Source organism: Eumetopias jubatus, unplaced genomic scaffold, assembly GCF_037043125.1.
Source record: "Eumetopias jubatus isolate StellerSeaLion01/CBP00866 unplaced genomic scaffold, mEumJub1_p1.0 scaffold_7, whole genome shotgun sequence".
NCBI classification, from domain to species: Eukaryota; Metazoa; Chordata; class Mammalia; order Carnivora; family Otariidae; genus Eumetopias; species Eumetopias jubatus.
This window is the reverse complement of record NW_028274813.1, coordinates 42,553,865-42,625,953: the sequence shown is the minus strand read 5'-3', so window position 1 is coordinate 42,625,953 and position 72,089 is coordinate 42,553,865. Positions and strand designations below refer to the sequence as shown.

Sequence of the window (72,089 nt, the reverse complement as noted above, 5' to 3'; positions counted from 1 at the left end):
TTTTTTAATTATTCATTTCATCCGCGGTTTCTTTATTGTATTTTATTTTATTTTTTAGAGAGAGAGAGAGAGAGAGAGCGCGTGCACATGAAGAGGGGAGAGGGAAAGGGAGAGACAGAGAATCTAAGCAGGCTCCATGCCCAGTGCAGAGCCCGATGCAGGCCTTGATCTCGACCCTGAGATCACGACCTGAGCCAAAATCAAGAGTCAGAAGCTTAACCAACTGAGCCACCTAGGTACCCCACTATTTTTATAATTTAATACAAAGAGATACTATATTGCATTTCTTTTTTTTAAGATTTTATTTATTATTTTAAAGAGAGAGAGAGAGAGCACGAGCAGGAGGAGTGTCAGGAGGAGGCAGAGGGAGAAGCGGGCTCCCTGCGGAGCAGGGAGCCCCATGTGGGGCTCGATCCCAGGACCCTGGCATCATGACCTGAGCCGAAGGCAGACACTTAACCGACTGAGCCACCCAGGTGCCCCTGTATTGTCTTTCTGAAGTGGTTTCAGGTACAGGATTGACGTAGGAGTTTAACATTAGTTAAATGATATCTCTCAATATAGCAACATTTTGTCTAATTTCGTAATTCTTTAGGAAAAATTTTTAAAGAGAAAAAAGATATTAAGATAGATGTAGAAATGATTTGAAAAATTAAAATAATGGCGCCTCGGTGGCTCAGTTGGTTGGGCATCTGCCTTCGGCTCTGGTCATGATCCCAGGGTCCTGGGATCGAGTCCTGCATCGGGCTCCCTGCTCAGCGGGGAGTCTGCTTCTCCCTCTGCCCCTCCCCCTCCTTGTGCTTGCGCTTTCTCTGTCCCTGTCTCTCTCTCAAATAAATAAATAAAAATCTCTTAAAAATTAAAAAAATAAACTAAGATGGATATAGAGATGAATTTAGGGTGCTTAGAATCAGAAATACATCTCTAAAACCAGATCTTAATATTCGATCTAATAGATGATAATCAAATACCAAAGATAGTATATTTAAAGCAGAAATAGGGGCGCCTGGGTGGCACAGTCTGTTAAGCATCGGACTCTTGGTTTTGGCTCAGGTCATGACCTCGGGATGGTGGGATCCAGCCCTGCGATGCAAGGGGCTCCAGACTCAGTGCTCAGTGCAGAGTCAGCATGAGACTCTCTCTCCCTCTGCCTGCTGCCACCCCATGCACGTGCACTCTCTCTCTCTCTCAAATAAATAAATCTTTAAAGCAGAAATAAAGTTAACTTGCACATCTCTCTCTCCTTTATATCCATTTCATGAGTCATTCCCTTCATCCTCTATGTGACTTCTACAAATTTAGTTTATACTTTATTAGGTAGCCCCATAGTACCTGTTGGGAACACTATTTCCTGTGGCCAAATATGTGAGCCTTAGAATAAAGCAGACTAGGTTCAGATCCTGGTGCCACATTTACCAGTTACGTGACCTTGAGCAAATTACTTAATCTCTCTGCCCCTCCATCCCTCACCTGCAGAAGGGCATATTCCTAACATACATGAAGTGATGTCATTCATGCTGAACCCTCGGCGGGCAGTGAGCTCTCCGGGAATGGTGACTACCATCTTTGCCATCCTTTAAGCTTCGTCTCCTTATCTTAATCATAAGTGACAACTGGGCTGGCTGCCTCTTTGTCAACCAGTTCTCCTTTCATTCATGCCCTACCAAAGGTGAGCATGAAGGAAAGGCCGACCGGCTCCTGGATCTTAGGGCTGGGGACCTCAAAAGATCCCTTAGTGTGGGGCCAGCCCTTGGTATAGATAAGACACTAACCCTATTTTATGAAAGGTAGAATGGGACCCCAAGAGGGGGTTAAATAAACTGAATGTTGACTTTCTTTAAAATATAGTTCTTCTGTTCTTACAAAAGTTCAGAAGTTGAATACATTTCTCTTTCTCATTGTGTTCAAATCCATCCATTATGTTTCTTGTTACATCTGGTATTAGTCTCTCCCCCTTTCATGTTTATTTCTAGGACTTGATGGAAAAGTACCCTTATTATTTTTTTCAGCTTTATTGTAACTCATTATTTTCATGAAATGAGGTCAGATGATCAGACAGGGGTTCTCAGAGTTGTGAGGAGCAGGGGGTGCTGTGTGGGACCGCAGGCCCCACCCCCACCTCCAGCCCCGCAAAGCAAGAGAACAGGGTTTCCTATCTATGGTCTTGGCAGCAAACACCTTCTGAGAGGCCTCCTGGATGGATGCCCAACCTACTAGGGTCATAGATGGAAGTTAGAACGTTCTGGCCCTTGAGAAGCCCAGGATGAAGAACATCTGTCGGGCCAGCATGGTAGGCGTCAATGGGTTCCTACTGCTACTGTTCACACATTGTCATCATTACATTACTTTGTTGTACATTAGTGAAGCCCGATGAGTTCTATTTTGCTTAATTTATATCAGGTTACTCTTTCCCTATATTTGGAGAAATTGAAGAAAGGGATTAAAAAAAACACCAAAAACAAAAACAAATTCAGCTCTTTCAAAAGGCATCCAAAGCCACACAGGACTCTCCTTCCCCCCATCTTTCCACACTCAGGTTTATTTTCAGGTACTCACAGGGAGAAAGGGCGCTGCTTGTAAAAGAACCTTCACAAATGGGCCTCCTGCTAATGTCTACAGCGTCATCTAACCTCACCTTGCCACACCCCAACCATGCTGAACCGCTTCAGTTCCCCTAGAGCACAATGAGAATTCAGTATAGCTTTTGTCTTAAACATGGTGACTCTGGAACAGACGACCTGGACTTGGATCCACCATCTTCTTATTACTGGCTCAATGACCTTGGGAAGTTCTATAAACTTTCTCTGGCTCTGTTCTCCCATTTATAAAATGAGAATACTCTGAAAAACCAACTGAGGGTTCTAGAGGGGAGGGGGGTGGGGGGATGGGCTAGCCTGGTGATGGGTATTAAGGAGGGCACGTTCTGCATAGAGCACTGGGTGTTATAGGCAAACAATGGATCATGGAACACTACATCAAAAACTAATGATGTAATGTATGGTGATTAACATAACAATAAAAAATTATTTAAAAAATGAGAATACTATGCTTCATAGAGTTATTATGGGGGAGACATATATGTATATAGTGCTTGGAAGAATGCCATGCAAACAGTAAGCATTCAATACATGTTAGCTATCCCTGTAAACTCCAGGATTTTCCCATTGTTGTCCCCTCTATTTAGAACACTCATACCTTCCATGTGTGCCCTTTTGCTTTTCCCTCACTCTTTAGAATCAGCTTAAAGTCAACTTCCTCCAGGAAGCCTTCTCTGAAAAGCCCCTTCAGCCCCAGCCAAGACCAGGGGCCCTTCCTTTGGGACTTTCCTCATCCCTTGTCAACCCCTATGTAGAGAATGCCAACTCATTTATAATCGTTGCTTTACTTGTCTGACATCCCCCCATATTAGAAGTTTCACAAGGGTATGTATTTAGTCGGTTTATCATCAGATCCGCAGCATCTAGCCAAGTGCTTGGCATGCAGTAGGCGATCGATATTTGCCTAAGAACCTTGTCCGTTGAGGCAGTGCTCACAAATGTCTTTGAAGAGAGTTTCCTAATGGAATGCCTCTTGACATTCAAAAATGGTGAGCCAATCAGAGATGGACAGCTAGGATAGATCTTGACATGGATTTTAAACCTTGAAAAAATACGAATGTAGATTATATAGATAAACCACTATCAAATACCCTAGGTAGTAAGTATTTAGTCCTCTGTGTATTTTGGATACTGCTGGTTGCTGTTTTGACAGATATTAGCTAATTCCCATCCACAGAGGTGAATAAATACATTCATGGAGGTGAAAGGGGGTGGTGACATTAGAACTTGATCCTCTGGGTTTCTGCATGGAGAACTCGAAATCATAACCTTCCCTTACTCCTTGACTGTCGTCCAGTTCTTGCTTCTATCAGGAGGAGCGTGACCTCAGGAAGAGCGGCTTGGCATGAGTACCTAGTGGATCTAGCCAGGAGTTTCCTCCTTGTTGTAAGGACTCAAGCTCCCTGACCTAATTTTATTTTTTTAAGAGAGAGTGTGGTGGGGTGGGGGGAGCAGAGGAGGAGAGAGAGGGAGAGGGAGAGAGAATCTCAAGCAGACTCCACACTGAGCACGGAGCACTCAATCTTACAACCCTGAGATCATGACCTGAGCTGAAACCAAGAGTTGGATGCTTAACCACCCAGCGCCCCACCACCCTAATATTTTCAAAAACTGACAAATAGGCCCCTTAATTGCTAATAACAAAACAATATGGTTCTGCATCTCCTAACTTAAAAATATGACTCTGATAGCCTGAGGGGTGTGTGTGCATGTCAGTGTCCGTGTGTGTTTTAAGAAGGTGGATTTCTAGGCAAGCCCTGTGTTATTTCCATACAGAACCTGCTGTCTGGTCTCACTAGCAGGAGTGTGTCCCCTTTTCAACATGGCCAGTAGAAAATAAACAGTCTAGGGGCGCCTGGGTGGCTCAGTCATTAAGCATCTGCCTTGGGCTCAGGTCATGATCTCCCGGTCCTGGGATCGAGCCCCGAATCAGGCTCCCTGCTCCGCGGGGAGCCTGCTTCTCCCTCTCCCACTCCCCCTGCTTGTGTTCCCTCTCTTGCTGTGTCTCTCTGTCAAATAAATAAATAAAATCTTAAAAAAAAAAGAAAGAAAGAAAAGAAACAGTCCAAACTGCTTTTCAGAACTATGGAATATAACTGAATCACAGATGCGGAACTTTAGTCTCTTGGAGATAATCTAGTCCTACCCCTTATTTTTCAGATGCAAAGCTGACCCAAGCTGAGAAAGTGAGAGGCCCTTGCAACGCCTGCAGTTTGTGCACCAACCTCCCTTCTGACTCCATCTTACTTTCTTGTCCTTCTTCACTTCACTTTTCTCACTTACTTTTATTTTATGTATTTATTTTTCTAAAGATTTTATTTTTAAGTAATCTCCACACCCAATATGGGGCTTGAACCTACAACCTAGAGATCAAGAGTAGCACAGTCCACTGACTGAGTCAGGCGGGCACCCCTCTCACTTACTTTTTTTTTTTTTAAGATTTTATGTATGTATGTATGTCTGTATGTATTTAGCGAGAGCATGCAAGTGGGGAGGGAGGTGCACAGGAGGGGCAGAGGGAGAGAGAGAGAATCCCAAGAAGACTCCCTGCTGGGTACAGAGGCTGCTGTGGGCCTCGATCTCACGACCCTGAGATTATGACCTGAGCTGAAATCAAGAGTTGGATGCTTAACTGACTCAGCCACCTAGGTGCCCCCTCACTTACTTTTACTTACTTACTTACTTATTTATTATTTATTTATTTAAAGACTTAATTGTTTGACAGAGAGAAAGAGAGAGAGAGAGAGCACAAGCAGGGGGAGTGGGAGAGGGAGAAGCAGGCTCCCTGATGAGCAGGGAGCCCGATGTGGGGCTCGATCCCAGGACCCTGGGTTCATGACCTGAGCTGAAGGCAGCCAGCCGCTTAACTGAATGAACCACCCGGGCACCCCAGCTTTTAATTTGACTTTCTCAAGTCCGTGTATTTTTGGAAACTGCCCTCGATTGTTTCTGGAAAAGAATATATTCAATAACAACCATGTCGTCCTTAAAGTAGGACCCTTATGCTGCTGGGAGCCCTGGTCAGTAGGAAGGGAGTAGTTGGTGGTCACTGCAGATTTGGCTGAGCGGCTGCCAGGACATCTGTACCCATGGTGAGATGGCCATAGATAGGAAGAGCTTGATCTGCATAGTAAGTACTCTCCAACCTTTTTTCATGGCACACTCAAAGACCCCGACTCCAAGGTGAGTACACAAAGCGTATTGTTTTCTTTGGGGACCTTTTGCCACACTTGCCTCTCACTGTGCTTTGAAAATTAACCACCAGAGTCTGGTCATTATGGCTTCATTAACTATTCCTTGTAATTGCACCAGTCATAATTAATTCATTTGTTATTCACATGGGTGACATACGGACACTTTAATAGATTTTCCTCAGGGAATTCCACATATTAAATGATATTGATGGTGCTTTTGGAAAAGATTGAAAGGGAACTCCAGTATAAACCATTTTGTATAAGTAGCAATGAGTTATTTTATTGTAAAAATGAAGTTAATTATTTTAATCTCGCAACGTTTTCAGGTGAAAACCAGAAGATGTATAAACTAGTCTTTCCTCCCCCCACCAGACGTTTCTAATCCATAATTCAGAGTGCCAAAATAAAATCATTCTTATAAAAATAGATGGTGCATTTACACAAATGCATGCCAGAGTATTTAAGTAAATAATACTTGAATTAATTTCAGGTTAAAACCTTTCCTTTAAGCCTCTCTTATTTTTTTTTTCAGAAACCATCTGTATTTTAACATCTTACTGCACAGCTGCATTCCTCATGTTTAATTTATGTTGGAGATCTTTTGTGACAAGACCAACTTATTTTTCAAATGAAATCAATTCATTTTAGGTAAAACATTGGTGACCCAAATCTTACACACTTTCAAATTATGCATAATCCCTCCCCTACCCCTGGGCCACACACACACACACACACACACACACACACACACACACACACACTCCCCCCCACCCTCCTTTTTTCAGTAGCACTCAATGAAAATTCCACACTGCCCAATATTTAACCAAATACTATAATCATTGGTTGTCTGGTAGAAACATCAAGCCTATGCTGACAGACACGCAATTACATGGCAGAACTAGGGCAATTATCTATATAATTCAGGTTAAAAACTAAACTCGACAACCAGTTTTGCCTGAAATACCCCAATCATGGAGGGGGGGGAAGTGTCCCTTTGGTTTGTATTATCCCCATAATTGCCTTAATTCCCATTTGACTCAGTGTGAGTGGAATCACAGACACAGAATTTTAGTCTCTTGGAGATTATCTAGTTCAACCCCCTTATTTTTCAGATGAGAAAACTGAGACCCACAGAGGTCAAGTGCCCTGCCCAGGTCATTAGTAGGTGGTGGCAGAATCCAATCATGAACCCGTATTTCCCAGTTCCCGGCTCGGCATCCTCACAACTGATACTGTCTTGCCACCTGACTCGGTTGCTTCTAGAAGTCAAGGAAATGGTGCCAGAAGGCCCAACTTTAAATGAAGACAGTAAAATGCCCCCCAAGACGTCGAACCCCAATCCAAAGCAACAATTCACCTCAGTGGAGTATCAAATAATTTTCTCTGCTCATGTTCTACTAACAGTCAAATGACCAGCTTTTAAAAGTACACGTGAGCGTGACATCCAGCAGGTTATGTAATTCAGAAGTGGGAAAGGGTTAGAGAAAACCCTTTCTGTTAAAAACAAAACTGTTAAGAAACAAAACCAGGGACGCCTGGGTGGCCCAATGGGTTAAGCATCTGCCTTTGGCTCAGGTCATGATCCCGGGGTCCTGGGATCGAGCCCCGCGTTGGGCTCCCTGGTCCTCCTGGAGCCTGCTTCTCCCTCTCCCTCTGCCTAACAGTCCCCCTGTTGTGCTCTCTCACTCTCTCTCTCTAATACATAATACATAAATTTTTTAAAAATCTTAAAAAAAACGACACAAGTCTTCACAAAATAAACTAAAACATTTTCACATTCCTAAGAAGTACCCAGTGAAAACCCTACCAAAAAAAAGACCCTTAGGACCTACAGGAAAATTCAGGCCCAGGATGTTTTACCAGCTTCAGATCTGCCTCGGTGTCAAAGCACACAAGCCGGGTTATCAGCTTGATGACCTTCGAGTAAAGCAAACACATTACATCAGACCATTATGAAAGAGCCCACGCTCAGGCTCCAAGTTCTCTCCAGAAGAGCTCCCAGCCTGTTAGTGCGGTGCTGTTTTTCAATCTCCTAGGGCATTGCCCTTGACAAACACATGTCCTTTGTTTTTGAAACGAGAAAGTTTTTGTAATTTTTCCAAAAGGGGGCTCTCTATTTTAAAGACAGCCCAGAATCCCAACTGCTTCGTTCCCCTGCCTTTTCTGCCTTGACAGGAATCTGTGACCCAGCACAGGATTTTTCATTTGTCGGTTTCTGCATTTTTCTATCAGGACTCTTCCAATTTGCAGGGTCATGGAAGCCACCCATAGGGTCCCTGTTAGTGTAAGCCAGCCAGGGAAGGCTGGGTCTGGTCTGCATTCTACTGGCTAGAACAGAGGACCCAGACTAAGGTCAAAATTATTATGTGGAGATTAAACTGTAGAATTTAATTATGTGTTCTGTTGCTCCCGGTATATTTATTAATTTAGCAGTATAAACTGACTGGAGCTAAACAAGCAGGACTGATTAATTTGCAAAGACATCTAGGTAACAGATTGTGATCAAAGTGGAGACCTGATCCTGTTAGATTGAAATGTGTTGTTTTGTGCTCGCAGGAAGGACATGGTGCGGTGTGGTTTATCTTTATCAATGCTTTCCTCGGAAGGAGGGGACAAGCTTGCAGATACTAATCAGGGCTGAGGCCCTGCCACTCAATAATTACCCACTGTCTCATCATAATCCCGGAACTAAGCCCCTGCCCAATCCATCTGGGACCCTTTTCCATCTATTGCACAGCTCAAGAATACGTGTGTAAGCTATTACCTCTGGTCGTGCTAACTGTCCCCTGAGTATAGACTCATGGCAGTGACCAATTAGGTTGCCCTGTTCTCTCTCCCCCTTGGCTTCCAAACCATGCTGTACTTCTCAGCGCCGGTAATGAAGCACAGACCCTTTGGGGTGCAGAAATCCACTCACCTATAAAAGCTGTCTCGTCATGGCCACTGATAAACAGCGCACGATGCTTCCTTTTGTGGGGTGCTTTGAAAAGAGGGGTGGCAAGACCAGAACTCTGTATCCTGAGGTTTCCCTAAGCCACTCTCAACCTACCAGTGCCTTCTGCTGGAAGCACATCACACGGTGAGGAACATATTTCTGACCCTAATGCAGAAATCAAACGGCCGGGAAGTGAGGAGGGCAAATGTGGGGATAATTGAATTCTGGATCCCTGAATGAAAACCCTGTGTTGTACAACGGGAGAAAGCATGGAGTCCCGAAGTCCAAGAGACTTGGGTTGAAACTCTGGCTCTGCTGCTCACCAGCTAGTCACTTAACTTCTTTGAGACTCTTTTTCCCCTCTTGATAAAACAATGCCTCGCACACAGGGTGGCTTTAAGAAGTTAACCCAGACACTCCCTGTAAAGCACACAACCTTAAAATGATAAAACCTCAACACGTGTTAGCCGACCCATTACATTTCTAGCCAGAACCAAAAAGCCTAGCTCCAGGGCGCCTGGGCGGCTCAGTCGCTGGGCATCTGCCTTCGGCTCAGGTCATGATCCCAGGGTCCTGGGATCGAGCCCCTCATCGGGCTCCCTGCTCCGCGGGAAGCCTGCTTCTCCCTCTCCCACTCCCCCTGCTTGTGTTCCCTCTCTCGCTGTCTCTCTGTCAAATAAATAAATAAAATCTTAAAACAAACAAACAAAGCCCCTAGCTCCCAATCAAATCGTGCCAACCGTTATGTGCTAATTATTTTGTGTGTTCTATAGGTTTCATCTTCCCAAATAAATGGCACATTCCTGAAGGTTAAAAGCCACTTTTTCTTTTGTATATCCCACTGGTGATAGTTCACAAATGCTTCCTGATTCTTTCACTTGAACTTAAGAACCCTTCATAAAATCCTTCATCAACAGTCTTAAAGACGAGAGGGACAAGGAGTCATTTGTCATTTTCTCCTAATACAGCAAAAGAGACAACAGTGATGGTAAGCAAGTTGCTATTATTAGAGGTGGAAATCAGTAAGGGACAATCAAGTCATTCCTCATAGAAGGATCCCCGGAGCAACTGCGTGACACCTACTGCATGCTCTCGGTCAGGGCAAAGCCCATCTGAAAGCGCAGGGACTGTTTTCAGTATATATGCCGTCAGGGCATAGGCCCAGCTCCTAATTAGCCAGGACCCCATTTCAGATCTTTGGCTGATACTGACAGTGTTTTAATTAGTTAAATCTACAGCTTGGTTCTTCTTGGCCTTCTCTGGCAGTCAGAGAGGAAAATGTGCTAACATGTGAATGTTTCACATTTGCACTTCCAAAACGCCCCTTCCCTAAGGCGTTCGGGGATATACCCTGAGGATGTTTTGTATTTATTGCCACGGTTGGCCATTTCAATTTGGGACTCTTATTCATTATATAAGCAAATATTTGTTAAGGGATCAGGCACAGGATGAGGTATGTTTGTCAGGATTGTAATTAAGGTGGCGTGTGTACCAGAGTCAGAGGAAGACAGGATGGGTTGGATCCTCAACTCACTGTGCTGTGTTACTTCGAAAGGCTTATCAACATCTCTGGGCCACATCTGTCCCGTGTATGTATTATCCTTGTTCGACTGTCTCAGAGCATAGATGAGTGAGAGACAATTTGGATAAAACATTTTACGATGCGGATACATTAGCTTTTGGCAAACATCTTTGCCTGTAGCATATCCTAAATGCCCTTTTATTTTTCAGAGTGAATTATAATTTTAAGAAATTTTTAAAAAAATGTTTTCATTCATGCGCTCTTATTTTGAATGCATTCATCCATATTTCAGCTCTTACAAAAGGATAATAGATATTACCAATGAGTACTTTGCAGATGACATGATTATTTTTCTGAACGCTTACACGGTTTCACGGATTCACCCTGTACTTGCCCACGCAGAAGACCAGCCTCGGAAGCGTGGCATTCACTTTTTAGTTTGCTAATTGAAATGTGTTGTTTTGTGCTGCAGGAAGGACATGCCAGTGTGCCCCCAACACTACGTGCGAGCATTTCATTGCATATTCAAACGTGCAGTAGACACTTGCTGCTTATAAGTCAACTCCCTCATTTCATTTAATGCCTTACATCTTGGGATCTGTACAAATTCATTAGTTTAGACTCCTCTGGCTTCCAGGTAGGGTGTGTCTAAGTTGTTAGGTGGGTCAACATAGAGGCTGTGAACTTACGAGTTTTGCAGGGGTGGGGGCCAGCCCTCTTACCTAAGAGGAACTCAGAGAGTCACTGAACTATGGCCGGGCCCCCACATCAGACAACCCCAGCCTTTGCTCTCTGCGGCTGGTGACACTGCAGACCCTCTCCATCAAACATACCGCTGGCTTCTATAACATGACCTTCCCTGGGCTTTCTCACCCTGGTCTTCTGACTGTGGGCGTTCCTTAATCCTCTACTTGTTTCTTTCGAAATGGAAGCTGTCTAGAACTTATCCTTGCGTCCCTCATATCATCCTACCTAGAACTCGGAAACCTCCTCTGCAGTGCTGACCGTTGACCCTGGCTCTAATTCTGGATTACCAGCACTTTCCAGGTGTCTGTACCTGCAAAGAGCCTCGTCTCCTAAAATTCAACAGGTTCTCAAATAAGCCCATTTATACCCCACCTCCCCCATCCCACCCCAACACTCACTACAGTCTTTTACTTCCAGCAGCGGCCCTACGCAATCTGACACTTCCCTGTTCTCTAATTGCTTACTTTGTGTGTCTGTTTTGCCTCCTGACTAGGTTGCAAGATCTCGGAGGGAGGAGGTTCCGTGGAGCAGGAGGCCCCTGGAGAGCCCCTATTAAGTGCCAAGTGCAAAAAGGTTGAAGTCACCAATTGAGAAAATCCGCAAAAAATACACCTGAGCTTTTGGCCTGTGTAAAATCAGCATGCTGTTTTCTCTTGGGAGAGGTTCACAGCATATAATTTTGAGTTCCTATTTTCCTCAGTGCTCAGGTTTCTCCGGGAAGCAATTTGGGGTGAGAGAAAGGTACAGGTCCAGCTGAACACATGGAAATGAAAATGCTCTAAAATATCTTCCGTGAGAAAACTTTGTTTTCTCTTGACTGAATATTCTGGTGACATAGGTCAGCCTCAGAAACTTCCTGCAAGCAGGCAAGGTAAACATACCTTGCTAAGGGAATACGGCACGGGATAGTGGAATCAGAGGGACCCGGGTTCAAATCCAACAGTAGTTGCTTATGTCTATGTGTCCTTGAGAAAGCTACTTTACATCTCTGAGCCTCATTTTCCTCACTGTAAAAATGGAAATAAGATTATTTCGTAGGATTAGCGTGAGGACTAGTAATGATATATGTGAAGTACCTAATATAGTGCTTGGCATAAAACAGTTGCTTAGTGAACAATGACTGCCATTTATGATGAGAATGAGGACAGGTTTTGATGATGGTGGTGAGGATAATGTCTAGGGCAAACCCACCGACAAGAGAGGTCCATTGGTATGATATTTGGCATACTACGGGCCTGCTCAATTCACCATGATCAGGGACCTAAGGATCTTCGCTGTAAGAAGTAGCCTGTGTGTCCAGCCCATGAATTCTTTCCCTTTGGGATTCTGTGATCAGCTCTTGGGGCGTACTGCTTGCTCCCCACCCTGATACCATCCTACCCATTTTCCCAAGCATTGCCCTGCTCTGAAGAAACTCGCTGCTCATCTGCCATACTCACCTTTAAGAAATTGTCCATTCACATCCTGTCTTCTCCCCATCTCTGAGCAACAAAAAGGTGAGCATCAATCATGACACTCCCTTTCGGAAAGCTTCCGACCTAATGTAAAGACACTGCCATCTTCTATCCGTCTATCAATGCATTCATATAGTTAGTCCTCTGTTGCTTGATCTAATCTATCTATACCACGTGAATCCAACCCTTAAGCAGTGAGAAATCAACCGCTTTGAAATAGTTGTCTTATTGAAGTGTTGCCTGGCTAAGTGTTCTTTAGGGACAGACTTCGAAAAGCTTTTCTGACAGTGTCATAAGCTTCAGTCTATGTAAGTTGAAGTTATAACCTCTGAGCTTTAGGGGTAAAACATCCTATAGCCCTAACACACCATGAAATGACCATGGGACGAGAGCTGAGAGAGGTGTTTGATTTAATCATCGAGCTTTGTGGTTGAGGGATATTCTAAAATGGTTTATGATGATTTTATCAGCCCACTTGAGTTAATGTTGAATTTTCTATTCGACAGGACCTGCCAATTTTCCATCTGTTGGATTTCAGTAATATACAAAATGCCCAAGATGAATTATAATCCCTTTACTATCATAATCAATGTACAGTGCATATGGCACGTTGGCCCACAGACAGTGGCTGGGGCTTTGGGCAGCTGATTATCTTCCTATACTTCCCAGTTGCCTGATGCTTACCTTTCTGGTTTGAGATTATGTTCCTCAACTTTGCTGTGATAGAGAATGTGCTTATTGGCGGGGATTTATTCAAGTCTGAGGCATTTGTTAGATTCTGATCCAAAAGCCTTTAGCTTTTTTTCTCCCACACTGATAATGATTGAAAGCCTCTAGCCTCTCTTGGAAAGTGTGATGAGAAATAGGAGTCCCACCAAAGTTGAGTTTCTTGATTAACATCCCAGAGTTTGAGAAGGGAGCCTGCATGGGATTGAGACAGGAAATGTGTGGATTTGTCCCTCCAGGAAACAGTGCAAACCTTGAAATTTATTAATGTAAGAATGGGCTCATTAATCTTAAAACACCTGTCTTTACAGACAGGAGATGTCTGCATGACATTTTCTCACGTCAAAAATTCATTGGTTCATTGTCCTCTGAGGCAGTTCATGGACTTAAATAAATTTCTTCACCATGAATTAGTAGGAGAAGCATCCTAATGATTCAGACAAAATTAAAACCAAGCCCTTCCTCCCCAAATGGTCAATTGATAACAATGGGTTAGGAAAGAGCAGACTAATGTGCTTTGCTAAGAAATATTTCTCCCCTGACAGATCATGTAGGCAGCCTCCATCTGTGGCTTGAGCACAGAGAAAAAGGTGACAACATTACAGTCTAGATGATAAAAGCCCCAAGGTAGGAAATTATCTGGATGCCTAATGACTTTCCTATAACTGCTTCACCTTGCTCCTTGCACCAGGGACCCTGCCCCTTAGACCAATGGCTTGACTTTGCGTTTGAGAAGCTCCTTGGGATGGGACCTACTACAAATGAGGCTCACCTCACAAATTAACAAGCTTTGGGGGAAAAAGCGTTATTTTAATTGCTCCCAAATGTCATCAAAATCCAGAAATCTCTGTAAGAAGGGAAGTCACCTCTATGGTAGGAAAAGCAGAACTGAAGACAATTCTAGCCCTCAAAGTTCCCACCATCTGTTTGGCGGTACCTAGTATTCCTTTTGTGCTGGATCATGCCATTTATTTCACAGTAGAAACCCTGATTGTATGAGTTAGGGTAATGCTAACTGCTGTAACAAATAGACATCAAGTTTCTTTTTTTTCCCTTAAAATACTCCAGGCACGTGTTGGTCAGAGATAGCACTGTTCAGGGACCCAGAGGTTCTGCCACCTTCAACACATGACTTCAAAGTCCCCTTGATCATTCTCCATCCCAGTCAGCCAGAATGGGGAAAAAGCATGGAAGTCACCCTGAACCATTCACACCATCTAGAACTCTGTCACATGGTCACACATAACTGCAAGGGAATCTGGGAATTGTAGACTATATGGGTAGCAAGAAAGAAGAGGAGGCCTTCTTGGTGAACAGCTGGAAGCCTCTGCCCCACAGCTTGTAAGGCAGAGATCCTTGGGAAAACAAAACATTGGCTATTAATGTTAGTGACTGGCATGAGGTTTTGTCAGAAAGGGAAGTGCAAAGAGACTGGAAATATGAGGAGGAAGGTGAAAGAACAATATCTCCGAGGGGGACAATGCCATACGTAATGGTCCACCATGTTCTTTAAGACAAATTCCCAGCAGACTGATGTCGCCCTGAGTCGTTCACATAGTCTAACAAGTTCCTGCTTATGGCCAGTGATACGATGACTGACAGAGGAGGGGGCAAAACCTGTGACCAAGGAACAGATCTATGTGGCTAACACAAAAGGATGGAAACCGTAAGCCTTAGCCATCGAGATCAAAAAGACTGCAAAATTGACTTCCTTATAGAGTTAGCTCTGAAAAGAAGGATGAATGTGATTGATTTCAGTTTATGGAGCTCTACAAAACCAGTGTCAGAAACAGCATATAGAAAAATCCAGGTGTCTTCACTTCCTAGCATTCATCCCACAAGCGAAAGGAGCCGTTGTCCTTAATCAAAGATGGCGTCAGAAGGTTTGGGGTATGGCCAACCAGATTAATGAGTGTAACAGAAAGTAAACACTTTCTTTGCCAACCAGATTAATGAGTGTAACAGAAAGTAAACACTTGCTTTGCAACAGACACTTAAAGACTAACCTGAGGTTGGGCCTAAAATGCTATATAACTTTTGGCCAAAAATCCACTCCACTGCTTAAGATGAATGACAAGCTGGCCTCTTCGAAGGTGCATGCACCCAGTCATCCAACACAAGGCTATGAGGTTTGATGTGTAAGTCATTATGTCCTTACATTTCTTCTTTCGTTGATCTGATTTTTGGCTACTTGATTTTAGGTAACTGTGCAGCATTTTCCTGATGGTTTTTCCATCCATCCTCTCCGTATGTCCACCCCAGGATCAGGGTGAGACAGCAAGTGGCATTTCAATGCTGGGAAACCATGACCCATGACACACTTGGAAATTCATTATTGCCATGTTATATGCTGGGTTCCAGCATTTAGCGAAGCTTTCCAAACTACCCAGCTTACTTTTAGGGGCTGGTTTTAGGGGCTGATTAGAGTTATCTAATCAGAGTCATCAAGCCACGGATACTCAGATACCAGATATCCTTTGAGTAATCTGACATAGTGGAAGAAGCATGGGATTGGGAGTCAGGCTGTTCTGCTTACCCCCTGCCAGTCTGTGAATGTGGGCAAATTCTTTAAACTCTCTGAGTCTTAAGTATCCATTCTGTATAATGGCAATTATAATATCTACTTTATATGCCATTACACAATAAAAAGTAATGACTGCTTTATTGCCTGCCTACCATATGCTAGACGTTTTATATATCTTGTTTACCTCTTGCAACTATTCCTTGAGTTAAGCGTCATTCCCACACCCTCCATTTATAGATGAGCAAACTGAGGCTTTTAGACAAACTGGCCAAGGACCTAGAGCTAGTAAGAATAGGATTTGAACCCACAGCTTTCTTATCCAAAGACAACCTTAATTACTAAGTTACCCTGCTGAGATGATAAAGGGAGAGAATTTAGGTAAATTATGGTACGTGGCAGACAGTACTCAGAAAATGCTAGTTTTATTCTTTTTTCCCTTTAGTTTTGTTTCTAGGGTTCTAGGTTACAGCTTTCCTTTCTGTGCTCAGATAACTCCCACTGTATTGTGGTTGGCTTACTTTCATTCACATTCACTTACTCAATAAATATTTACTGAGCGTCTACTATGTGTCTTGCCCCAAGCCAGACACTGGGTATTCAGTGGCAAATACAAAAGACTGCGATCCCCCATCCTCAGTGCACTTGTAGCAATGCCAACTGTGTCCTCCAGGAGTCTCTGAACGTAGAGACTGAGCCACGCTGCTCTTCTTTAAGATGGATTAATACCATAGCATTTGCAACTATAATATTATGTTACCTTGGACACCAGGCAATTAGCAAGTAATTAAATCTCCCTTGGTCTGAATACACCTGCAACCAAACTGTCTGCGAAAGTTCTGTTACACTCATTAATTAGCATGAGTTGAATGACAGGATAATCAGAAAGGAAATACCTCCTCTTGGAGACTAGGAGTAAATGATTAAAAAGTGGAATGTGCTTTTAACACTTTTTGCTTGAGTTCATATTAATGTAGAGTGTATGGATGGGCCCACTGTTTATCAATATTAATGTCCCTGGCAAAGAAAGTGCCCCGGGAGAATTGAAAGATGCTTATATGTATATTCATCCATTTGACATCACAAAAACTTCGAAAATAACTCTTGCTTGGATACCAGCCCAATGCTTCCAATAGTAACAAGTAACCATCTCTCATGGCTAAAATAGAAGACCCCAACACCTGATTAAGTATAGGAGTGCTCATTCAAGAAGCCACAGTTTTATTTTTATGACCACCTACTACAAAGGCGTTATAAAAAATAGAGAACTCGGATCCAATTTCTCTCCCATCCATTATATTACCTGTCTCAGTAGAGTCTGACGTCAATCTAGATTAGTTGATACATCAGGATAAATTAGCTTTTCGGCCATAGAGTATTCTTTTTTAATAAATGGAGAAAAATATTCAATAGATCTTCAGAAATTATGTTTCCCCCTTTTAAATCCCTTGGCTCTCTGATTAATAGATTGCTTTAAAAATGTCAGTGAGGAGTATATCATATCATCCTTGCATTGTCCCCCACGAAGGAGCCCATAAACATCTCTCAACTGGAGACGAGAAGTAAGTGTGTGGGCTGTGTGGCTGGTGCGTTGTACAGCCTCTGCTGAATCTGCCACTGTTTGGGGTTGGTTTTTTTTTTTTTTTAAGATTTTTTATTTATTGAGAGGGAGGACGGAGGAACAGAGGGAGAGGGAGAAGCAGATTCCCCGCTGAGCAGGACCCTGAGATCATGACCCAGGCCACAGGCAGATGCTTAACCCACTGAGCCACCCTGGGGCCCTGGAACCTCCCACTGTTGAGTCTGTTGAGTCAGTGGTTCTCATCCCTCCAGCCACGGCCCTGGCCGACTCCAGCCTTGAGACCTTCAAGAAAGACCATGAATCAGAGCTGCTGCAGCCACCGTGAGTTAGAAACAGCCTCAGGTACTGTAAGACGTGCCAGAACCCCCTCTGGGTTTTCCCAAACGTCTATTGCTCACAACATTTGCCGGCCCTCAAACAAAAGCTCGATGGGACAAAGCTCAATGTCCTAAGCTCTAAGGGAATTTAGCTTAACGCTGATGCAGAAAAAATGTCCCAGCCACTCGTGTAACTTTATTAGACAAAGTGGAGCATGCCCGCTCTTGAACAAGAGGAAAAAAGACATTACTTTTCTTTCTCTGAGATTGTGCTACCCTAGAAAGGGAACGCATTTGAAGTAGCATACGTAGATATTTCAGGCAAATGTGTACTTTGTCTTCAAATAAACAGCTTTCAGAATGATCTTGTTTAAGCCCCCTTTTATTTTTATCTTTTATTCTCCTACAATTCCAGCTGAGGTTGCCCATCTCCCAACAGCTACCAAATGGACTAGTAATTGTACGGCTCGGTGATTTAATTAGACTCATTCTAAACACTCACATTTTTATCAATTAGTTAATGGGCTAAAGAGAGTCTCTTTGTTGGAGCCAGGTCATTTGGAAGCTAGAGGCTTCTTGAGGGCAAGAAGCTGAAGAACCGGAGCGTTAATATCTGTAATTAACCTCACGAGTCCTAGGTTGTTCAATTAGGAGCGACCTCCCTTCCCTTCCATATGCCTTTCGTCAAATGGGATTTTCATGTGAAATAATCACTGAAGAAAAATGAATCAAAAAAAAAAAAAAAAGAATGCTGCCCCGAAAAATCATACCTGGGTGAAAATAAAACAAAAAGTTCCCAGTCTTCAAGCGCTTCTCAGTTATTTATTCAGCTAAGGTTGTTTGTTCCTTGTGGCTTCGCCTAAAAATAATAATTCTGGGTGTTTCAGATCAGCGATGCTCCTGGAAATAGATATCGAGGAATCTTGAAAGAGAGGGTTCTGCCTTATCACACAGGCCAATTCTAAAACAGGGATGATGTGCTGTGCTTCTGAAAAAGTTCGACCTTTGATTAGTTTTTGTAAATTATTGCCTTCAACTTTTTTGGCTTGGAGAATTCCATTCATTATTTCCTTGTGAAAGAGGACTTCCATCTCGTACCTGTGGTTATAATAAATAAATCCTAGATGCATAAAACCAAGGATTATTTTGCTTCTTAACGAGCTAGTCAACTTCTACTCCTGTGAGAAGGCTATGGGAAATTCATAAGCTGCACATACTTATTCCCATCCACTGACACAATGTGAAGCAACCTTACATATAAATAAAAACTAGTATTGACAGAAAAAAGTTAATCTGTAGGAAAGGGATAAAACAACTTACAAGTTAAAGTATACAAAAGACCACACCAAGTGACGTATGGGGAAAAATCCGTACCCCGTACCCTCAAAGAATATGCACCATTATTTTTCATATCTCACTCAATCTATAAGTTGCTATGGTTCAGCAACGTCAGTATTTTGCATTTGAAGGAAAAAGATATACTCACTTTGAAGCCAAACTCATCAAAATAGTAGCAGTTTACAAAATAACTTCTTTGTTTTCTGCTTGGTTAGAAACCACTCAGAGATGAGAAAAGGACTAAATTTTCAAGAGCCATGCAAACCAGAGAGGAAAAGACACTTGTTTCGAGGATTTTAACAAGAAAGGAGCACGGACTATCATTTGAGAAAATCTGACTCTAATCAGGCATTCCTGACAAACTTAGAGTCCTATCTATTACCGCCAGTCATCAAAATTAAAGACACCAAAACAACTGGTAAAAAGTAACAACTCCCCGCTCCTCCTGTGCTTGTGTGAATGCATCAGCCGCTTTGACCAGTAGCAGTTTACGTTTATTGTTATGCTCAACAATTATATTGTGCATGCCCAGTAAATGCACTGCTCTGCTGCGCTTCATAAATGTGCCCTTTGTTTCCTTCATCATTAGGCAGACAGTTCGTTCTGTACAATGTCCAACTTCCAGACAGGTGGAATAAGGAGGTGGCATCTGTCTAAATATTGAATGCCACGCTTCCCCCATCTGCTGCAGTAACAGTGCCGGGTCTGCTTGGCTTCAGTTACTCTCTTCTGCATACAACCAGTCAGCCATATGCCCTATATCGTGCACGTGCCACCAGAGCGACAGGGCCTGTTTTGCAGCCTCCGAGTTGGTCACCAGACAAGTGGGGGAAAGATGTGGGGTGGAGGTTGGAGGTCAGGCCCGTGCAGGAATCAGCAGGTGACGGTCAATATGGCCACCGAGAGCTGCTCAAAGAACCAATAGAAAAGGCCTTCAAAAGTCAATGGCCGGCCTAGAGCACATTGCCAATCAAATTTTACAGGGCATACCTTCCAGGCTAGGCAAATAAGAAGATTTAGAGCACATGGCAGTTCATCGTTTATAATCCTGTCTTAGCCCAGCATGGCTTAGTGATAGTTCAGTGACAGATGATGAGCACATGACAGCTGCAGGATCTTATACAAACGCATACAGTAAAATTAAAATTAAATTAGTGACACACGTGTACACACTGGTTGTGCAACAGTTACACAATCTGTTCGGGACCCCTCACAGACTCTGCCACTATGCCCTCAATTCAGAGTGCCCCTAAGCACTTTCAAAAGGCATCCAAGAGTTGGTCCTAGCTTGGGGAGGGGGAGGCTTTCCTTGGGCAAAGGTGGAATTCAAAAGGCCTCAAAAACAAATAAAGGTGCTCAGGTTCCCACCCACAAAAGTGGCAAAGTTTAATGATGTTTGCATTTGGCCTAATTGAAATTGACTGAAGGTTCTGAGTATTTAAAGGAAGAAAAAAAAAAAGGCCAACACAACAGAAGGAAGTAAGCGTATAGGGCCTGGAGTAAATCATTAATGGCTTTGCTCCTTCAGTCTGTAATCTGCTGATTTTATCACTGACAAATTTTATATGTTTTTGTAAAAATATGAATGCCCATACTTGAGAATTCTCATTTGGGTATGACTTCTATTGTTTTAAATGTCTCTGTCTTTTGCTATAAATTACAAATGTTCTTTCATTCATCTGTCTGAATATTTGCTCAGGTAACTTACCATAATAAAGGAGTTTCACAAATTGTGTTTCCCTATGAAGCTTTTTAAAGATGTTATATATTTTTGGAAACTTAAGTTTATATTTAAACATTTTTTTACTCTCTTCCCTTAACTTAACCCACTTCAAAAGGATTTGTGACTATGTTTCACATCTACATTTGCTTCTACTCAGATTTTAATAAAAACCGTGTTGGCAAGCAAAAGTGTTAGATTAAAAAAGGAAACAGTTTCAGCTCTGAGCTGCTTGTCATATCTCTGTACAATATCCTCTTTTTCTTTTTAGTGTATTAGTCATACAGTCATGTCTTGTTGAATTCACAATTTGCAGATTCCTGGAAAAGAATTTCTTAGGGAAAGAAAATGTTAGTACAGACAAAACCTGTACTTACTAATTTGAAAGATGTTTATAGTCGTCTAGAAAAAAATTAACTTTCTTCTTGGGAAATCAGCTCAAATATAATAACAATGGTTCTTCCAAATGTCCAGATCTGTTTACACCTCATGAAATCTAATTAAGAGGTATAACTCCACAGTTCTGCATGTTTATGATAACATATTCCCTATGTAATTACTTTATAAACCATTCCATATTTTAACACATAAAATAACTCGTGAAAGTTTTTTAAAGAGGTTTCTTAAAGACTATTTTAAATTATTAGACCATTATATCAAAATTAATTTTTTATAAGTAATTATTATTAATCTTCCCAGCACCTCTTTGAACACTATGACTCACTAATGCAACAAAGCACTAAAAGGGACAAGCCATTTGATTGAAGTCACATGCAAAAAATCATCAGTGGAATTAAGACTCAAACAAGAACTTTTTATTTTGTCTTTTAGAATTTTATTATAGACTCAAAATTTCTTCACCTAATTTTAAATTCCTGTCCCCCACTTTGGGTCTGCACCTCTGCTGTAGATCACTTGTGTCTCCCACACTACTAGATATGAAGGGCACCTCAGAATCAGTGTGAATGGGTTTATGAATAAAGAAAAGACCAAAAGGTGCTGAAAGTGGGTACTGAAGCCTGACTTCTAGATGCTCTGGGGCCATTTCTAAAAACTTGAAAGAATCAGGGGTGCCTGGCAGGCTCAGTTGGAAGAGCAGGTGACTCTTGATCTTGGGGTCATGAGTTTGAGCCCCATGTTGGGTGTAGAGGTTACTAAAATAAATAAATAAACTAAAAAAAAAAAAAACCTTGAAAGAATTGTATTTTTCTAAGAATGAAATCTTATACCTATCAATGCTGATGGTGTTTTGGATTTAAGATTTATTGGAGAATTTCAAATTCTCATGCAGTAGTAATAAAGTCACCTCTTCTTTTCCAAGTGAAGAATCTTTGGACATTTCTTCTTTGACTTCTCCATGATATATAGTTTCCCTTGAACTATATTTTTATTGAATATACACACAAACTATCCCATGCCTCAGTTAAAGAGATTTCCTGGAGCCATTCTTAAAAAGAAAAACAGAAAACCTTTTATAAGCCACTGTTTTATTTTTTGTTTAATTATTACTGCTCTTTAACCAGAGTGCCTTACTGAATCTCAATTCTCTGTCCCATTCCCAGAAGGTCCATCAAACAAGTTTCTATATTGGTCATACGGGCTGTGTGGTGATATAGTACAGAAAAAAAAAAACAGAAAACTTGCATCCTATGGCATTCTACATTTAATGTAAAGCATCAGAGACATTTGCTTGAAAGTGAAAAGCAAATGACAATTTTGAACCTATACTGTTGAGCCTTATTTAGTATATCCAAACAACAGGCTGAAAATCTGCCAGCTCCAGGAGCATGTATTCAAATTAGATCCCTGGTCCATCCAAATCATGCGTGTGGTCTGCGTACCTGCAAGCACAAAAGCCAAAGGGATCCTGGTCCCAACCTGTGTGAGGCTTTGAGATCTCCAGACAGATCTTGCTAAGGACGCACGCACACGAAAAGATGGTTTTGGGTCAAAGGTCAGGGGAAGTGGAAAATAAACACTGATAGAAACAAATATGTATGCCCTATTAAAAAAATACACAAATATACATGTTTGACAAATAGAGTCACACAGAGAGAGCATCCAGAAGTCAAGGGAAGTCAGATTGTTGTAAAAGTTGTCCAGAGGAGGGGCGCCTGGGTGGCTCAGTTGGTTGAGCGTCGGCCTTCGGCTCGGGTCATGGTCCTAGGGTCCTGGAATCGAGCCCCGCATTGGGCTCCCCACTTAGCGGGAAGCCTGCTTCTCCCTCTCCCACTCCCCCTGCTTGTGTTCCCTCTCTCACTGTCTCTCTCTCTCTCTCTCTGTCAAATAAGTAAATAAAATCTAAATAAATAAATAAATAAATAAATAAATAAATAAATAAATAAAAGTTGTCCAGAGGAATGAACTGCCCCACCTACAATGGGAAACAGGAGCCGTCGCTGTAAGTGGTCTCAAGTATATCGAAACGTGACAGGAATCATACAAATTCATCATGAGGTTGATGGAGTGTCCATGTTTGGCACAAGGGTGTCCTCTGGAGGAAGCTCCTCTGCAGCCCACCCATGAGAATGAAGCTTAAATCTTTGGGGGTGAGCACCTGTGGAGGATGGAGGGGAGAAGGCAGGGTAGAGAGCAATCTCCATGAGTCACTAAACAAACCTTAAAAAAAAAAAAAAAACCCTCCTCATTATTATTATGATTTCCAGCCTGGGTTCTTCATTAGAAAGAAAAGAGTTGTAGTCAGGAGCCAAATCTGAAATAATGAAAATCCTTGGAGAGAAAGAAGGGAGAAAGATTGAGCCGTTCACCCTTTTATTACTTTTATGATTACTCTTTATTACTTAGCACTTACACGGTACTTTATTTTTTCCAAGTGCTTTACAATCCTTAATGACTTAATATTGCAATATATTTAGAAAGGCACTTGAATTTATTTGACGCTGCTATTCAAAACCTATTTTGCCCCATTTTCAGCCCCCACTCGTGGAGCTACAGTGTCTCCCCGCTGGGGAGCGAGGTGTGGAAAAAAGTGGCCCACAGAAAACTCCCGAAGAAAAATGGAGGGGGAGGAAGGAGAGGAGAAACCAGCCTGCGGTACAATAACATAATCAGCCATGACTACTACTCTCTCCTCTTCGGCGTTCTATGCCAATCCGGCGCCTTTCAAATTTGTAAATAATCAGTAATTTATAAAATGCAATAAATATATATTATGCATAGCATACACACAACAGATTTTTCTGACTGAATTATGTTGCTTGTCATGCAAATAGGTAATCCTGAACCAATTAAAAAACAAAGGCACGTTGTAATGGAGTAATGGAAGTTTCTGGATGCCAGCTCCTAGGCACAGGGTCCTTAAAGACAGAGAAGAAAAAGAAAAAGAAACACGGAGAACAATATCATCATTCTATCAGCGGTTAACTTGAGTCTACTTAGGCATGATCAAAGACTGCAAATATAGTTTAAACAGCATGAAATAATCGCTGGGTTTACAATATGAAATGATTTTTAAAAGCAAGACCGACAACAATCCTGGTGCCACTATGTTCGGCGACTAAAGACTGATTTTGTGATGCACAGCCAAGCTGAGGTAGTGGTAGGGAAATTAGGGTTAAGGGGCTAACCTCCCTCCCGCGTTCCCTTTGAAGATTTCTATATTCTGGGGGAGAGGGTAATGAAAATATTTTACCTCCCCTATTGCAATTAGGTCAGTGGGCCAAAGAAAAAAGCTGCTCACACCACCACACGCTAATGCAATTGCAGTCCCCCACGAGGCGAAAGGGCCAGGATTCGGCAATACTGAATGCTCTGGAAGGGCCAGTCCAACGGCGTGAGTACCGCTCCTCTTCCAGCTCCGGGGTTCTGACCAGGGGGCCAGAGACTAAAAAAAGCAAGTCTTCCTTCCTGAGTCTCAAGCTTCTCACACCCGCCGAGCATCCGCACCAACGAGGAGCATGAGTTAACCCGAAGAACCGAGGGCCGGGGCTTGGAGCTGAGGGCCGGGGTTCATCGGGGCCCAAAGGGGTGACCTTTGCATCTCCGTTGCCGGACACCCCTTAGGAAGGGAAGAAAGCCGGAACGGGAAAACAGTCATCTGTCTGGTTGCTTTGCTGTGCTTGTGTTTCTGATTTCGTTTCTGACACCGAGGAGGCAAAGGAGTGGCGTACAGAAAATCCAGAAACCAGAAACTTAAAACGGCTCCAAACATGACAGCGTTTATGAAAAAGATTAATTACTAGGAGTAAGGGGGCCCGATGCCAGGAATTTATAGGATTGATACAAATACGATGCCCTGCTGGGCTGCTAGGCCCATAAAATGCGACCCTAATCTTCGGCCCTATTGTTGTTATTGCGGAAACAACAGGCTTCAGCCAAGACAACAAAAGGGTCTATAATAGAGTTTCAGTAGGGGGAAAAAAAATCACCATAGCCATGGAAAATAAACACCTTTGGAGAATCTGTTTGTGAACCCCTCCCCAGGCCTTCCCTCAAAGCACCCATGTCTACAGAGTGAAGGTGCCATTGTCGCGTTTATCTCTGAGCCCAGCGGAGGGAAAGGGGAGGGCCAATTAGGAAGAAGAAATGGGGCCACTAACGGCCCACAGCCTGTCGGCCCGACTGGCAGTGGACAGAGAGCTTGTTCTTTAATTGGGAAATCATCCAGCCGCCTTCTTAAAGAAGAGAATTGCTCTTGCAAACACCCAGGAAGACCTCTGCCTCCAATCACTACTTTAGTTCTTTGCAAACATTTCTTTGCCTCCTCCCCCTCTTACGGCTCTCATGCATCTTGCCCACCTCTCATAATTGATGTGTCTGACATTCAGAAACACTTTGCGAAACCACAAATTAGTCATGGCAGGAACAAGAAAAGAAGCTCAACTCGACAATTGGATTACACTAACCAATCGGACCGGCGTCTGCCTATGTTTTCACTCGCCACATTGATGGTAAAGAGAAAGACAACCTTCATAACTAGTAATTTGAGGTTTGCACTACATTCATGTTTAAAATCACACACATTTTCTGGGGGACCAACCAAAGGGAACACACTGCATTCTTCCACGTTTGCGGGTCTGTAATGTCTTTGAAAAGTGTGAAGGGCCATAGGTAATAACACCTGTCCTAAGTGCAACATAGAAATTATCTTGACGTTCTAAATCATTCAGAGGGTTCGCTTATAACGTATGGTGTCTGTTTCACATACTAACAGTGACTTTTTCATTTGAAGTCAGCCACAGTCCTAAATCCTCAGTGTCTGCGGGATTAATTATGGGCGCTAGACAGCAACAGCAATACTCTCTCTGTGCTAAGCTGCATGGAGGAGTTGGTACGAGGCGAAGACGGGCCTTTCAAGGTTAGAGAATAAGCCGACCGGACACACACGTGCACATCTTTCGTGACACCTATTTGAAATAGTAATGGTAAAATGGCCCCCATTCTTAGAGTGCCTTAGGAAAACACCCTTCATGCCAGAAATGCCATTCCTAAATGCTTTCTACTCCTTCCTCTCAGGGGAACGGTTGAAAGAGCCACATACTTCTGCCTCTACCCTGACTTCGCAATTGCTAAACAAACAAATAAATGAAACCGCAACAAAAACCTGTAGTCAGAGGAATGGACAGCACCTATGGTCCCATCGGGCGGCAGCTTCCCAGCCTCACAAATGGGAACCTGCAGGAGCGCAGGCTCTGCGTGTCTGGGATGCACTGCCTCACCATGGGTAAGAAGAATCACAATCTTTGCCCGCACGCAAAGAGAGCGGCCTCAGCTTCACAGACTGCGTATCTACCGATGCTCCCTACAGTGTGTGACCTAAAGTGGAGTTCCTAATCACAATCGTTCATGCAGACCTGCTCACATAGTAAGATGCTCGAAACACTGTATTGTTTCAGCAATGTGTTCTTCTACTTGCTCATCACCCTGTTTCTAAAGACTGAGAAGGGGGGTCAAGTGATCAATCGAGATACCCTCCAGTCCTGTGTTTCAAAATCTAAGATGTTTTAGTGAAGCAGGCTGATTGTGTTTTGGGTACCCTGTGTATGCACCTGAGAACTCAAACACCTATGGTGTGCTAGGCACCGCACTGGGGCTGAGGGAGCAATGGTGTGCAAAAACAGGGGGGGTTCTGCCTTAGCAGGGAGGGGGTGCATAAGAGAAAAGAGGCCAAGTCCTTCCAGGGACTGAGGAAAGCTTCCTTGAGGAAGTGACATTTGGGCTGAAATCTTAAGGAGGAGTAGGAGTTAGCTGGGGAAAGTGGAAGTCTGTTCACTATAGGCAAAGAGCACAGCATGAGCAAAGGTCCTGAGGTAGGTGAGGGCATATTCTTTTTGGAAACCAAAAGAAGCCTAGTGACTGGAAGTGAGGTGTGCCTGGTGCTGGAGGAGGGGACAGAGGCAGGCACCAGTTCAACCGCAGGGTGGTCTTGCATAACTACAGAAACCCAGAGTCTTTTTTCTTAGTAAGTCAGTTGCTCTTGTAGAGTCTTTTCAATTGCATTGTGAACAAATAAGAATATGGGATCTCAATTTGGAAACTTAAAGATTTAACAACACCAAAGTACTCACAAATAATATAGAATATAGAAACCTAGGGTGTACAGTCTGAGCTGTTCGGATATCCAATTCCTGTTTTGTAATTTACAACACAGTCTAAAGGCTTAACCATCCAAGAAAGGCAGAGCTATTGCCAAAATGTTCTCTTTGTGTGTATAGCAGGCTAGTGTCTGAGTTAGAAGCCCCACTAACTGCAGGTGAATAAACTTTTTTATAATTGACCTACAATCAACAGAATTTTAGTCTTTTATGGATAAAACTTTGATTCCATCATAGCTCAGAATTTGTTTCTCAGTGTCTTCTTATAAAACTAACCAAGATGGGGCGCCTGGCTAGCTCAGTTGGTAGAGCACACAGTAGTGAGTTCAAGCCTCATGTTGGGCATAGAGCTCCCTTAGAACAAACAAACAAACAAACAACAAAACAAAACTGTCCAAGAGATTTCAAGTTTAATACCAGCATTGAGATACTGCCTTGAACCAAGTCCTGAAAAACAAACAGACAAACCCAAAATATCAGCCAAACTTGTTATGAGATGGAATCCTTCGGCAAGTGTGGACAAAAGAATCGAACTACGTGTAGATATGCAATTACAATAGAAATAGGGTTAGGTCATTGGAAAGTAGACTCCATGAAAGGCAATGCAAGGGAGCCTCATAAATAGAGATGTGTTGACTATCACACTTGACTCAAACCTTTCTAAAGGAAACATCTCTGTTTTTCTTAGCCTGAATAAATATGGACATCGATAGACAAGACAGTATTCAGCATTAAATTTTGCCATTTCTCAATTCATAAGGAGCCTCCAACGCATTGACTTTTCAGTGAAGGATGAAGTGCTTCCACTTCGTTCCGCAGTCTGGGACCTTTTCTCCCATTGTTGACTCCCATAGCTTAGTAATGGAGATAGAGTCAAGATTTTTAAATGAATTGCCTTCTTTATACTCTCTTTTCTTTCACTCAGCCCCTTCTCATTAAAAAAAATAAAGTGTTTTGTTTCTTGTTTTTTTTCACCCTGAAGCAAATACTGCTTTTACATAATGGCAGTGTCCATTTCTTCGTCTACCAAGTAGGGATTTCTTCCTTTTGTCCTCTCTTCAGCCCTGGCTCCCTTAGCAACACATCAGTCTCTGGGCTTTGTTTGTTTTCTCAAGTTCCTCGGTGATTCTTAGCACCTTTTCCCTCACGAGTAGCGCTTGATTTTTTTTTTAAGATTTTTTTATTTATTTGACCGAGAGAGACACAGCGGGAGAGGGAACAGAAGCAGGGGGAGTGGGAGAGGGAGAAGCAGGCTTCCCGCGGAGCAGGGAGCCCGATGCGGGGCTCGATCCCAGGACCCGGGGATCATGACCTGAGCTGAAGGCAGACACTTAACAACTGAGCCACCCAGGCGCCCCAAGAGTAGCACTTGATTTTTAGGCACAGAAACTCAAACGTCAGGGGCACCATCCCCCTTCAGTTGTTAAAGAGCGACCATCCCAACAAAACCCACTCCATTTATCCCAAAGCCGTATGTGAAGAGCTCTACAGCAACCCTGCAGGCTATTGGCATTTTGACCACTTCACTTTTCATTAGCACTTTCAGCAGAAAAAGAGCAAGAACAACCAGAAGGTTGAAATTCTCATAAAGCAGCCTTGGGTCCTCCCCTGAGTATTCAGGAGCTCATAATTTTGGAAAGGGCTTTAGGGATGACCTAGCCCATCCCAGACATGAGGAAACAGGCTCAGGACTGCGTTCAAATCCAAGGGACACAGGCTGACAATGGCAGCGAGGACACTAGGAGCTGCACGGCAGAGTCCTGTGTCTTCTACTTCAGTCCAGATTCTTTTGGAACAGGAGGGAGTAGTTTGAGGTTCTAGTTCCGTCTTCGTTTCTTCCCCACATTGTACTTTTAGGGAACTTACAGAGCTTTTCTGAAGTCCAAGATGATAATACCTGCCTTACCTATTTCACAGAGTTACTGTACAGGGAAGTTACTTCAAAATCTATAAGGAGGGGCACCTGGGTGGCTCAGTCGGTTAAACGTCTGCCTTCAGCTCAGGTCATGATCCCAGGGTCCCTGGATCGAGTCCCGCATCGGGCTCCCTGCTCAGCGGGGAGTCTGCTTCTCCCTCTGCCTGTCTCATGTTCTCCCTCGCTCTCTTTCCCTCTCAAATAAATAAAATATTTTTAAAACAATAAAATAAAATCTATAAGGAGTTGGCGTTGTGGTGTTTGTTTTTGAGGGCAGCAGAAAATGTATTTGAAACACGGTCGTGAAAGATTTCTGCTTCCTGACAAGATGGTGAAAAACTAAGGATCTTAGCTTCCAGCATTAAACCTTAAACCCTGGAGGGGCCGCTGAAGCGTGAGGCGGACCGATGGATCCAGAGCTTACAGACCTGGTCAGCGCTGGGAATGGAGGGAAGGGAAAGCAGACAGGGGCAGGTGTCCCAGACACACGACAGGACGACAGGACGGGGAGGGAGCCCGTTCCGGCTGTGTGCTTTTTCTCCCCCAAAGTGCCCCTGGAGGCCCCGTGCACAAGCCATCCCTCCTCAGGGCAGAAAACTATCAATGCCCAGGGGCCCCTGGGCGGCTCAGCCAGTTAAGCGTCTGCCTTTGGCTCAGGGCATGATCCCAGGGTCCTGGGATCGAGTCCTGTATTGGGCTCCCTGCTCGGCGGGGAGTCTGCTTCTCCCTCTGCCCCTCCCCCTGCTTGTGTTCCCTCTCTCTCACTTACTCTCTTTCTCTCAAATAAATAAATAAAATCTTAAAAAAAAAAAAAAGGAAAGAAAACTATGGATGCCAGCCCAGCACTACCTGGAGGCAGCAGGTAACATCAGCACAACCTGGAAGGCCAGCTGTTGTGCAGAGCTGATAACAGAACCGATTTCTTGAAATTCCGGTCAGAATTCCAAAAGGACTTTTTTCCCCCAAAACAGCCAAGTTACTGTAACTTGAATATGGGGAATAAAGAACAATGAACAGCTAAGATACTTTTGAAAAAGAAGAGCAAATGGGCGCCTGGGTGGCTCAGTTGGTTAAGCGACTGCCTTTGGCTCAGGTCATGATCCCGGAGTCCCGGGATCGAGTCCCGCATCGGGCTCCCTGCTCGGCAGGGAGTATGCTTCTCCCTCTGACTCTCTTCCCTCTCGTGCTCTCTATCTCTCATTCTCACTCTCTCAAATAAATAAATAAAATCTTAAAAAAAAAAAGAAAGAAAAAGAAAAGCAAAGAGGGAGGAGCATGATTTACTCTATCAGATACTCAGGAATGCAACAAAGCCTTGGTGACAATAATTGTTGTTTTTCCCAAAAAAGTTGTGTAGATATAGAAATAGTCCAATGATTCAGAATAGAATGAATATATATGAAATACAATTATGTATAAATATATTATATTTTTCTTATATAACAAGAACTTTGGATGTAAGAAAAATGTCATCAAAACTCAGTGAAGAAAAGACGGTCATTTAGACTGATTCAGAGTTGGAAAGCTCATTAGCTATATGAAAAAGAATAAAACTTGCCCTCTACCTAAAAATATGAACTTCAGAGAGAATTAGAGATATCAGTGTGAAAGATAAAACTGAAACACTAATATAGGAAAAACGTTGAAGAATATCTTTATAAACTTAGGTTTGTGTACCCTCTCTCTCTCAAATACATAAATAAATCTTTTTTTTTTAAAAAGGAAAAGACACTTGTCCTAAGTAAAACCAACGAGATACTGATTTCTAGACTACACAAAGAACTCCTGCAGATCAGTAAAAGAACACCATGAGGGGTGCCTGGGTGGCTCAGTCAGTTAAGCGTTGGACTCTTGGTTTCGGCTCGGGTCATGATCTCAGGCTCGTGAGATTGAGCTCTGCACTCAGCAGCGTGTCTGCTTGAGATTCTTTCTTCTTCGCTCTCCCTCTGGCCCTCCCCCATTGTTCCTCACCCCCACCTCACAAGCATGCTCTCTCTAAAATAAATATATAAAACCTTAAAAAAATAAAAGTAAATAAATAACCACAAACTCCAATAGGAAAATGGTCCAAAGATATAAATACTTCATTCACAGTAAAGGAAATAGAAAGAGCTAACAGATACACAGAAAGATAGGCCACAATACCCAGAGCTATGTAAATTAAAGCAACACTAAAATAATTTTATGTCCATCGGATTGGTACAAAATGGGAAAGTCCAATAATGTCAGGAGTTAGAGACTATTCGGGGAATGAGGAATCCTCATACATTGCTGGTGGTTGTGCAGACCTAAGGACAGTTATCTTACAATAGAATCTGACACTATTTACAGTATATACCTGAGAGAAATTCTCATACAAACTCCAAAGTGATCCTGCACAAGATTGTTCATGGCACATTTTCATTCCAATAGAGATTTCAAACAAAGTAGAGGCATGTGACATAATATTATGGGGCAGTCAAAAGCAATGAACTACATGGACATACAGCAACAAGGACAGAACTTGAAGATAGTGTGGAGGGAAAAATTACAACTGGAATGAGATCCACAGTACATCACTTATTTATATTAAAATTATACATCTTTAAAAAAATACTCACACTGTGTATCTTCTAAGGATCCTTGCATATCCAAGAGAAAACATGATCTGTGTTACAGAAGGTATCTGTGGAGGGTGAGGATGCATGGGGTTGTGGGTAGGGCAGTTGACTGTGTGACCACCTGAAAGGGGAGTTGACTGTGTGACCACCTGAAGGGTATGATCAACTCAACTATGTGCACCCGAGGTTAAAAATAAAATCCCTCTGGGGTGCCTGGGTGGCTCAGTCAGTTGGGTGTCTGACTTTCAACTTCATCTCAGGTCATGATCTCAGAGTTGTGAGATTGAGCCCCACCTCTGGCTCTGCACTCCAAGGGGAGTCTGCTTGAGATTCTCTCCCTCTCCCTCTGCCTCTCTCCTCACTCGTGCATGCTCTCTCTCTCTCTAAAGTAAATAAATAAATCTTCAAAAAAAAATAAATCCCTCTAAAATAAAATAAAATAAAATAAAATAAAATAAAATCCTCCTAGTGGAAAAGTTTAATGAACATTTTTTTAAAGATTTTATTTATTTGAGAGAGGGAGCACACAAGTAGGGGGAAGGGGTAGAGGGAGAAGCAGACTCTCCGCCAAGCACCCTGAACATTATTTTTTAATATGGTAAGACCAACAACAAAGAAAGTCACAATGTAAACATTAAATAAAATGGTCACTCTGAACTTCATTTAGAAACTATCTCAAGGATAAACCACCCCTGCTGCCTTATAAATTCATCGTCATCAAGGGAGTGATCCTAAATGGTAAGCAGTTCTTTATAGAGTCTGTCTTGTGGACTGGTAAAGGGGAGCATTGCATCTCTAAAAAATGTACAACACATTCTGTTAACAGCTGAAATAAAAACTTGTGTCTGGGGCACCTGGGTGGTTCGGTCAGTTGAGTCAGTTGACTCTTGGTTCCTGCTCAGGTCGTGATTTCATGGGTTGTGGGATCCAGTAGAGTTGGCCTCCCCACTCAGCAGAAGTCTGCTTGAAGAATCTCTCCCTCTGCCCCTCCCCACACTTGTGCACTCGCTCGCGTGCTCTCTCTCCCTCTCAAATAAACATTTTAACAACAAAATAAAAATTTTGTTGTTTTTCTTAAAAAACAACAACAACAACAAAAACCTCGGGGCACCTGGATGGCTCAGTTGGTTGAGTGTTTTGCCTTTGGCTCAGGTCGTGATCCCAGAGTCCTGGAATCGAGTCCCACATCTGGTGGGGGCGGGGGGGGGGATGTCCCTGCTCAGCGGGGAACCTGCTTCTCTCTCTCCCTCTGCCCTTCCCCCCACCTCTCTTGCTTGCTCTTGAGCTGTCTCTCTCTCTTTCTCTCAAATAAATAAAATCTGTAAAACAATAAAAATAAAAATAAAATACTTGTGTCTGTTTTTCAGGGCTAGTTTCAGAGAAAGCCTGTAGGACAGTGACAGTCTTTTGGGGAAGTGACTAAGTGCCATTCCCCATACATGCGGACAGCACCGGCTCCAAGAGATCCCACAGATTTGCACCAGGGACCATTCTAAAGTCCTAAAGTGTTAGAATAAAAAAAAAAAAAAGGGCATCTGTCTCTATTTGCTTTATTTCTAATTTTGCTATTAGCATCCCTACAAACATTTGAATGAAGTGTCATTTGAAATGTACTTTCCATTTCAGTGACTCAAAGCTATTATCATAAACCTGCTCAATATATAAATACAAGACAACTTCACTTCAAAAGGACTTCATCTCCGAAGGAATTTCATGATACATGTGATATGACCCCTATATCTATGGAAGGGACTGGAAATGAATTACAGGTCTGTAAGTTCTGCCCCTTTTAATTCTGAAGTCATTTGCATGGCGTTGGGTGGTGTGGAACCGGCAGTTGGAGATCTCTGAACAGCATTTGCCACTGCTCTCCTACCAGCCTCGCATGGACTGTTACCAGTGCGTTACTAATGGAACATGATGGGCACTAGGTTGATTAAAGGGAAAATTGCATTCTACTTATCAAATGCTGATTAGCATAAGTAGCACATGTGCTTGCTTTCTCTCGCCCTCTTCAATAAACATTTCATTAGAAAAATAAATTCTGTCACTTGGGAGATGGGGCTCTAACTCCTAAACTTTTTACTCAGCAGGTAAGATTTGGAGGAACTTGGTATATAGGCCTGGGTGTATGTGTTGCCATATTTATTTGAAAAATTCCCCAAGCAGATCTTGGCCCATATTTCCCTTTTAAAATAGGGGAAGTGAAAAAAAAAAGACAAATTATGTGAGGTCTTGGCCCCAGGACGGGAAGAGCAGCGGACCCAGGCCCCCTGGGCAACAGACCAGAGCCCTCCAGCCAAGGGACACCAGGAGCGCAGGTTGCCCCTCTCTGAAGACAGCTCAACAGCCAGGTGGTGAAAGGCCCAGATGAGGCTGGGCCCTGCAGCAGCTGTCCGAGCTCCCATGCTGGTCCCCACCGCAGCTGCAGGACCTCTCCCAAGCAGCCGTCTGGGTCTCCCATCGTACCCTACTTCTCTCCTGTCCCCCAAAAAGGTAGAGGAGTGGACGTGTAAGGGAAATGAGGGGAGTTAAGGATTGACTTTCCCGTCTTTTGTAGTTGATACCCTTTCGTGTGTCTGCCTAGCTTGCTATGGCTCCCTCAGTTCTGGAAACAGTGTGCGCACCTTGCCTATCAACATGGCTTGCACTCCATGACCCACCTGGATCTTCTTTGATTGGATCCAGATGGAGTGGGGGAGTCACCCATCTCAAGCCAGGCCAATGACTTCCTTCCTCAGATTCTGGAACTGGGTCAGAGGCAGCAAATTCCACTAGTACTTGGAATCATAGCACGTACGCCATTGTCCACCACACGGACCACAAAGATAGGGCTGGTCAAAGAGAAAGCAAGCGAGAAAGGAATTAAGTAAAAATACCCAGAAGAGAAGAGAAAAATAGAAAACCCAGAGACTTTACACTTTAGGTCCAAAAATGCCTCCAGCATGCATGCTGAAAGAAATGAGTCTGAAAGAAAACCCCTGGGTCCTGAAATATTCTTCCCACTTTTGCTTACACTAGTTTGACTTACTTTCTTTTCCAAGCAACTATTGAGTCTTGACTAATTAATGTAACATTTTTCTTTTAGGCAGCTCAAAGTGACTGAAAGAGAGACCCAGGATTCATCAATATCCATGAGAAGTGAGTGCCAAGATGGCCACAAAAGTTTGGAAGATGGAAAGCAGATGGCCTGGCAGTAACTGACTCAGCAAAGCAGAGAAAGTATGGTCCTCGGCACCTGCAAAAGGGAAAGGCCAAAAACAAAACAGAACAAAAGCAAGTGGCTATTTGCCACAGAACCCAAGAAGGGGTCAGGATTTAGAAGCAGCAGATATTATTAAAGAGTGAATTAGCGGTGGGGCTTTTACACTGGAAGAATCCAGTCCTGCATGGGGCTGCTCACACTGGAGCCCACTGACCAGCCCTCCCTCAGACCAGGAGAAAATAGGATAGTGCCTCTCTGAAGAACTAGGACCAGGGGGGGCTCTGGCCATGGACATGAGCTCATGGAGCAAGGAGGAGGGCAAGGGGAAATGCTGCACTGAAAGACAGAGGAGGTGATTGACAGCTTGCATGCTGAATTGGGACCCCCCCAGCCCCCCTTTCCTGCTCTCCCAGAATTATTCTTTTCTTTTATTTTTTTAAAGATTTTATTTATTTATTTATTTGAGAGAAAGAGAGAGACAGAGAGAGAGAAACAGCATGAGAGGGGAGAGGGTCAGAGGGAGAAGCAGGCTCCCCACTGAGCTGGGAGCCCGATGCAGGGCTGGATCCCAGGACCCTGGGACCACGACCTGAGCAGAAGGCAGACCCTTAACGCTTAGCTTAATGACTGAGCCACCCAGGCGCCCCTGAGGTAAAGTCTTGTAGGCTTTAACCCTATAGTTGCTAGTTGTGGGGAGTGGGGGGCTTAGAAGGGCCAGGGTGACTAAAGGGGCGGTCTGGGCGCTCAGGGCAGTGGCTATATAGCACCAGTAATAAGAGTTTCAATATTTTAGGGGCGCCTGGGTGGCTCAGTCGTCAAGCGTCTGCCTTCAGCTCAGGTCATGATCCCAGGGTCCTGGGTTCAAGCCCCATATCGGGCCCCCTGCTCGGCGGGAAGCCTGCTTCTCCCTCTCCCACTCCCCCTGCTTGTGTTCCCTCTCTCGCTGTGTCTCTCTCGGTCAAATAAATAAAATGTTTAAAAAAAAAAGAGTTTCAATATTTTAACAACCAAGGTGGCCACACTAGCGTGTACCAGCTGAATCACAGAAATATTAGAAAATTCTTCTCCAGTGAAACTGAATTTTTCTCTGGTGAAAAATACTGAAAACTTAGGGTCCCCAAATATAAAAATGAGGTCATGCCCAATCATCCTACAGTGAACCCCAATAGTCAACAAAACTCTGCCCATGCACACAGAGCTTCCAACTGGCTTTTAGTACCTCAGGTTTAAATAGGAATGGACATGCCAGGATCATTCCCTTTTTGAGGAAAACCTCTGCCATTAAAGACAGAGACCAAATGAAGGAAATACAGAATTGAGGGGAAACAGATGAGGCAGGGAATGGGGGTTAAGGAAAAGACTTCCAGTTACAGAATTAATACCTTTAGAGGGCTAACAAATCACAACCAGAGAACAAAACAACCAAAAAGCATAGATGTCATTCATTTTTTCAACAATTGTTGAACAATGTCAACAATATTTAGCATCAACTATGTATCACCCTGTTTTAGTGATCACTTCCTATTTTCTGCCTTCCTGCCACCCCACAGCCCTAAAGGCTCATCACCTTTCAGCTGAACTTTAGCAACTGACTTCTACTTCCTCTCCCCCACTCTCTAGCCTTGCTCTTCTGTAATCCGCCTTTTGCATTTAGAATGTAAACTCCCAGGGTCTGTGGAATTTCCATTGCCCAGAGGAAAGAGCCCAGAAACCTTAGCTCTGCACACACAGTCTCCAACTCAGCGGTACTAAAGCACTGGACATTCCCCTCAGTGAACTTATATTTCACAGCTTCGAGTCTTTGAGTTCCTTCTGCCTGAAATCACCTTCCCAACCTCATCCACATTGAGAGATAGCTCCTCTCACGTCACCCGAACCCTCCCTTGTTGCCACTGTACCATGGACATTGTGCTCCACCCTTGCATGGAAATGCTGGTTATGTGTGTGTTGTCCCTCAAGGCTCGGGACTCTGCCTCATTTGGATCCTCACGACTTAGTCCTGTGCTCTATACCTGGTGGAGTAATGTTCTTTGACTATAGGTGGGTGGATGAATGAATTTAGGAACTGAGCTGCATCTTATGGGATGAATAGAACCTGGACTGGCAGAAAGAAAAGAGGAAGGCATTCCAAACAGGGAGAAGGTCATGAATGTACAGATGGAAGCAGGAATGGGCACAATAAAAATGCTACCCAGCCTAGAACACAGGATGGAAGCTAGGCAGAAGAGAGCCTGTGAAGCCTTGGAACAAGGATTTGGGTTTAAATATGTCAGAGAATAAAAGTTGTTTTTAAAATGGTTTGTGGGGGGGGGTGCCTGGGTAGCTCAGTCAGTTAAGCATCACCTTCACTTCAGGTCATGATCCTGGGGTCCTGGGATAGAGCCCCACGACACTGGACTCCCTGCTCAGCGGGGAGTCTACTTCTCCCTCTGCCCCGCCCCCTGCTCATGTTCTCTCTCACTCACTCTCTCTCAAATAAATAAAATCTTAAAAAAAAACTGGTTTGTAGGTTTTTAAGTAATTACAGCTTTGAGTTAGACCAATGACTCTGTCAGGAAGCCTGGTGTAGACCCAAAAAAGCAAAGCGTGGAAAGAGTAACACGTATGAACCCTGACTGTGTGCAAGATGTATCACACGTAGTATCTTAGATGAGACTCATTTCCATCTGATGAGGCAGGAATCATCACCCGCATTTTGGAGATGAAGGAACTGAGACTTCAAGAAGTTATGTGACTTGCCAAAGATCACAGCAAATGACAGTAAATTTGAATCCAGATCTAGCTCACTGTGAAGACTGTATTCTTTTAACTCTCTATTCTAATTGTATCCAATAACTCCGATTGGTATAGAAATCTAGGGTATTTCCATACTTGACCAAAAATATGACAAATCCTTTGAAATAAACACCACTTAAGTTAATTTCTAGCTTTAAGATCTGGTTTATTTCATTTACAAGTAAGCAAGAAAACACATGGCATGATATTCACGTAACTTCTTTGGCCTTAGTTCAGGTAACTTCTTTGGCCTTAGTTTACTCATCTATAAACAAATGGACTAATAATGATTACCTCCTAGAGTTGCTATGGTGGACTAATGAGTTAGTGAATTGAAAGTACTTAGCTAGCATTTGATAAATACCAATATTTGAGAAATATTAGCTACGGTCATTACATATATTTTACTAATTTAATAATACCATTCATGTCATAGCTCTAATCACTTAAATGAATGTTGGTAACCAGGGGCTGGGGGGTGAGGGAAATAGGGAAAAGTTGGTCAAAGGGTACAAACGTCCAGTTGTAAGATGAATAAGTTGTGGCGATGTAATGTATAGCATGGTGATTATAGTTAATAATACTATATTATATATTCAAAAGTTGCTAAGAGAGTAGATCTTCAATGTTCTCACCACAAAAAAAGTAATGGCAACTATGTGACATGACACAGATGTTATCTAATGCTATGGTGATAATCATTTTACAATATACAAGTGTAATATCAACCCTATTATACACCTTAAACTTACACAGTGTTACATGTAAATTATATCTCAAGAAAGCTGGAAAATAAAATAAAAGAAACATGAAATGAAATGTTTCTCTTCAGGATACAAAACGCCTCACATGTTGCATTAGATATAAGAATTACTTGGCAAGGGGTGCCTGAGTGGCTCAATCGGTTAAGCGTCTGCCTTCGGCTCAGGTCGTGATCCCAGGGTCCTGGGATTGAGGCCCACATCGGGCTCCCTGCTCGGCGGGAAGCCTGCTTCTCCCTCTCCCACTCCCCCTGCTTGTGTTCCCTCTCTCGCTGTGTCTCTCTCTGTCAAATAAATAAATAAAATCTTAAAAAAAAAAAGAATTACTTGGCAAGTTAAGGTTTTGAAATGATGGGCAACATATAAGTCAATCTTCTTTACACCGTCTTACTATAAATAGCTGTGCTACAGTCCAATATATTAACATGACTCACTAGAAATTGGAGCAACCATTTCCATCACAGTGATTTCCTAAGACACCCCACGAAATATAAAATCAGACACATAATGAGGCACTGCTTTTGAACTTCTTATAAGCCCAAAAGGTACGACAACTTGTTTACTTGACAGCTCAGCCGTTAATTTCAGAAAGGCTAAAATGAATAACCACCCAGGTTACAGTTGCCTTGCAGGAATCCCTCTGCTATAATCTCATAGTTTTTTCACCTAATTAATTTCCCCTTTCCTTGCACCAGAGTTTCATGAGTGTATCTTGTTTGGAGGAGATTAAGAGTCACACGCTTCATTAGCAAGGTGTAAATTATCAGCGAGGCCCTCTCCATCCACCTGCTTAATCGGGTTAATGAAGCACCTCTGCAGGGCCTTTCCTAGTGCCTCGGTTTTACCTCCCTCGGCTGCTTGAAAAACAGGCAAGTGTTTAAAGGTGCTAGTGGCCTGCTCTGTTTCTAATGAGGGAAACCTTGACTCTAAAATTCAGCTCCGCTTTGGTCTTTTGAAAGACAAAAACGTTTCTCGGGGAAAATTACTAACAGGTGTTTTTGCTTTTTGCCTTCCTGTCTCCTGCTCTTTCGGAGAGTTCGCCCCGAGTGGGGATGGCGTCCACGCTTGAGGTTGGGGTTGTGACCATCTAATAGAGAGTCCTAATCTCCTTCAGGGTCTCTTGAATATCAGAGCAAATGTCAGGGAGGTACTCTTCATCACGGTTTCTTCTGGTTCTCTCTGCTTTTGAGATCATCAGGGTAGCTTTTCTTTTTCATCACTGCTAAGTTCTTGGGTGTTGACCTAAAACCTCTGCCAAGAAATTTTTTAAAATGTGATACATCGTGGTTAGCTGTGATTAAGCTGGTCATTTCTACAATCTCCTTCCTCATAAAGGAATGCGCGTGGTGGCTCTTCAAGCCTTCTGGGTAATCTGCAAGCTTACTTGGAGTGTGCTGATCGTAGACCTATGAAGACAAAACGAGAGAACCACACACGGGTAACATCAACATTTACTGGGACTCTCTTAAATCTGCCTCTGTTCTACTCTCTTCTGCACTCTGTCCTCTGGGAGTAAAGCTAGGGGCTCCATGCTCTCCTCAGGTCTGCACATAGCAGAGCAGGAATGAACCCCTGGGTCCTCTCTTGGGCATCCCCTCAAGGCCACATTTTCAACGAACTTAAAATTAATTAGAGGTCAAATTTGGATGTCAGTGACTATCTTGGGAATTTTGTCAGAGAAAGAAGCCCATTGTGCTTAAATCCCTTGGCCATATGAATTAAATCTCTTCTTAGAATTCACCATTATCAGATCACCGAATGGCCCATCCCTGATGGCCGATAAGAAGTGCTCCAGCCCATTCTTGCTTTCTGAAACTCCCTAGACGACATGCATGGAGGAAAAAAAAAAATCCTTTACTAGATCAATTTCTTTCTTTCACTATCTGTATACACTTTGATTCGAAGTGAATGGGGCTGGGGGTGGGAGAGGAATAAGGTTATAAGCAGAAGGGGATCTGTGAGTACATTCAATGTGTGCACTTGTTTTGGGTATTCAGGTGGAAACTACCAAGTACAGGTGTGCTAAAGGCTTTAGTTTCTACTATAATATTTATGCTCTTCAGTTGATGCAACCTTCCGCACATTGAAATTTGAGCTTTTAAGACCATGTCTCATATGGTTAATGCCATCCCTTAGACATAAACGCACACATGCACACACACACACACACACACACACACACATACACCAGCACAGATGCACATATATAGTCCTTCAATTTCTTATGATAGGGCAATTTAAGGTGAATTATATGAATAAGCAGATTGGTCCACCCGTAATGTCAACACTGATAATGCAAATATAGGAGAGGATTTTAGACACGTAAGATTTTTCTTTTATTATTAATGAAAATTAATCAAATGACAGCTGAATGTGTTTCCATTCAGGCTGTTGGAACAGTGTTAATATTAATGTCAGGATGTGTTTATCTTCACTCTCAGTCGTGGTTACAATGATTATGTTGTTAAGATAAGAAACCTTCACATTTGCAGCAGGTCCCTCATTTACTTCCTTTATAATCACTCCCATTACAGTCACAACTACCCACTTCTGATGTAATAATTCTCTTTGCAGCCATGTAATCTCTAAGACAACATTCATTAACATGCACTGCTCTGCCCTGAGTGTGTGCTAGGCACCAAGAAGTGTCCAGGGCTGCTTGGGAGTCAGGGGGACAGCAGATAGCTCAACCACCCAGAATGTGCTAGAAAGCAATGTACTGCCTCCTCTCCACATAAGGAATACTTTTGCCCCTCTTTTCTCTGTAAACAAATGCAGTTTCTCACTGGCTCCAGCATAAATCTAAGGAGAGAATGTAGCCCTAAATTTCATATTTGGGTGATGGCTGTGTGTAGGACAGGTTTGGGGATCTGATTTGTATCTCTTCTACACCATGCTGTTGGTTTTGTTTTCTTTTTTTAAGGTTTTATTTATTTCTTTATTTGAGAGAGAGACCGAAAGAGAGCATGAGTTGGGGGAGGGGCAGAGGGAGCAGGACTACACGGGGTTTTTGAAGGCAAACTAGCAAGAAGAAACACCTCCCTTCACTCCAGGCACTAGCAATGTTTGGATCATTCCCCACCTCAGGGACCATATATTTCAGCCCTATGTCGATTGCACCAGAAGTCTGCATTAACGTAGACTGACAACTGTGGGCATTATAATCAGTGTGAGAATAATATCAAAGGATAGGTGAGAAACAGGATCTTTTGGGAGAACCACCTGCAATGTCAAATGATTCCCAAGAATGTGAGTGCGATCACATGATGCTCAACTGCCCCAAAGCTGTGAAAATTGACTCTATACTGTTTTTTTTCCATAGGCACCTTGGTATATTTCTAACTATTGAACTCTTCAGAGCCACTGGTGTTTTTATGCCTTCAAAATTTTTCATTAATTAAATAAAAATCAAATGCAACTTTGAAGTCTCTTGATTTTCAGCTACACTGAAAGCATGTTCTGACTTCTCAGATAAGATGATTTCATTCCATTGTGCTCAAACTTTCTTGTATTTCTTTTTCTTTTTTTTTTTTATTTGAGGGAGAGAGAGAGAGTGCGCATGCATGAGAGGGGGGAGGGTCAGAGGGAGAAGCAGACTCCCCGCTGAGCGGGGAGCCTGATGCGGGACTCGATCCCGGGACTCCAGGATCATGACCTGAGCCGAAGGCAGTTGCTTAACCAACTGAGCCACCCAGGCGCCCTCTTGTATTTCTGATAAGTGAGTCTGCCTTAGGGAAAAAGAGGGCAAGAGAGCAGACAATTTATGAGAATGAGACTTTCCCACTGTAGGTAACAGCAAACTGGAGTGTCCCAGCTTTGGCTGCCTTGTCTCATATGTCATAGTTCATAGTTGAACCAAAATCGCCTCCATTCATGTATTTATTCAACATTTGACAACATTTACTGAATGTCAGTACTCTGTGCTGAACACAGCACTAGACAATGGACGTATGTAGACAAAAGACAACCTTGCCCTCAACGAAATGACGGTCTAATGAGGAAGACAGACAACCTATTACCACAATGCATGCTATCAGTATGACAGGGGTAACTTCCTGAGCCCAGAGAAGGGGGCTCACTCCCACCACGACAGGAAGAAATAAGGAAGGTTTCCTTGGCGAATAAAAACCAAAGATTTTAAAGTGGCAAGATATCTTAAACATCCTATAATTCAACCTCCCTTCCATAGACTACAGAAACATATGACCAGTTTCATCCTGTTTCTGCATGACTGGTTCACAGATGAAGAGTTTGTGCCTCTGCAAGTCAGTGTTTCCCACTATTTGGTGGCTCTCATTGTTGCTAAATTATTTCTTAGGACAAGCCAAAATTTTTCTCCTTGTACCTCTATCTACCACCACCCCCACCACCTTTCACTCTAGAATATAATTAATTCCTTCTTCAGTTTTTCTATGTCTCCCATATTTAAAGACAGTGATTATATCCTTCCTATTTATTCAATGTTCCAAATTTCTTCCGGTGTTCTTCAACTGAGAGAATTTGCAAGTCACCATATTTTTCAAAGTCCTTCATAAAGTGAACCCAGACCTGGTTGCCATTCTGCAGTGATGATCAGGACCTTGTATTTCTACTAATTCAGTCTATGGTTGCATTTATTTCTTGATTGGCAGGTTCTCACTTTTCTTGCATCCCAAACCACTCTTATCCTGCAACTGCCTCCCAAATCCTTTTCTTCTTTTTTTCAGATTTATTTATTTGAGAGAGAGAGAGAGCGCACACACACGCTGGTGGGTGGGGGGAGACAGGGAAAAGGAGAGAGTCAAGCCGACTCCCTGCTGAGCATGGAGCCCACCATGGAGCTCAATCCCAGGATGCTGAGATCATGACCTGACCTGAAATCAAGAGTCAGAAGCTCAACCAACTGAGCCACCCAGATGCCCCCAAATCCTTTTCTATGTTCCCTTCTTAAGAAAGTCATTGCGGGGTGCCTGGGTGGCTCAGTTGTTAAGCATCTGCCTTCGGCTCAGGTCATGATCCCATGGTCCTGGGATCGAGCCCTGCATCGGGCTCCCTGCTCAGCCAGGAGCCTGCTTCTCCCTCTCCCACTCCCCTGCTTGTGTTCCCTCTCTTGCTGTCTCTCTCTCTGTCATATAAATAAACAAAATCTTGGAAAAAAAAAAAAAGAAAGTCATCACATTCCCAGGCACCTAGATGTGAAACCTTGAAGTTTTAAGTGGGTATTTATTATATCTCACTTGGACTATTTATTTACTTAAAAAAAATTTTTTTAAGTAAACTCTACCCCCAGCATAGGGGCTTGAACCCATGACCCCAAGATCAAGAGTTGCATGCTCTACCCACGAGCCAGCCAGATGCCCTGACAATTTAAGTGACTGCCAACTGGTTTTTCAACTTTAAATCTCTTAGCTATAATCCATCCTTCAGCTTCTACTATAGTCATTTTTATAAGGAGGCACCTCTGATCATGTCACTCCAAGCTGATATAAACTATGTATCTTTTTATATACTTCCACTTCTAATGGAAATTTTTTAATTTCTTACTCAAATATACATAATTTTACTTGCCACATTCTACTTGTAATCCTATCATTACCATTAGGGTGATAACTGTGCAATTATATTTACAACATTGGTTAATACTCCAAGTTCACTTTATTACTTATATATTCTATTGATATCGGACTATCCAGGGTCCTAAGTATTATTTTTACTTCCTATTCTGCTTTTCCTCCCATTATGAGGCATTTTTTTCTAGTATGTTTTTTCTTCAAAGGCCACAACTGTTGATGTCCATAGCATCAACAAAGAAAGCTAAATATCATAAGATAAATAAAGATAAAATGCTCTGGGGGCACCTGGGTGGCTCAGTCAGTTAAGCATCTGCCTTCGGCTCAGGTCATGATCCCAGGGTCCTGGGATTGAGCCCCACATTGGGTTCCTTGCTCAGTGGGGAGCCTGCTTCTCCCTCTGCCTCTGCCTGCTGCTCCCCCTGCTTGTGCGCTCTCTCTCTCTCTGTCAAATAAATAACATCTTAAAAAAAAAAAGATAAAGATTGAGCCCCATGTTGAGCTCTGTGCTCAGTGCAACATCTGCTGGAGATTCCCTCTCTTTCTCCCTCTGCCCCTCCCACTCGTGCTCTCTCTCTCTCTTTCTCTCTAAAATAAATAAGTAAATCTTTAAAAAAATCAAATAAAGGTTGGATAGGATTAGGAGAAAAGACATTACTGGTGCTGGAATTTGCAAAAAAGAATAAACTGGAAGTTGGCAAAGAATTTTGATTGGTCTAATTGCCAAGAATATAAAGTGCATGAGAAAAGGCTACAGGCCCTAAGAGGAAAAAAAAAAAAGGATCAGATCTTAGTGTACTTGAATGCCAGATGGAGGCATTTGATACCACTGGAATGACAAACTTGCAATTTAGAGTGATCAAAATACCACCTGTGCCTCCAAGCCTATCTCTTCAAAGTTGATAAAGATATATACTAGGTTAGGATTTGTACTGTGTCATTTGTTCCCATTTGAATCAGTTGAAGTAGATAGAGGGTCGTGGGGTTTATGACCCTAGCTATATATCACTGTATAATTCAAGAAGATGCGGACACCGCCCACTTTACCCCGCCATGACAACTTCAGGCACAGATCCCTTTGTGCTCCTCAGTATAGTAACAACACAATGTGCCTCTTTCTGTTGGGGACAGCTACAGAATTTCTTCTAATTGTTAAGACTTGTAGGTACATTTTAAGATGCCTCCAAGTATTCTTTCACCATCTTCTTCTGAACATCTCTGGGTTCACTCCATAGAGGAAGAGCTGCTTACCTTTTGCAAGGCTCTAATGCTGCTAGGTTTCTCCTCTTCTTCCTCCTTTATTATACTGCTTCACTATGTACCTCTTACCACTGACTTTGGTTTACCATTTCTGTGCACATGACAATTTTTTTTCGACCTGACTCACCTCTATCTCTGAGCACTCCAATCTCTTCAAAAAGGCAGAAAATCCCTCTTCTCTAGAGCATGGATTCTTAATCTGAAATTCATAGGACCAGTCCTCACATATACATATACAAAGTGTTTGTACTTAGAGTTCAGGGGAGGGGGCCCGTGAACTCAGATGGAAGAAAAAAAAATCACATCTTTAATTGCACTCACCTCTTAGAGAAATATAGCCTTTTCTTCCATTATGAATATAGACACCAAACTTCAGTACCTTGAGCAGTGCCTGTGACTTTGTCTTGAATAGAGAGAGATCACAGATTTTCACATTTCAGTAGTTGCATATATCTCAAAATATTGTTTAGGCCCATCAATACTTCAGAATTAAAGTCATTACTAGAGTAATTGCTAGATTGTATTTTTAAGGCATTAATAAAGAAAGGTACATATTGCTGTATCACAACTTTTTTATTATTTTGATAGCCATATTCAGTTAATTGGTTTCCTTTGCAATTCTACATATTTTTAATGCATTTAAAAATGCTCTGAGGAAGGGCACCTGGCTGGCTCAGTAAGTAGAGCATATGACTCTTGATCTTGGGGTGGTGAGGTCAATCCCCAGGTTGGGTGTAGAGCCTACTTAAAAAAAAAAAAAAGCCCTTCAGTCCCTGATGCCACGGAGATGTGCCACGTGGCCTCCTACCTGCTGGCCACCCTCAGGGGCAATGCCTCCCCTCGATGCCAAGGGCATCAAGAGGACTCTGGACAGCGTGGGCATCAAGGTGGATGATAACCGACTCAACAAGGTCGTCAGTGAACTGAACAGAAAAGTATTGAAGATGTCATCACCCCGGGTATTGGCAAGTTGGCCAGTGTGCCCGCTGGTGGGGCTGTGGCTGTCCCTGCTGTCCCAGGATCTGCAGCTCCTGCTGGGGCTGGTTCCACCCCAGCAGCAGCAGAGGAGAAGAAAGAGGAGAAAAAGGAGTCAGAAGAGTCAGTTGACGACATGGGATTTGACTTGTTCCATTACGGTCCCGTTCTCCTGCAAATAAAACCCTTTTAACATAAGAAAAAAAAATTTTTTTTAATGTTCTGAGCAGTCTATAACCATCAGCAGACTGCCAAAAGAGTCCAAAGCACAGAAAGGGCATAGGATCCCTGCCCTGGAGGGAAACCCCACTGCACTTAGAGTACATATAATTGGCGCATGCGGATGCCTGGGTGGCTCAGTTGGTTGGGCGACTGCCTTCGGCTCAGGTCATGATGCTGGAGTCCCGGGATTGAGTCCCACATCAGGCTCCCTGCTGAGTGGGGAGTCTGCTTCTCCCTCTGATCCTCCCCCCTCTCATGCTCTCTCTTTCATTCTCTCTCTCAAATAAATAAATAAAATCTTCAAAAAAAATTGGTGAATGCTTTAGGAAGCATACTTAGCAGAGCCCTAGAGCCAGGCTATCCTTCCAGCATCAGAAAAATGGCTAAGAGCATGGGCTGGATCCAAAAGTTGGGTTTCAAATCCCAACTCTATCATTCCCTGGGGATGCAGCATTGGATCTATCCTCTAAACTCTGTGTCTATGTACTTATCTAAAAAAATAGGTTGTAGGGGCAACTGGGTGGCTCAGTAGTTAAGCTTCTGCCTTCGGCTCAGGTCATGATCCTGGGGGCCTGGAATCAAGCCCCGCATCGCATAGGGTTCCCTGCTCAGCGGGGAGCCTGCTTCTCCCTCTCCTATTCCCCCTGCTTGTGTTCCTTCTCTCGCTTTGTCTCTCTCTGTCAAATAAATAAAATCTTAAAAATAAATAAATAAAATATAGGTTGTAAAAAAATATCTAAATGATTAGCAAGTGCTTGGTACATAGTCAGAATTCAGTAGATAAATAATAGCTATCTTTAATAATAATTATAATCAATTATCACAGATGATAATAATGTTAGTAATATTATTAATATTATTAATATAATTATAGTTTATCATAACAACTGTGATTCCCATTACAGCATTTTAATTATCATTTAACATCAGCGACTATGATCCCCTGTGACACCCCCCTCAATTCTGTCAAGATACGTTTTTGTCTCAAAACATTCATCATTAAGTCTTCTGCAGAAGACTGATAATGAAAAACCCATTCAATTCAATTCATTTAATATTTATTAAAGAACTAGTGTGTGTGCTATTGGGTGCTGAGATTGTAAGGTGGCTGAGGCTTGGCTGGCCCCCTGCCCTGCGTAGCTCATGGTCTAGCTGCAAAGACAATCATGTAAACAAACAGTTATGATAACTTGTAATAAATGCTAAACATTAGTACTAGCAAAATGCTGTGAGAACTCGGTAGATGGGGATTAGCTGGTCAGGGAGGCGGTAGCTGAGCTGGAAGTCCTCACAGAGTGATATTTGAGCTGTCTGGAAGGATGAGTAATGGTTTAGCAAGCAGAAAGGGTATAACGTGAATCAAAGCACAAGTCGGAGAATTGCCAAGGAATGCCAAGAACAACAGTTTTGCTAGAATATAGGGTACCGAGTAGGGAGTGAATTGAGATGAAGCTAACAAGGCATTTAACACCTGGGCCAGGCCCAATGTTGTAGAAACTTGCCACTCAAAATGTGGTCCCAGGACCTGCAGCATCCACATCATCTGAGATATTGTTAACAATGCAAATGCTTGGGCCTCACCCCTAGACCGACCAGTTCAGAATCTGCATTCTGAAAACCCCAGGTGTTTTGTATGCACATTAAAGTTTGAAAAGCACTGTTGTACAACTGTAAACACCAAGCTAAGCTGTGAAGCCTTTATCCTGTGGCCTTTATATGTTATAGATTTGGTTTCTAGAAACTAAATTTAATAGCAGCATGAAAAAACAGATTGGAAGGTGGAGAGGAGAAAACAGGATGGGTAGACAAGAGATCAAAGTAAGGGCTCTCTCAAGGTAGAGAGGGTACAAAACAGACAGGTAAATGCCCTCTGGCCTCGCCTTTGGCTGCTAGAGTCATCATTATGTATCAACAATTTCTTTGTATTAAACACCTGCTGAATTCCAAGTCCTGGACTGGGTACTGAGGGGATAAAAATAAGTTTAAAGTGAAAACCCCTGAAAATTTCATCCTCTATTGTGAGACGACAGACAGGTGAAAAGTCAACAAATAAACAACGGTGTGTGTATGTGTTGCACACATGTGTACACACACACACACATATATATGATATGATCCTGGTAGATGTTAATTACCATCTCTCCCTGACTTCTACTGTTCTCTGTGATAAAGTGATTACTGGTCATCTTCTGCAGTTGAAACTGGTAATATGGAGACAGCAGCCAATTCCAGTTTCATGGCTACGCCCTATTAATCTGAGATCAGAATGGATAGCTAATGGGGGCTTAGAGCATCATTATATCAGCCATTAACTTGAGGGGAGGCGGTTTTTCCCCGACAATGCAATCACTTGCCTCGTGCCTGGAATGTTTAAACATAGATAATATTTTGTATCTAGTAATGCTATTTTTGAAAAAATAAATTAATAAAAAGTTCTACAACATACTTTTTTCTCTCCCCATTAATATTATAATTAGTTTGTTAGGTGTTTGATGTAAATTTAATGGCTTCATGGATCAGAAGCTTTTAGTACTAATAAGTATTAGTGATTATTCCGAATATATTAACCATTTTATTTCTTAGCAGAATGTCTATCTATCTTGTAAAATGAAAGAGTATTACCTGCAAGAAACCTCCCCCATCTTGATCAATATTGCATGCTAAAGTACACCGGGGTTTTCTTTACTAGTGGTATAGGCAGGGGTCCCTGGCTGGCTCAGTCCATAGAGCATGTGACTCTTGATCTGGGGGTCCTGAGTTCAAGCCCTGCATAAAGCTTACTTGAAAAAAAAAAAGTGAAACTATTGGGGTAGGCAACAGAATGATGTCTTGTAGTACCCACAACTCCACATGTTTTGTAGCAGAAAAGTGTCAGGAGCCCCACAGACATTCAGCCTGAGGAAATGTTATCTAGTCTTCCTCCTTGGCCCAGGAAGAGTAGGAGAATAGAGAAATCAAACTTGGCCACAAACCTAACCATCTCTAGATATGCCACCATCTTCTCTTTCTCTCTCTCTCAATCTCTCTCTCTCTCTCTTTCACACACACACACACACACACACACACACACCTCCTTCAGGAATTTCAACTGTGAACAAGGAGTCAACTGTGAACAAGGCCAGGCCCATAGTTGACACAGTAGCAATGAGGACTTGCACACTAAATTAGAGAATAAGTATAATCCCACTGTATTATTAAAGGAAATACGAACACGTGTATAGAAAGCCATTTGGTAACTTGATTTGATCACCCAGCTTCATTGGGATATAACAATGTGTTGGGAGCACTGGCTGTCGACAAGTTTCAAGAATGTCAGTGCTGGGGCGCCTGGGTGGCTCAGATGGTTAAGCGTCTGCCTTCTGCTCAGGTCATGATCTCAGGGTCCTGGGATCGAGTCCCGCGTCGGGCTCCCTGCTCAGTGGGGAGCCTGCTTCTCCCTCTCCCACTGCTTGTGCTCTCTCTATCAAATAAATACAATCTTAAAAAAAAAAAGTCGGTGCAGATTACACCACCTGAGGAAGAGTTGGAAGAACCTGGGGGTTCCCTCTCAGGAAGAGCTGTGGAAGCTAGATGTACTGCAGACAAAGCTTTCGAATGTCTGTAGCAAGTCTGATTGCTTAAAGACACGTATATTCACCTTTTTCCCCAGCAGGATTAGTTTTAGCGGGATTAACCCTAGACCATAAAAAAGAGAACAGGGGCCCCTGGTTGGCTCAGTCAGAGGAACATGCGACGCTTGATCTCAGGGGTGTGAGTTCAAGCCCCATATTGGGTGTAGAGATCACTTAAATTAATTAATTAACTAACCAATTAATTAATTAACAAAAAAACCCTGGTACTGCTTCTCTTGCAATCAACTAATTTCTAAGTTTAGCTAGCAGTAAGAACTTTGGCAGTCACTTGGACTGTAACCCACTACTTACAGTACTATGTTTCCTTCTGGTTTTAAATTTTAGAAGACCAACACAGGCGCCTGGGTGGCTCTGTCGGTTAAGCGTCTGCCTCCGGCTCAGGTCATAATCTCAGGGTCCTGAGATCAAGTACCCTATTGGGCTCCCTGCTCAGCAGAGAGCCTGCTTCTCCCTCTCCCTCTCCCTCTGCCCCTACCCGTGCTTGTGCTCGCTCTCTCTCTCTGTCAAATAAATAAATAAATAAATAAATAAATAAATAAATAAACAAACTCTTCAAAAAAAAAAAAAAAAAAGACCACCACAGAGATTAACGTCTCCAATATTTTACCAGCTCAGCTCACTTCTGCTGAATCAAGGACCTAACAGGGACCACCGAGTTTTAAATTGAGACCTAATAGCAGTTTTTGTTCCAGCCAACTTTTTCTAAATAGAATAATGCCATTCTCCATTCGGCTCCTGTCCCTACCACCCTGCACCCAGCCTTAGGACCAGGGGAAAGGCTGGCCATCCTCTGGTTCTGATGAAGACAGAGTGGGAGAAAGGTGGTGAGCTGCGGATGGGCTGCCAAGGGCCTGTCAGCTGTAAAAAGGGACATATTAAAGCCACAGCAGTCTTTTTGCAAGCCCATCGATGCCAGGCGCCACGAGAAGAAAATCTGCATTGGCAGGTTTTGTTATTTTTTAACTTGACCCTGACAATACCTGCTGGGCTACCTGTGCTTTCTGCCAAAGAAGTGTCAGATGAGGGAGGAAGTTTGCACACCTGGTGAATTCAACATCACAATGCCATTTGGAGGGAGGAAAGAGAGAGAGAGGAAGGCAACAACAGAAAAGAACAGAGCCAAGAAATAGAAACTGGGGAGGAGGAGGAAGAGTAATGAAACAAACAATTTGGAGGAATTCTTGTGTGACATTTTCCAAGATCATATTACACCACAGGGACGGTAATAATTAAGTATTATGGTAGCCTCAGAGTGTGAGAATACACCACTCTGGGCTTGAATTTTTGTACCTGGAACTCAAAAGGAAACTCTGCACCAGCCACTGTGTCTGTCTTAGATTCTGATGCCCTGTTTGGCTGCGCTGGTAGTCTGCAGAGTTTCCAACTGCATATAATTAAACATTAAGTGGTCTCTTAATGGGCTGTCTTTTCCAAAAAGGCCTTTCTTTGATTTACAATCAGTATGTCTGTAGAAAACACTAAATGATTGCTTTTGCCTATCCCAGTGACACTTTGGCCATTCCATTAACAGCCCTGTTTTTTCAGGAGTCAGTTTGATTGAGGCAATTGGAGGGGGTAAAGGAGGGGCTAGTTTCAAAGACGTCCAAGCCAAAGCCAAGCTTGTTAGCAGCAACTGTCACACAACAAGGCCAGGACACGGGACACCATATGGAGCTTCAGCGGCCTCAGACCCTAGGACCCACGTATGTTCTCAGTGCGGAGTATCTCCCGTGCTCCAACCTCCCTCTACGTGCCCAGGACACCCAGAGGGGCTTGAGTGCGGAGCATCACAAACCGCTTCAGTTCATTAGAACATCGGAATTCTATTCGAATGTGTTTTGAAAATACGTGTTTTCATTCATTAGAGTACCAACAAACATAAAGCTTCTATCACTTACATTTCCATACATCTTTAAACTCACCAGTAGTTTCCTTCAGACTCCAAAGTTTCAGCTCTTGATAGGACCACCCAGCAGTATGGTCTCCCATGAACATGAATGTGAGTTCCATGGAAGCAGAAACCTTGTGTGCCTGGGGAGTGCTTGGTACAGAGAAGACCCTCAAATAGTTACTGAATGAATAGATACATCTTGTGATGGTCCCAGTCTTCCTAAATCCTCATGAAAGTTTAAGTGGAAGCTTAATTTTGTAAGTTTGACACCTGAGAATCCTTTCCTGTAGCCATTCTAATATCCATTTTCATGTCTCTGGGGCCAGAAAAATATTGTGATTTTATTATTCATATAATTGTTAGTAATGCAGTTAGTGTCTGCTGTCCAGAGACATTTATGGCAGGCATGGGAAGCTACAATGTGCTTGGTTATTCTTTCAATCTCCTGAAGAGGTCAAAGCTGGAGTGTCTTCAAGGCAAATACAGGCTCTTACTAAATAACTAACATTTCCTCATGGAACAAATGCAAATCTATATGAACCTGCAAAAATCCCTTTGGCAATAACACCATTAGTGTCATAACTGTCAAAAAGAATTGAAAAAGAAGAGTGGTGTTTAATAAGCATACAGTTAGGTACATTGTAGGTGGAAATTCTCACCTACCAGGTCACTTAGCCATGAGCCCAGCTCTGCACTGATGCTGGACAGTTCCCGAGGCTTCCTTCCAAGACATCTTCCCTCCTTAGCTTTAAGTGCTCCAGACTGGAGATCATTCCATCTCCCTTGGGGTGCTCTTCCATGGCATCTGAGAGATCATCACTGAGACGTTTCTTATTTTCATATTTTTACTCCAAATTAGCCCCTTGGATGACCCTGGACAATTCTGAGGGGTGATGCCTTTTCAGACACTTGCAAGTGGTCCCTGCTCCCTCGCAGACATCACAAAGGAGGTCTTGCCTCCCTGTCCATGCCCTCTGAGACATGTTTTGATTTTGCAACTTTAAACAAATTGCACAGACCTGAAGAACTGTGGAAGCTGATGACTAAAGCTTTGCTCTTTGCAACCATTTTGCCTATTCAGGCTTTCTTGAGATACTGGCCCCTCTAGCCACTTGCTCATTTTCTCCATAATTCCTTAGAGAGCTGAATTGCCGTCTTCAGTAAATTCATTTGAACAAATTCATTACCCTGTTCTCTTCTCCTTCTGCCATCATCCATACTAGGTGATTTGCATAAAGCTTTTTTTATTCCCAATTATTCTCTTCTTTTTTTTTTAAACTAAGGGCCTAATTTACAAGGTTTTTATTATTTTATTACAACAACTTTACCTCACTTTTCTTGTTAAATGCCAATGTTTCGGGGGAAAATTGTGAAATGTGTTGGCAGGCCTGTTTAAGCTACATTTAAAAGGAAATTAAAATCATGTTTTGACAGCTTTTTTAGAGATGAGGAGGAGGCAATACACATTGCCCACAGACTGAATTAACCTATGGTATATGGGAATAAAGATGCTACTATCATTCTCAACAACAGTGAGAGCAGGTTGGGGCTCAGAGCATTTGGAACTGGGGAAAAAACTACTTGCAATAATGGATAAATATTTTAAATCTTACATGGAGAGGACTAGAAGTATGATTTAAGGCAGGGTGGTTTGTTTTGTTACACCTTGACCCCCTTGTCAAGCTTGTCTTTTCTCTTCCTTCCTTCCAAATATATTTGCAGATTTAGAAATCCTTATGGTTTCTTCGACTGTTGAACAAAAAACAGAGACTCTTTGTGACAAAGGCAAACATAATGCAAAATGAGTTTAACCATGCAGTTAGGCTACATCTATAGTTTGATACATATTATACGATATTATATGATCACTCTTCTTCCATTCTTCCTATATCTTTCAGTAGAATGAGTAGAGTCAATGTTAGTTCATCGAGGCTTCTGACTCTGGCTCAGTCTTGCTGGCCAGAGGTGGACTACGATGACAATGACAATAATGGTGGTAATAGTAACAGGGAACATGGATAGAGCACCTACTACCTAACCAGACACTGAGCTAAGTGCTTTAATCCTCACAACAATCAGGGAAATAGAAACTATAGTTTTTCCTGTTTTACAAATGAGGACACTAAGACACAGAGGGGTTAGATAATCTTCATACGCAAAAATATCTACTTCTTTATAGAGGAGCTTGGATTTAAACCCAGACATTGAAACCCAGGATTTAAAGCCCGAATGCTCAGGGTGCCTGGGTGGCTCAGTTGGTTAAGCGACTGCCTTCGGCTCAGGTCATGATCCTGGGGTCCTGGGATCGAGCCCCGCATCGAGCCTGCTTCTCCCTCTCCCTCTGCCTGCCACTTCTCCTGCTCTCTCTCTCTCTCTGTCAAATAAACAAATAAAATCTTTAAAAAAATAAAATCTCAAAAAAAATCTCTCTCTGTCAAATAAATAAGTAAAATCTTTAAAAAAATAAAAAAATAAAATAAAGCCTGAATGCTCTACCACTATCCTTAACTACTCTTCTGGTGAAACTGGGGGTCAGTTTCACAAATAACAAATAATATGTATTGACTTATGTTTTCTAAAGCACCCAGAAGTCACATCTACTTATTAAAAAACGTTATAATGAGGGTTCCTACAATATTATGAGAGCTAGAGATATAGGCAAAAAACAAATACCTCCCTCCCACATCACCACCACAACAACCCAATTTGTATATAAAGTTGAGGTAAAACTAACCAAAGCTCAGAAAAAGCTCAGGATGTTCAGAAAAGATAAGCAGGATGAAACCAGGCTGCACTTCCACAAGGGAAGCTACAGGCCTCTGTTGGCACCAAATCCACTCAAGTTATCAGTGAAACACACAAATGTAAAAGTTCTAGACCTACAATAAAACAAAACAAAACAAAACAAAAAAAAAACCTGACCTCTGGAAAGCAGTAAATTTGCCAACTGGGACAGATCTTCGCAAGGCTGAATAAATGACCTAGTCCAATGTCCTGCTGATTGGGTTAAGATATATGCAAATCATTTCAATATGGAAGATTGGTCCTACCTTCTTCATTACCACCATGAAGATGTAGAAGCACCAGACCAAGAGAACACAGGCCTGGTCTCCTCTATCCAGGCTCTAGACTCTGTCCAGACCACTTCTCATGGAGCAGACAGACACTAAGGAGAGATAGTCCTGAAATTGTAATCTCCTTCAAATATCTAAACATTTTGCTTTGCCTCTTGTCTGACCAGGCAAATGCTGTGATTCTTTTTATGTTTCTTTGAACATTATATCAGCAAGACTCCTGAGCCAAGGCCAGTCTTAAGCAGGAACAAGACTTCACCGTTTATTCCGTGCCCTATTTCCCCACAGTCACTTAAAAAATCTTCCAACGTTACAAAACACACCACTTTTTAATCAATCAGTGACTTTTCATCCCAAGAGGCATCCCTTTACCAATTGTATACAACACGCTCATCCTGAGATTAGTAATTATAACTTGGGCTGGTTTATTTAGTGTATCATTTTGGAGACAAGATACCAAACAATGGAGTAGGGTTGCAGATACCAGTTACTTAAAAAGCTGGGTCAGCGAACAAAGGGTCTAGGAATGAAGTTATGGAACAACATAGTGGGATGTCTCTGTGACACTGTTTGCTGACTGACTGAAACTCTGCATATGTCAAGTTGATCTTTGATCCTGTCCAAGGGAGCTTATTGCTAAAAATACCTAAAATAATTTGTGTTTACTTTTACCCTCAATAACCCACTTCCAACGCATGGACTTTCAACAACATATTATCAAAATAGCCGGAGTACTTTTGAAACCTCTCAGTTTTTTTTTATCTGTCAATCCTTTCCAGAGCCATCTCGCAAAATCAAATAGAATGATTACAACTAAGATATTGGAGTAGCAGAGGCAGAATAATTCCACCAAGCAGTAAAGAAAGGCACATTTCTATGATTTCAGGCTAGAGTTGAGTACCCTGTGATATGAGGCTAAAGCTGTTCCCTCTACATATTTGAAAAGTGCAAATAGTTAGCAGTTGCCCTGAAGGTCCCTTAGCCTGGCTTCCCTCTGGGCACCAACACACAGGACAGCTTTCATTCACCAGGACACCCCTCTCCTTTATTCTTCACTGGTCCCCCCACTTTCTGCTGCCCCTTCTAGCTCTGAAATAATACCGAATGACTATATGGTGATCTGAACTGACCTTCCAGACTGTAAAAATAAAGCCATTTTCAAAACAATAAAACCAATTCTAGATAGTACTTTGCTTCTTATTTTTTTAACGTGCATTTTCCCTCTACTGTGTGGCAAAAAAACATTCATTTCCAGAGGCTTTTTCTAGTCATAGTCACAGCAATGTTGTTTAAAGTTTATTGGGCAGGGAAAACACAGTTACCTTTTCAACCTTTCTAGTTTGTATTGGATTCTAAGCTCCCACATCTTGGCCCTCGGGCATTTTCCTTGATAAAGCCCTCCTACCTTCCAGTCCAACAAAGACCAAAGACTTTGGATATGAAATTTTAAAGTAACCACTGGAGAAGGGGCTTCAATTGTATTGGCCCAACTGGCAATCTGTGGAAGGCCACATGAATTGTTCAGAGATAACGCCCTGCCTTTCACCTTGCGGTCACCGGTTTGAGTCAAGCAGAGATTAACGGTGTCCGAGGGTTGTTATCATCTGGTGATGGCTTGGGAGCTGATATGAAATAAATTGCTAGTATCTTGCGTCTACTTGCCTGAGGTCGCTTGGTTCAGGCTATTTTAGGGACCAGATCCAAATCTTAGCTGCAATGGTTACTCTAAATGGAAGCCTCTGCGCAAAGATCAAATGCTAAATAAACCCGTAGATTATGCTTCTTCTTGCACTAATGGAAGATATCCTCTCAGACAAGGTTGGAAGTAAGCTGGGGAGTTGTGGGGGGGTGGGGAGGAATGGGCTAGATCTGTGATTCTGAAGACAGGCCTCTGAGTATTTAATTTAAATTCTACCCTGGGTCCCCTACAGGTGACTATACCACCTGCTTTTGAATTTCTTACCTGGATGTTAGCGCCGTGCCCTCCTTCTGATTCACTCAGAAGGTCCCACACCTCTTATCTATCATTTCATCCATCTTTGACAATCATTAAACTTTAAGGAAAATGAAAAACCTTTCAACAGAAAAATTTGGGAACCCAGGCATGGTTACTAAATTTATGTATGTGCACAAAGAGAAAGAGAGATCCAATTCACACTAAATTTTCTAAAGTTTTAAATTAGGGTCAGATAATATTTTGTTGTTATTGTTGATTGGTTTGCTTTGGTTAAAGAGGCTTTTTGGTCTGAATCATTAAAATATTTGCTTAAATTTTTTACTTTACATTTCAGGTGTAGATAATATTAAAAATAAGTCTTATTTACTTCATTTGTTATCTTACAATGTATTATACATAAACAGCCTCATGGACAATAATTCAAATTAGGCCTAACTAGATAAGATATACAAATAAAAGGAACTTTTTAGATTATTTTGTTAAAAAAAATCAAGGTTTAAAAGTTAGAGGTAGATCTAAATATCACTGGGCTCCCATCTTGTCCAGCTTTTAGTGAGAACTACAAGTTTTCATCTCCAAGTTCACCCTTGGTTCACAAGATATGAATCATAAAAAAACAATGTCTCTTAATTTGAGGTGGTTACAGCCTTTTTTGTGAATTTAATGAAAGCTATAGATCTTCTGCCCCCCAAAATTAAACTGAACAAAGACAAAAAAATTTCTATACAATTGAGAGAATTTATCCTCGATTACTCTAAAATCCATCCGTGGACAACCATCCCCAAAGGGAAGTTTGAGCCACAGGTTAAAAATTCCTGAAAAAGGGGCGCCTGGGTGGCTCAGATGGTTAAGTGTCTGCCTTCGGCTCAGGTCATGATCCCAGGGTCCTGGGATCGAGCCCCACATTGGGCTCCCTGCTCGGCAGGAAACCTGCTTCTCCCTCTGCCCCTCCCCCTGCTTGTGCGCGCTCTGACATCCCCCCTCAAATAAATAAATAAAATATTTAAAAAAAAGCATTCCTGAAAAAGATACCAGTTCAGGTATCTCTTAATAAAAGTGTGTATTATACACTCCATATCGTTAGCGATACATATCAAGGAAAAAGGGGAAAAAAGGAGAAAAGACAGGAAAAGAGAAAGCAATGTGCCCATTTAAAATGGTCAGGAATCAAGATTATTGGTTTAATCAACTCAAGTATTTGTTCTTGAAAACAGAGAAAGTATGTTTGTACCAAGTTTTCCACTTCATCTCAAGATCAGAGGGCCTGTCCATGGTCAATTTTAAGACTAAATAAAGGCTATGCTTTTTGGTAAAGATAATAATAAATAGACTGAGTACTTGTTAGCCTTCCAAAGCTTCAAAGTGGCCTACTTAGACTAAAATTAAAAATAGAACGAACTTAATCAGCGAGAAGAGGTATTTAAAAATGCATTTCAATTAGAGACTTGCATCAATTTAAAATTTATAATATTAATGTGATTCTTCATTCCAAAATTACCTAATTTCATTTTTGGATATGTGTCTGCGTGTAAAATCTCCAAAATATCCGTCCCCCATTAAAAAAAAAAAAAATCCCTTAGCATTGCCATAGCAGTTAAGAACGAATGCCTGGACCTTTCGAATCGAACATAACTCAAAGGTTATCAAACTTGCATGGGTCAGTGGGCAAGAAGGACTCAGGAAAAACTTTGTATGTGCACCCTTAGTGTTCAAAACTTGAACTCAGTCTTCACTTTGGGACCCTGGTAACCAGTGGTCTGAACGCGCCGGGGCGCGGGGCACCTGCGGCCTCCCGCGGGCCAGGCCCAGGCCTCGAGGTGCAACCGGAAGCCGTGGGCAGCGGGCGCCCAGGCCTCGAGGCGCGGATGGGAGCCCTGCCGCGAGGACCCCGGGATGGCGCCGGCGACACCTCGCGGGCCCAGACCCTCGGCTCTGGGATCCAAGCCCAGGCCCGTAGCGGGAAGCAGGGGTTACCCCTAGGTCGCCAGCTCTAAGGACAAATCTGTCTCGGTTCCCGCGTCTTTTCGCCACAAGGAGCTGGAAGGGGTAAGAGTGGACTTCGGAGCTGGCCGGGAGTGGGGCGGCCAGAGCGGCGCCCGCGTCGGCCTGGACCGGGAGGCGTCGTGGCCTCCCGCGTCGTTACACTCGCACGCACCACGCTGCCGTCGGGAAGACCGCGGAGGCGGCTGGAGGTGGAGCACGCGGACCACGGGCCCGCAGACCTCCCGCTTCCGAGAGCGGCGGCACAAGTGCCTGCGGCGCGAGCTTCTCCTCAGTCTCTACAGGGGACCTGCCCCGCCCCCCGCCCCCCCGGGCCTCGTGCGGCGGCAAGCAGCGCGCGGGGCGCCGCGGGTTCGAGGCACGCTGCCGTCGGGGGTACGGTTTGGGGGTCGTGTCCTCGCGGTCCCCGGCGGCTGGCCCGAAGCTTCCTCTCGGCCACTGGAGTAACTCCCCCGCGGTCCCCGGCACTCCCTCTGTTGTCCAAGTAACCTTAGCCCGGGGGCGCCGCTGGGGCTGCGGGGGCCCAGCTTTCCGAACCCTCGGCTTAGTTTGCAGGGGGAGGAGTGGGGGGTGGAGGATGGGAACACGGTGCGCCTGACCCCACTTTTCCAGGAAACCCGGGAACCCGCTCTGTCCCTGGCGGCGCGGCCGCGGCCAGGGCGTCCTCAGCGCCGTCGACTGCGAGCGGCCAGGCCCGAAGGCTTCCGCGCCGCGGACAGGAGCGCCCCGCGAGTGTTCCAGACCCGGCGGGCCCGGTCGGGGCGCGCCGGCGGCGGCCTCGGGGGCTCTGCGGCGAGGCAGAGGAGCGCGGGAGTCCCGCGGGGAAGCCCCGGACTTAGGGCAACGCAGACATCCCCGGCGCGGGCCTCCACCGACCCTCGCCACCGCCTTTCAGCTACGCTCCATTAAAAACAGGGAGGAGGGGCAGTGGCCGGCGACCCGCCCCTCTTACGTCTGGAGGTGACCTTATGCCTACAGGCAAGTTTTCCCCTCCCCTTTCCAAAACTCACTGCGTTTGTTAAATCCGGTTAAATGAAGAACACAGAAGTCTCCCGCTCTGCTGTCGGGAAGAACGCCTCTTAAGAGTATCGCAGCTAAAGCGTGGTTTGGCTGTAAGCTGATAATCAAGTAGCTGTGGTCAGACACCCACCCCAGAACATCGCTGTTCAGGGACCATGTTGTCACACACGACGTCCATTAGGCCCCAGTAATCCGCCATCAACGCGTTTTAGAGCCATTTGAATGTTAAGGAGATTTTTATTAATGGCCCATGAGCCTAAAATGTGACTATTGGTTTTTGGGAATAGATTTTAACAACTAGAGGCTGGGATGAGTGATTTCCAGGTTTTAGTGTGGCCTCGGGCCTCTGGAGATTCAGGTTGGGAGGTTCGGGGCAGGGCCTAAGGGAGAGCCTTCACGGAAAAGCTGACTCTAAGGGGCCCTTTATGTGCGGAACCTAGGGTGGAGGGCAGCAGACCCTGTTGCAGGGTGCAGTAAACTGCTCCTGTGACTCCCAAAGGCAGCATTTGCTGGTCTCATCATGGGCAGTTCAAGGGGGTAAAAATCAGCAATGCTAGAAACTGGCATCTTATTTTTCAAGACACCCTGGGCTGAAGTGTCTCCTAGTGATGTCAAGTAGACTAAGAAACCCTTAATCCAAAGGCCCCCTTCCCACCTCCACAGTAGGCAAACTAAGACTAGGGTACTGGGAGAGGGTGGCTTCTTGGACAGCTTTTTTTTCCTCGTGGTGCTGAAATAGAAGTCAGTTCAAACTTTGGCTGCTTATCATTTGATTTTCTGTGGGATTCTTTTTTGTTTTCTTTGTTGTTTTTTTTCCACCTCAGATACCATGTTTCCTTCCACTAAGAATTGAAGGTAAAGAGTGAGGGAGATTAAGGAATAAAAGTGAGTCATAGACCTCATGCTGTTCCACTTTCCCTTTAGGAGAAAAACAAAATTCGAAGTCGACCCTCCCCCCAGTGATAGCCTGGCCTCTCTGGCACCTGCAGTTATCTTTGACCAAATGGGTTGGATTTGGTAGGGCTCCTTTACTTGAATTTGCTTATTGTTTGTTTGCAGTCGGCAGCAGGTTGATTTTTAAATATAAAACACACTGCTTGCAAAAGAGGAAGTCCGACTGATTCCCTTTAGAATGGGAGTGGGGGGCTGGGGGGGATACGTTCCTTGCTTTTGGGAGCTGCTGCATAGTAGAAGGCCTTTCAAACACTTGCCTGCTTACTTCTCCTCTCCAGCCACTTCTGCATGCAGAAGCTTCCTCCAGCTCTCATACTGGGTTCCGTTTCCTTCGAACTGCCTACATCAGAAAAACTGTCCTTTCCAAATAGTGTCTAAATTTTGTTTCAATCAGGTTAAAAACAAAAACACATATGATTTCAAGGCTTCATATTGCTATTAACAGGCAGTTAGGAAGAGATGCTCCAAGCAGTCCTATACAATGTGTCTCAATACACCAGAGCACTATGGTTTCACATGTAATGTTAATTCTGCCCGAGACAAATCCCATAATCTGTGCAGTTTCAGAGCCTAATACTGAAAGACATCGGGGTGGGTTTTGTTTGGGGTTTTGCTCTCTCCATCCCAGGGGCTTCCTGTCTTTCCTATCGTGCTAACCCAAGGGAGGAAATGGGGCAGCTGGGGGATCAGTTTTATCAGGGCGCGCTGCGTTTACAGGACGCTGCCAGTTTAGGAGAGAAAAACAGAGGTGTGTTGAAGGCACTGGTCACAGATCTGGGCATGCAGATGCGTGGCTGGTGCTTGGACCTTTTGTGGTAGGAAAGGGAAAGAGCTGTCCTTCGTAAAGATTTCGAAGGAAGACAGTAAGCTGGCTGAGGTCGTGGCTGAGCCCGACCCTGCCGTCTTTCCATTTTTGTTGTTTTGTATGAAGTCAGCTTCCGTTTGTGTGGGATGCGCCCGACTCCTGACTCCTTTGTTTTTCTCTTTTGCAAGATTAAAACATGTCTCTGTATGCAGTAAACCACCACCTAACACTGGCACGCCTGGTTTTGGGTTACAGCTTTGTCGGGGTAACAACACCGAGGTTTTCACCGGGTGTTAGCAGCAGGTTCAAACTTGTGTTGTGCTGCCCCATCACCCCCCCCTTCTGGTTAAATGGGGGCGGGCACAGGACTGCAGCCCCTGCCCTGCAGGTAACCGGAATGGGCTGCCTGGCGCTGTCCAGGACGCCAAAGGCACCGCTTCCCCATTCCAGACCCGGCCTCCAGTCTTCGGGCCGCTGAGTGCTGCGCCCGGGTCCAAAAAGGATAAAACAGGGCACTCGGTTAAAAAACGAAATGTAGAGGGGGTAGGAGAAAAAGGTATGAGCCCCCCCTCCCTTGAAAGCCTCAGCTCAGTGCCAAGGACCCCAAGGGAGGGCGGAACACCCAAACACAACTTCCCCAGACCCGCCAGCCAAAGCACCTGGCTTTCCTGGGAGACCTCCGCTCCGAGTGCCCAGGGCAGGCCCAGCTGGACTCCCTGTTGGCGCCACGGCTGCCCTGCGGCGGGAGCCCCCGCTGTGGCGGAGGCGGCGGCCTCCCCCTTGCTGCCGGGAGGAGACCCAGCCGTCTGCGGCCCTTCCTCCTGGGAGACGAGGAAAGCCAGAGGCCCTGGGCCCCGCCAGGCCAGCTTTCGCCACCCTGGCCCCCTCTCCGGGCTCGTCCTCTTCTTGGGCCTCGGCTTTCGTTCCCTCCAGCGCAGGGTGCTCGCCTCCCGGCCGGACCACACACACACACACTCGCCCCCCAACCCCCAAACTCGGCGGGCGGTGATGTCAACCCGGCGCTCGGCGCCCCCCACGCCCGCGGCTGACCCTGAAGCCAGACTCCGGGACTCGAGGAGGCCGCGCTCTCCCCGGGCTGGCGGCGCGCAGGCCCCGCGGCGGCGCCTCATCCCTGCCCGTGCGGCCCACAGCGCTCTGAGCACGGGCGCGGCCGGATCCCGCGAGGCCTTAAGACTAGGCCGGGTGGGGCGCGCCGCGTCTGGGCGGAGGTCCTGGATTCAGACCTGCGCCGGAGGCAGACCAGAGTGGGGTCTCCTGTCGCTCCAGCCAGGCCCGCAGGGCCACGAGTGGGGCCGGAGGGTGGCTGGCATCAGCCTGAACTGACTTGGGCCTCTGCCCCAACTTGGGCTCCCAGGCGCAGAGATGCGAGTACTTTAACCCGCTAACTCCGAGGGGCAGGCAAGATTTTGTAAAACACTGCTCTGAAAGATCGCCGTGGATTCGGCGGAGAGCGGGAGCGGCTCTCCTGCGCCACCACTGCCCACACCTTGGCGCTCAGTTCCCGCAGTCCCGCCCAGGGCCTCCCGGGGTCCTCTGCCTCTCGCCCAGGCCCTGCGGGACTGAGGGTGGGGACACACACAGAAAAGGTGCGATTAAAGGAACCGAGTGGGAGAGCAGTTGAGGAAACCGACCATTATCTAAAAACTCGTAAATTTCGATAGCCGGAACTTGACTTGATTGAATTTCTCTTATCTGTGAGGGTTAGAAACATTCTCAAGGTGAAATACGAAGGGCCAAGAATCTTTGTGCGTAAGATAAAAGTTTGGAGCAACAGATCTTTGTGAAGCCGACTGACCCACCTGATCTCCGTCCCCCCAAGCCAAGATTCTATTGCCGTTTCAGGTCATCGTTAATTGCCAATATGCAGTTGAAGTCGCTCCCTGACGCCTTCGGAGGGTGACGTCATTTCAGTACAGGTATCTCCAAGATTGGGTTTAACTTCAACCCGGTGTTGACTAGGAGTGGCGATCTGGACGTCTTTAAAGCCAGCGCTAGCTCCCCGCCCCCCTTTCCCTACCTCCGTTGCCTGCGGTCAGGGGGGAATTCATTTCTACTTTGCCGTCAATTCAAAGGGATTTAACTCCGTGGTCTGTTACGCGAAGTTGTGCAACGGTGATGGAAAAATTAGTTTCAGAGGGTGCTCAACGCCTTTTTTTGACCTCCTCCGTTTTTATAGGATCGGGAGAGAAACCAAACTGCGTTATTTGCTGAGTAGTGCCATGTTTGTCATTATTTTTAACGAAGGGGGGGGTCTTTACTGATCCTTTGTGGGGCATTCTGAAAACTGAAAGCAGTGTGAGAAATTATTTTGGATCTGCTTTACTGTTGCTTGAGAAAAGCTGGAGGAGCGTGAGACCCAGAAGCTGGAAAATCATAAAACAAAGATTCTCCCTGGGGCCTCAATTTCCCTTTGGTGTAAACTAGTGTAGGCTGAATATTATTAGTCCGTACTCGAAAATCTTGCCATCAGGTTTTGCCTCAGTTGCCGGTTGTAAGCTATTGCATTTCCTTTAGCAGTGAAACAAAACCAATTTACTTATTAGGCAAGATTATGTAGGGGTCAAGAGAGCATGCACAGCCAGGGACAGAACAATTAGCCAGAAAACAAAATGGTTGCAACTGCTAAAGTTCATTTAAAAAGTTACAATCAAGAGTCACTTAATTTTGGTCAAACTTAAGAGCATAGAGTTTAAAATGAAATTAAATATTGCTTTTACCTGAGGAGCACCATGAACCATTGGCTCATTTGTCTTTTCTGGTGATTGGTTTACAAAATGCAGGTAGAAGTGAGAAGAGACCTATTTTTTTTTTCCTCAGCACTTTCTTTAAACAAAACAAAAACAAAACTGACCAGGATGCCTTATGTTCAACTACTGAAATTATAGGTTTTAAAACTTTTCTGAAACTCTTTTGTTCAGAAATCATTTCTGCCTGAATTGCTTTCAGATTCTGATTACATTCCCTCTCATGTTTACCTCAGAGTTTTTTGAAAGTTAAAAAAAGAAATCCCCTTAATCAAATGAGAGAATAAAAACAAGGAATTCTTGTCATTCTCATTTTCTCTGAGGTACTACAGTTCTTCCCTTCTCACTTTAAAAAAAAATTGATCTATGTTAAAACCTATCAATAAAGTGCCTAAGAAATCATTATGGTATGCGGCAGGGGGGTAAAAGCAAGGAGAGCAAGATCCCAATGACTGTTAGGCTCTCTATATTCTATTTCAGAGGAGTACTGGTGGAAGTCACAAAAAAGGTTTACATACAGCAGTCACTCACACCTAGTTCATCCACAGATAAAACCAAAAATGCCTTTTAAATGAAGTTTACTAATTTCCTCTCTGACCTAAATAAAACATGTTTGGGGAAGGAGAGGCTGAATGTGGGCTTCTCATCCATAAATAGTGTATAAAATTAAACTGGACCCAATGTTGTGCTAGAACCATTTTAATATAATTATACATATCTGCCAAATCCAGGAAGAAAAGGTTTATGCATATATAACTTTTCCAGTTAACATCTGCAAGCATAAACGACAATGATCTCAGTTTATAAATTCATCAGGGTCAGAGCAATTGACCAATGTCTCTTTACTGCTAGGCTTACCAACAGTAAATTACAGATGAATTAGTGTCCTTTTGTTTCTCTTCTCTCACTCTCCTTGTCCAGAGACATTCTGTAGTAAAGTTTCAGTGCAGCTCACCTCCAGCCAAAGGTAATCTTTTTAGATAAGTACTCAGTTGCTCTGAATTTGCTTATAATTATAACCTATTTAATCACAGAAGAACCCCTGCAGAGGTGGAGTTCAAGGTTGCATACAATAACAGGAGATCACAGTTTTGAAGTCTAGCACAGATTAAAAACCACAGATGTACCATTTATATAAGACACACACTGATTGTCTCTTAAACTACATATTGACTCCTTATGAACATTATTTTTTAAATAAAGTAGTGCATCTAGGACAATCAGTCGCACAATTCACACAGCCCTGAAAAGTTTTTCAGTGCCAACTACCAGTTGGTCATGAAACGTGAGTGAGCTTGAAGACACTGTCCATTCCTAAGATTCAACCACGGATTGGCTAAAACATTGGAACACCTCTGGCTTAAGAAGGCTACTATGTCCTTCCCTCCTTTCCCTCACAATTTAGTTTTGTTTATTTTTGGTGGTGTTTGGTTGTACATGGCTAGAATGCTTTTGATCACTTTGCAAATCAGGAAAACCAATGATCTAAGACTATGACAGGATCTTAAGTAGACTGGTTTGTCCATTTCAGGTTGCTGGTTGGTAGGCCCCTCTAAGGCCCTTCATTTTTCCTTCTATGCCTCCCGGAACATTGATCAGAAGATGAGTCTGAGCATCATCCCATCTAACTCTTTTAACCAATGCCTGGCTAAAACTGGAATGTCCAGCCCAGTATATTTAAAAATCACCCACAAAGAGGTTCTACGGATCTTCACAAAACCTGGAATTTCCATGAGGATGTCTGATCTTTATAATCCAAGCAGTCAGCATTGAAGTTAAGCTTCCAGGAGGCAGTTTGGTCCTTATAATCCAAGCAATCAGTGGTTGAGTTAAAACCCAAGCTTGAAGCGCCATATCCCTGGGTGGAAAGAGAAGCTGGGGACTGATTGAGATGGCTGGTGACTGCATTGGTACCCATGGGGCTGAGTGTGGCCCCTGGTCCAGGAAGCTGGTGATGCATTGGGGTCAAGTAAGATCCACAGTCCATGCCCCCAAAGTAGGAAGTTGAGCCAGCATATCCTTGACTATAACCTGAAGCCTGAGTATAGGTCATGGGATAGGACCTCTGCATGCAGGAAGAGGAGGTGGACAAGGGATCTGACAGTGGGGAGATGGAAGCTGGGCTCCAGATAGACACAGGAGCACTGCTGCTGGAAATGGCCGGGACTGAGGTGCTAGAGGGGGGAGTGAATTGGCCACTTGTTCCACTCTCTGAACTCACTTCCCGAGCTGGAGATGTCTTCTTTTTGGCAGGTCTCACTTTGTTTTGACCTCCATTCTGTTGCTGCTGCTGTTGTTGGCGGCACTTAGCTCTCCGATTCTTAAACCATACCTTGAAAGGGAAAGAAACTTCTTTAACGTGGTTTCAGTAAGGACAAGAGTGACTCCCAGATTATAGGTGAGCTAAGCAGACAATCTGTCCTGCCACTGAAAACCTATACTATGGTACTTTTATATATACCCCTGGAATTGTAAGAAAGTGGGGAGGCTCTGTCTAAAAGCACTGGACTCCTAGCCCAGAATAAATCCTATGGCTAAAAATTTTCCCTCATTTTCCTCTCTCATTATTTCACCTCAAATACACACATACACATAGACCCAGTGTTACCATGGAACATTCTTACAGTGGAATACAATGTATCTATGTCTTCTGGAGGTAAACACAGAGGTGAGGGAGAACGATTCTGTTGCTACTAGCCAACAAGAACAGCCTAAATTCAAGGTTTCCAGTCCATCTTCCAGGGAGTAACTGCTAATCACTCTACCTTTTTCTCTCAAGCAAGCTCCAAGGAGAAGTGATCCTGTTGAAGATGGGAGGTCTGAAAGCCACTATTTGCTGAAATCTTTACAGTAAGTGGAATGACTTGTATGTAGTCTGCTTTGAGCTTGAGGACAGACTTCTCAGCTCATCTCAAGTCTGACACTGGAGTCTTTGACTTCAGGTAGTGCCACTCGGCACATGGATTCAGTTTCCTGTACTATGTCCACTGGCTTGTCAATTTAAGCCTCTGCCTGCAACTCTGAAGATTCTCATTACCAGCCCCGTTCATGTTCTGCAATGACGGAGCAGTGTTTTGTGTGTGAGGGGGCCTATCAAAGAAACTACCAGCCTTTTTTGAGAGAAACTACAGGCATTTTCTGAGCAACAAGTCCTTAGCGGTCTTCTTGAATGAGCTCAACATATGGGCGTGTTAACTGTGCCACCAAGGCTGAGCATGTCACCACAGATCATTCAGAGCCATTTATTTTCTTTCAGTGAAGACTCGAGTTCAAGCTTCACAAATCCTAAAACTTCTTCCATCTTACTTTGAAAAGTCTTTTTCCTGGTTTGCAGTTCATACTGGTATGTCCTAGCTGAAGGGGAGTCCCAGGTGTGTGTGTGTGTGTGTGTGTGTGTATTGTGTGTGTGTGTTTAGGTGCTAAACATTCTTTCCAGAGAACTCTGTATGGTGTTTGCATTTCAGAAAAGTTGGGAGATTACTTTCCCTCTCCAGCTTCAGGTCAAGTTAAGGGGGAGGGGGGTGTCACTGAGGATATTGCGTTGGTATTTTATCAGCTAAATGGCTCAGAGCTAGCAAATTCTGTTCAATCCCTAAGAAGTCAAAGAAAACACTTTTATTGTGTAATTTCTTTGGTAAGAGCACCAGCTGCTTCTACAGCCTGGTTCTACCACCCAAATATCGTATGACCTTGAGTAAGTCATTTACTCCATTTCTTCACGTGTAAAAATATTGGGACTCTCCAGAGCTAAGCTTCTTTCACCCCTAAAAGTAGATGAAAATAGGGTAGGATTTCCGCATGGGGAAAGGGAAGGAAGTACTAAAATATTAAGTAACTGTCCTTGAAATCTGCCCAGGCCGGGCCTCGGTTGGCTGGGGACCCGAGAGCTCTAGGATTGTGCTTTATTACTGCAGCAAAATCGCCAGTCTTACCTTACAACTTAGGCCAGAAGGCTCTTGCTTATAGGATTGGGTGGGGGTGGGGGTCAAAAAGGTGATGAGGAGTAATCAGGCATGTGAAGGGGCCTTAGAAGTTTACTGGCCTCCAATGGAGCGCTCAGTTTCAAGCCTTCCTTTGGTCCTCTCTAAGACCTGGGACTCTCCTGGGTCCTCGACATATACCGTGCTCAGGGGAGGGGTGGCACGGTCGGGAAGGATGGTTCTATCTACATCTGCCCTACCTGCACCCTGGACTCGGGCAAGTTGATTTTCAGCGCCACCTCCTCCCGCATGAAGATGTCTGGGTACCGGGTCTTAGCAAATAGAGCTTCCAGCACGTCTAGCTGAGCCCGGGTGAACGTCGTCCTTTCCCGGCGCTGTTTCCGGGGAGTGGCTGCGGGACAAGAAGCCCAGGGCCCTTTAGGGTGGGGGAGCAGTTTCTCAGTCATAGGGATCTCTGCCGGGGCTCTGACTCCCCCGACCCCCACTCCCAGCACTTCCCTCATCCTCCCAGCCCTGCAACCCCGAGCCTACCAGTGTTTTCCCCACCCCCCGTCCCTGGGCCTGGGCTCCTCCAGCGAACACTGGGTCGCAAGACACACACTGTCCCTTCCAGGGAGGCCCCCCACTCCACCTGACGTCGGGGATCGCTCCAGCCAGAGCAGCCCTTCGATAGCTAACAAATGAAATAAAAGGAAGCCAAAATCCAAAAACCCCTCAAAATCAACCCCTAAACCACAACACAAACAAAAAATCCATTCCCTGAAGTCAAAGGATCCCCAAGGACCCGCAGTTCGGACTGATGGGGCGAAATCCCGATCCTGCTGGAGATCCTCGCTTTTAGGACTCCAAGGGCCTTTGTTCCTCCATCTTTAAAATGGGGGCATATTTAAAACTTCTACGAGGATTAAAAACAAAACAAAAAACCACCCAGATCTGACGGGAAAGGAAAGCACCCGTAAATCACACTGCTAGGGATTAGAGGCAGAGGGCCTGGAGGTCAGAGGGGAAGCCCCAGACATGGTGGGGAGAATGTAGGAGGCCCCAAGCATGGTGGGGAGAATTTAGGAGAGACCCAGCTTCTCAAAGAGGGCACTTCCGAAGAACTGGGCTTCGAGATATGGGCAGAGGCAGTAACCTTCCTTCCCCCCACCCCACAGTGTGTGTCCCCCATTCACTCCAGTTAAGAATAAAGCGTTCTGAGTTTCTGCAAGTGTTGCGGGATCCACCTACTCCCTCCAACCCCTATTCTTCCCTCAGGCCGGTTAAGTGCCCTGTGGCTCTGAGCTGCTTCTTAGAAGGAAAATCCAGTGGGGACACCACGCCTGGAGCTGGAGTGGGGCAGCAGGACCGTCAGCCCCAGTGTTCCGGGGGAAAGGGTGTCATATCCCCGAGGCACGGGCGTGGGGAAAGGCGGGGCAGGAGTGCCGCGAGGCTCACTTACCCGGGTAGCCCACTGAAGGGTGCAGCAAGTCCATGCCGGAGGTGGTCAGACTCAGCCCATTGACGGCGTAAGGCGGTTGCTTAAGATAAGACATCATGCTAAGGTTGTTTGGAGGCGCAAAATCGGCCCAAATCGGGGGGACCCAGCCAGAAGGTCTCGCTTCGCCGGGAGTGGACAGATTCAGGGTCCTTGGTGTGTGGGTTGGGAGCGGTTAACTATGGACAAAGCAAACAAACAAACAGAGGTGCTGGTTTACTGCTTCGCAGGCGGCAGCTCTTCCACGTTCCACCACTAACTTAAAAAGAGCCCGGGCTATGCAAGGTAGAGGCTTTTAAAGGACTTGCAACCCACCCCCCCCACCCCCACCCCCAGCTGCTCTGGAACTAGAGGGGAGGGAGAGAGACCAGATAAACCTGTCTTCCCCACCCCCACCCTAAACTTAAAAAAAAAAAGTACCAGAAGAAAGCAATTACAATCTGCCTTCCCCAAGAACAAAACCCCACGCCTTCAAATGCACACATTGCATTCCTATCCCTACATTTGCATAGGACTCATTGGCTGGCACTAGCTAATTGTCTCAAACAAAACTTGATTGGGGCCATTTGCAGAGACAAAGAACTCTTTGGCTAAATAAATAATGCTGATAACAAAGCCCATTGGTGAGAAACAAAGAAACAATTCAAGAAATCTACCTCTCCCCAGACTGTTGCCTTTCCAAGGCAAATTTTAATTACCTTAGCTTTTTACCACTTTTAACTGCTGTGATCCTAAAATGTCATTGCATTTAACATCTAAAATACCAACTTGCTAATCGACAAACTTGAGAAAACTGCTCAACCGCTATTACTTCACATTTGAAGTCATTTCCAGTAATCATTTTCACCTAATTAGTAGTCTGGGTAATTAGATTTTGAGGTAAGTAACAGATTTATTAAGGTTTTGGAGGACCTTGATTATGTGTCTAAAGAACTAAAGCTAAACAAACAAGTATTTAACTTTTAATCGACACCCATCAAATATTTAAACATACTGCAAAAAAAAAAACCTTAAAAGATTGGCACGAGGTTTGCTAGAAATTCTGAAGTTAGAATCCCACCAATCAGATAATGACAGGCCCCCACATTTGCAAGTAGAAAGGGTGTGCATTTGTAGTGCAAGCCGCTTCCATGTTGATTTTGAGGTTGTGGAGGCTGCAGATCCTGCAGGAGGCAAATTTTCAGACATTTGGGTCCTCAGCAACTAGAGCAGAGTTTCTTGTTAATTCCGGCTGCTTTTTGCACATTTTAGTTTTGAAGAAAGTAGATACACAAACACCCAAAGTTGTGAAACTAATAGAATTTCTCCCTACCTTTCAAGTTTCCTACAATCCTATAAGAAAAAGAGCTCAGGGAGGCAAAAGAAAGGAAGAAAAAGAAAAGTTATTTACTTTCTTCAGCTGAGTGTCTCTCACTGCCTCAAGCAAAGGGATCCAAAATGGATGTTAATATGGGCTGACAGTTTTCAAGTCTGGCTTTTATTTGCTTTAAAAAATGGCACTTATCTTGCAAGGATCTCTACTTTGCAACTTTGACACTATGAGAGATTGCTTCAAAATGGCGGATACAAGATTAGGAGAAGTTCCCTCTTACTTTGACAAAGGTCCTACTGAGTTTTCAGGAATGGATTTTCATATTTACATTGCTTTAGAAATCAAGGCACAAAATTCCACAAATGGAACTCAGTCACTGCAACTTCTTCCTGATTTAAATTCATAGCACAAAAATCATGCTTTTCCACCCTCAGATCTAATTCAATGTAATTTTATAAATACCCTTCTCGGAGGACTTTGTACTATCTCATCAATAGAACTAATTTGGTTGCTGCTATAACAAAGACTTGATATTTTCTGCTCTCTTTTCAAGACAGTTATTTGGAAGCTGTGAAAATAATATTGCTTTAAAATAGTCATTTTATTCGTCTAAATAGACTCCAAGCTGGAGTTTTCTCTTGTTTAATACAATATGTTGGAAAAGTTCTGAACTACTATAGAAAAAAATAAAATCAAAGCAGATGTACACATGAGAAATACGGAATTGTTCTTACATGTAGAACTCTCACCCAATTAGAAAAGTCTGATTCAGAAAGCGGCACATTCCAACA

At 43.8% G+C, this 72,089-nt stretch overlaps 1 protein-coding gene and 1 pseudogene across 2 annotated transcripts; one reads left to right on the top strand and one right to left on the bottom strand.

Annotated features, from left to right (window-relative positions):
• The first annotated feature begins 46,059 nt into the window (after positions 1 to 46,059).
• LOC114207651 (large ribosomal subunit protein P2 pseudogene) lies at positions 46,060 to 46,440 on the top strand (annotated as a pseudogene).
• Positions 46,441 to 66,279: 19,839 nt separating this feature from the next.
• On the bottom strand, positions 66,280 to 70,047 carry OTX2 (orthodenticle homeobox 2). Of its 2 annotated transcripts, none has more exons than XM_028102211.2 (3): positions 69,951 to 70,047; positions 68,749 to 68,924; positions 66,280 to 66,900 (listed from the first exon to the last, which is right to left on the bottom strand). In XM_028102211.2, the coding sequence occupies exons 1-3, from the start codon at positions 70,045 to 70,047 to the stop codon at positions 66,280 to 66,282; spliced, it is 894 nt and encodes a 297-aa protein (XP_027958012.1). The 2 variants fall into 2 exon arrangements, with proteins under 2 accessions (XP_027958012.1, XP_027958020.1); XM_028102219.2 differs by having other exon boundaries at positions 68,749 to 68,900.
• Between the last annotated feature and the right edge of the window lie 2,042 nt (positions 70,048 to 72,089).

Bases quoted from the DNA above. Each gene is read 5' to 3' on its own strand.
- OTX2 (XM_028102211.2), bottom strand. From the start codon at position 70,047: ATGATGTCTTATCTTAAGCAACCGCCTTACGCCGTCAATGGGCTGAGT. The intron at 68,925-69,950 runs GTAAGTGAGCCT...CCCACCCTAAAG, and splicing joins CCCTTCAGTGGGCTACCCGG to GGCCCTGGGCTTCTTGTCCC. The intron at 66,901-68,748 runs GTAGGGCAGATG...TTCCCTTTCAAG, and splicing joins TGCCCGAGTCCAGGGTGCAG to GTATGGTTTAAGAATCGGAG.